The sequence below is a fragment of the Stegodyphus dumicola genome, chromosome 2 (genome assembly GCF_044657685.1).
Source record: "Stegodyphus dumicola isolate Sdum_Otavi_A_Nest chromosome 2, ASM4465768v1".
NCBI lineage: Eukaryota > Metazoa > Arthropoda > Arachnida > Araneae > Eresidae > Stegodyphus > Stegodyphus dumicola.
The window spans coordinates 118,745,485-118,817,573 of NC_140769.1; the positions used below are offsets into that span (position 1 = coordinate 118,745,485).

The 72,089-nt window shown below is 35.5% G+C and overlaps 1 protein-coding gene and 1 long non-coding RNA gene across 2 annotated transcripts; one reads left to right on the forward strand and one right to left on the reverse strand.

Annotated features, from left to right (window-relative positions):
- Positions 1-13,597: 13,597 nt before the first annotated feature.
- LOC146998569 (indolethylamine N-methyltransferase-like) lies at positions 13,598-59,228 on the reverse strand. Its single transcript, XM_085811094.1, has 3 exons — positions 58,979-59,228; positions 43,692-43,899; positions 13,598-14,408 (listed from the first exon to the last, which is right to left on the reverse strand). Exons 1-3 carry the CDS (start codon positions 59,124-59,126, stop codon positions 13,961-13,963), a joined length of 804 nt encoding a protein of 267 aa, XP_085667220.1. The 5' UTR covers positions 59,127-59,228; the 3' UTR covers positions 13,598-13,960.
- Positions 41,069-43,141, forward strand: LOC146998570 (uncharacterized). The gene is made up of 2 exons (XR_015039551.1): positions 41,069-42,327; positions 43,047-43,141. It is a non-coding gene; the product is annotated as an uncharacterized LOC146998570 (long non-coding RNA).
- Positions 59,229-72,089: the final 12,861 nt, after the last annotated feature.

Below are 72,089 nucleotides of genomic sequence, written 5' to 3' on the forward strand. Positions count from 1 at the left end.
GCCCGTTCGCGGGATTCGAACCTCGGACCGAACTACCAGTGTTCAGCGACTTTACCGCTCGGTAGCTGATGGGCCGCATATTCCAGTTCAGAACCATTATGGAAAACGACATAAGCTAATCCAACTCGATTATTAATTTTACTGCCATCTGTATTACACACAACAGGGAAATTATCATCAACAGAATTATCATAAATGATAGTTTGAATTGGCAAACGATTGGCAGGATGAGGAAGATCTTCAAACAACACCTTGGCATCGAACATAAATTTGATTATATCTTTAAACTTTTTATCATTCAAAACATGAAGGTCAATCGGAGGAAATCCTGAAATTGCGAAACAGGCTTCATAGCTAATTGTTCTGTAGCCACGCACAACTCTTAGTAAAACTCTTCTTTGAATTCTGCGAAGTATACGGGAATTAATCTTCTTTTCTAAAGCTGTTCCCCACACTCTAGAAGCATAGCAAATAAAGGGGACAATGCCCTGCTTATAAATCATATCAATAACATTAGATTTTAAACCAAAAGTATTGCAAGAGACACGATTAAGTCCTCTAAGTATATTTTCACACTTATTGGATAAATACATTGTAAAGTTGCGCGCTTCCAACCTGCACGCAACAAAGTCGTGACTGCTGAGAACTGAAAATAGACCAAAGTCTTGAAAAGGGTTTAAATCCCTTTTATTCAACTTTAGAAATTACAAATGCGTGCTCTTGACGCTCACAAACTACGCCGATCCGGCGGTAAAATAAAAATAAGAAACTGAAAAGAGATAATAACAAGTGACTAACTACGAGGCTCTCTAAACGCAACTAACCTCACCGCGTTCTAAAATACCGCTGATTATTCAGGAAACTCTGAATAATACGTTGAAAGATTAACAATTTGCCGAGGCAAGCACACAGGCCGAAACGCGTGGTTCTTCAATTTCTAACTAGCCACCTCCACACTCGTGAAGCAAGAAAGCACACTTTCGAACTCGTTTCCTTTCTATTTAACTCAGAATACTTCTGCTGATAATTTGAATCCTTGCGCGTTCTACTAAAATTTACATACTCTGGCATTGGCAATTCCAGGGGAAAGTAAGGCTTGACAGGAAAGATAGTTTAAACTTAAAATAAATGTTAGTTAAAATAAATATAAACCCTACATTTGCCGCTGCCAGAATTTGGAAAACTTGGAAGCAGGTCCTACCTGTTGAAAAGTTTCTACAATTCTGAACTAAATTTTAAGAGCCTCGTTTACATAAAAAAAATCTGTTATCTCACAAAAGGTATAATAAATTTCTGTGTATATTTATTTAAATCTCTCTTCTTACAGCAACTTTTCCTGGAATTCAGCAATCAATCTTGATCTTTTCCTTCCAGCATCTGGAAGGAATAAGTATCAGTATCTTTCTAAATACATTATAATTTACCACTTTCTTGACACTGAATAAATTTTTGTTTTTAAACGATTTTTTTCCCTCAGTTACTGCTTAATACACATTCATTCAAGTATTCAAACATGAATTTAACTTTATTAACTCTTTTAACATGAATTTAACCCTGGCTCTCCACCATGTGTGGTGCCAAACGGGAATATTCGTGTTCTAGTATTGCAACACTTCCGCTAACCACAATGATTTGTTAAAATTCAACGACCAAATAGACACACCTTACTCGACATTCTACAACTCGATGAGCTACTTTAACATTCTTAAAATTCAAGTGTAGGTGGAGAATTTACATACTCTGGCATTGGCAATTCCTACAAAACACATTCATACAAAGTTCCCCCTCATTCATTTTTAGACATGCAGGCTTTCTCTCTAAAGCATGATTTTATCTACAGTTTAATATTTAAACTGGAATTCATTGCTTTTGAGCATTTACTTTTAGCATCTAAAATTTTATGCTTCTAGACTAAATTCTACTTTTACATAACTCTGAAGTATTTACGTATATTTACAAAATTCTAATACATATGATTTTTACAATTACCATAAAATGAATAAGAGAAAAATAAATTTTTACTTTACTCATTCTTCGCCAAGCTGGCGGCACTGAAACTAAAGTTCTTATTAATACAAGAATACGAAGTTATTTTTATCTTCGGCCAAATTTTGGCTTTAACATAACAGAATTAGTCTTTCGACCAACAGAAACTGCTTGTTCTTAGATTTTATACTTAAAGAAAATAATACTTTTGCCTTAGCTAAATAAAGTAAAACAAAACTAAGTCTCAACCGAGACACATTGACTTCCGTCAAAACATAGAACTTCGTATATACGCATAACATTTCGAAACAAAAGAAAAAAAAATATAGAAGATTTTAACTTATCTTTGAATTTTCGATGATTGGAACTCCGTCATTCTTTTCTGGCAGAACTGCTCCCACGTTATAGGTTTCATGGACGTCAGTCTTCTCCTTAATGACCTCCGAGTGTCGTCCCCGTTAATTTTTCTTTTTCGCTTTCTGCATGCTGGCCTCTTGGAGTGGTAGTCGTCGGGTTGCTGTCTTTTCCGTTTTTCCCCTGGACGGCTGGTCTTGAAGTCCTCCGGTCTGGAGTCATTCTTGAATTTCTTCTGTTGGTGGTGGTCTTTTCGTTCCTCCTGCTGTCTTTTCATTTTCGGGAACGGCGGCCTTGTTTGCACCTGACTCTGTGGCCCTGGGAGCGTTCTCCTTGATGTATAATTTCTACTGCGATACGTTGTAAGTGGTGTTTTCGTCTTTACCAAGGTTTCTTTACGCGGCGGCTTTGCTTTCTTGTTTTTCTTAAATGCAGGAGTCTGAAAGTTTTCGTTTCTTCTTTTCGGTACCGTCGCATGGGTTGTAGAAGAGCTAGGTTTCTCTTCAGTTCTCTGCTTCTTGGGTGGTGGAACGGGTGACGTTACTTCTGGACCTTCTACTTCTTTTACGCTTGAGTCCTGCAAGAAACTTTTAAGGATTTCAAAATCATTTTGATTATAGTATTTTTTCATCTGGTCGGAACTTGCTTTACAGATTTCCCCTCTCTCGTTTTTAAGCTACAATACGACTCCTTTGATTTCCTGAATTACATAGGGGTCTTCAAATTTTGGAGCTAACTTTGCCGTAAAATTGTCTGGGGCACTTGATAAAGAAAATTTCCTCTTCAATACTTTATCCCCAACTTTAAAATCTGCTTCACGGCGTTTTCTATCATAATATGCTTTCTGCTTATTTCTTGCTGTATCCGAGCTTTTAAGCGCCTGATCAATAAGTTTTTGCACATCTTTCTGTTTAAGCTCTTGCTCTCTTTGTTGCACAAAGAATAATTTATCTAAAGGCGTAATTAACTTTCGGCCTAAAAATAATTCTGCTGGTGTTTTCCCATAGTATCGTGATTTGCCGTTCTTAAAGCATAAGCTAATTCATTTATGTAGCCATCCCAGCGCTTGTGATGCGTGCTCACGTACCTGCGAATTATTTTTACTATGTTTTTATTCACTCTTTCTGCTATGTTTGCCTGTGGTCTATACGGAACCATTTTGATATGGCGTATGCCAAGTCCATTGCATATGTTTTCAAATATTTGACTAATGAATTGTTTTCCGTTATCGCTAATGACTTTTATCGGTGCACCGTATTTTAAAATGTATCTGTGTAAGAATGCATCTGCGACTGTTTTGGCTGACGCTCGTTTAAGTGGAACAATTTCTGTCCATTTTGAAAAATGATCTACTATTACTAAAAGAAAACGATTTTTATTTAACTCGCTCTGGGGGAAGGGACCAAGGAGATCTATTCCTAAAATTTCATTCGGAAATGTAGCGCAGATGCTATTTAAGTACCCGGCCGGGCTGTAATTAATATCATTTATTAACTAACATTGATTGCAGGACCTGACATACGCCGTTACTATTTTGTATAATTGCGGGAAATATACCGCCTCGCGTACCCTTTTTATAGTCTTTCTGACTCCGAGGTGGCCCGCTGTTTTTTTTTCGTGCAACTCCCTCAAAATGCTTAATCGAAGCGAGGCTGGGTTGACTGGCTTATACTCAAGACTTTCGTTTGTTGTTTTCGTATAGAATAATAAATTATCTATTATTTCATAGTTTTTTGCTCTATTTCTTATCGCATCGATATCTGTGTGCTCAAAGCTTTAGGGGTCTTTCAAATAAGCATAGATATTTCCAAATTCAGGATCAGCTTTCAGTTCAGTAATAACCGTATCTCTAGAATCTAAAATTTTTGAAGTCAACACAGCGCATTTAAGTTCATTTCCTTCATCGTCCAGTTTTATACGAGAAAGTGCGTTAGCTACATTGTTTTCCTTACCCGGTTTATATTTTATTGTGATATTATATTCTTGGAGTTTTAAAGCCCATCTTATTAACCTGGGCGTTAGGTTTTTTTCCCGAGTAAAGTCTACCAACAGCCGCATGATCCGAAAAGACTGTTACTGGCGGTTTGCCGAAATAAACTCGAAATTTGTGTACAGCCATTAATACGGCTAATGTTTCTCTTTCTGTAGCTGTATAATTCCTTTGTGTCTGATTCAATGTTTTACTAAAAAATGCCAGCGGATGGTTATTTTGCATAAGAACCACACCCACCGCATAGTCTGACGCATCTGCCGGAATTTCCAGGTTTTCGTCCCCCTCAGGGAATTTTAAAACAGGGGCATTAATAAGCGCTTCTTTTAATCTTTCAAAAGCTGTGTTAGCTTCCGCTGTCCACGTAAATTTACTCTTTTTTCTTTTGATTACTAAGAGTGTTTCAACAATATTAGCGAAATCTTTTATGAAAGATCGATAGTAAGAACATAATCCAAGGAAAGACGAAAGTTTCTTGGCGGTGGGAAATTCTTAATAGCTTTTATTTTTGAATCTTGCGTTTCTATACCCTTTTGCGAAATTTTATAACCGAGATATTTAAGTTCTTTAGTTGCGAACTTGCATTTTGAGGCGTTAATTGTAAGACCGGCCTCTTTTAATAATTTAAAAACTTGTTCGAGGTCATTAATGTGTTGTTCCAACGTACTACTCGTTATAATTATATCATCTAGATAAATTAAAGTTGATTTTCCTAGGACAGGCTTTAGAACAATGTCCATAGCTCTCTGGAATGTTGATGGGGCCCCACACAACCCAAAGGGCATGCGTAAAAATGCATAAGTGCCCGATTTTGTTATAAACGCGGTTTTGTGTATATCTTCGGGTCTCATAGCTATTTGATAGTAGCCAGACGTTAAGTCCAAAGTAGACATATATCTTGTCGATTTGATCTGTCTAATGATCTCGTCTATAACCGGCAAAGGGTAAACTGGAAATTTAGTGATACTACTTAGTTTTCTATAATCGATAGCAAACCTCCAAGCCCTTTTATCTGAAGGAGGAAACTCGTTCTTTTTCCTACATAGTACGACTGGACTCGCGTAGTCACTATTTATGGGCGTTATTATTTTATTCTTTAACATCTCCTGAATATGTTCTTCGATGATTAAGTCTTTTTGTTTATCATAGCGATACGGTTTAGTCCTACAAGGTTTTTCGGCATTTAATTGAATCTTGTGAGTCAGGATTTGACAGTTTCCTGGTTTTTCTGAAAACAAATGAGAAAAATTACTCACCACTTGCTGTATTGCTTTACTTTCCTGGTCATTCAAATGGCTAAGGTCCAATTCAGGTGTCTCCACAGGTTCCACCATCCTCTGGTCCATCTCCAATACCACGGAACTATCTTGAAAATTTAATTTGGCCCTCGCGGCCCTTAGAAAGCCCATACCTAAAATAAGAGAGTGTTGCAGGTGTTTCACCACAAAAATTAATACTTTGAGATTTTCCTCTTTTACCTGTAAGTTTAATGATAATTTCCCGATGCAGTGACATGTTTTTCCTTGCGCCGCTATAATTTCCGTATTTATGGTTTTAAATCGTCGTATCCTATAAAAATTCTTTTTGAAGAACTTTTCACTCATGAAATTTCCTTCTGCTCCTGTATCGATGAGGGCTTCTACTGGTACATCGCCAACCAGGACTTGTATAATTGGTAGCTGTGAGTTTTTTACGATGACTGTATTTAAATGTCTATTTGAGGGTTTTTTTAAAGCTTCCGGGGTCTGGACCCTCCCTTTCACAGGCCCCTCTAGTCGTTTAAAGCTTTCCTTTCAATCTGTGTCTTCTGGGTACGCGGATGCTTATTTTCAAATTTTCTTTTGGGCCTTGACCTTCGAGTTTCGATGCGTTAGCTTGATAGTTCTTTCCCCCATACGAGCGATTTCCATTTCTGGTTTCCTCCTTCCTTCGGGTATGTTGAGAATATGTTTCCCCTCTCGCTTTTTCCGCTATTCTGCGATTTTGAAACTTCACCGCCAATTCGAAAAGTTCCTGCAATGTGTTTGGGTTTCTAATTTCAAAGTAGTCTTGGACAGCGGGTAACAATCTTGGTAATATTATTTCAATAATCTCCGCATCGGGTTTTTTCCCATACAACATATCCGTTAGCTTGATTTTTCGTAAAATAAAGTCCGTCAAATCTGCTGTATCCCGTTGATAGAAACTATATAGCTCGGCTTCCAGCCGTGCGCGATCTTTCACTATGGGGAAGGCCTTTACTAACGATTTTTTGAAATTTTCAAATGTATACGTCTGGCTTCCAAATTCACCTAGTAGAAATTTTCCTATGTTTTTCCACCATAGCGCGGCCTGTTTTCTTAGTGCTGATGTGGCGATGGCAACTTTTTGTCTTTCAGGCACAGGGTAGAGCTGAAAGTGGTTTTCTATACCTTCTAAAAATACGGACACCGAATTTTTTCCGTCGAAATAGACGTTTGGCTTGATTGATGCTCTCAAAGTCTGAACCAGGTATCCAAATCCTTCTAACTGAGTTGTCATTTCTTGGTGTTGTCCAGCGGCTTCCATCCAATTTTCGGCCATTTCAGTTCGATAAGTGTTCGGGCGCCAATATAACGTTGCGCGCCTCCAACTTGCACGCAACCAAGAGGTGACTGTGAAAACTTGTATAAAAGATAGAAGCCTTGTGAAGGGTTTAAGTCCCTTTTTATTCAACGTAATAAATTACAATTGCGTCCTCTTGACGCTTACAGACTGTGCCAACTTGGCAGTCAAATAAAAATAATAACCTGAAAAGAAAGTAAAGACAAGATTCTAACTACGAGGCTCTCTAAAATAACTAACTCACCACGTTTTACAATACCGCTGCTAATTCAGCAGACTTGAAGCTCACTGGAACAATTACCACTACTTCCCGCCAAGCACATAGGCCGCAACGTGGGGTTCTTCAATTCTCGCTAACTACCTCCGCGCTCGCTAAGTAAGAGAATCTCTCTCACACCGAACTTGTTTCCTTCTATTTAAATCAGAATACTTCCGCTGATAATTTGAATCCTTGCGCGTTCTACTCAAATTTACATATTCTGGCATTGGCAGTTCCAGGGGAAAGTAAGGCTTGACAGGAAAGATAGTTTAAACTTAAAATAAATGTTAGTTAAAATAAATATAAACCCTACAACCCTATACTATCAAATCTTAAAAATAAAAATATTGAGCAGAATTGAGAAAAAAGACATGAAAGTCATTAAGGAAATTAATTTAAAAGGAAGTCATCATGACATGAATGTTTACAGACGAAAAGTAAACTTTTAGGAATGTAAATGTTTGGAGAGTGTATGTGATTATGGCAAAACCTAGATAGACAGATATTCTTGATAGTTATCTTTCCTAAGTTTTTCTGGGTTTTTATAATTTCTTTAAAACTTAAAATACAAAACAAAAGATACACACAAAGCACATAAGAAAGAGTTAAGATTCAAAGGCTCCTAGGTCCCACAGTAATTTTATTTCAATGTAGCAATGTAATGTAAATGCGTAGGAAATATTCTCAATCAGAATCTAATAATCATTTACTATGTACTTCTGAAGGTGACTTATATTTCTGAAATTTTAAACAAAACTGATGTTGAACAACACACCTTTAGATGACCACTTTCACAGATGTCCAAAATCATGCAGCACTGTGGTTGGTTATCTTACAGAGGGTTCACTGTAATTTAGCTTTGTTTCTTTAATTTCAATAAAACAATATGTGAATTACAGTGAATATCACACAAAGTATGTTAATGAATATAACGTTTTCATTTGGAAAAGGAATAATTTTTCTACTAACAGAAAGTTAAATAATTTCTTCATCTGTCATACTGTATTTATTTTCACGCATTTTAAACACTTAAAATAAAAATAAAATTTTAACTCTCTGGATCTTTAGGAAACCGAAAGAATTTTCTTTCAGGAAAATACCAAGAATTGGCATTACACACCACGCAACGCACATAAGCCTTTAGTGAAGGATCATTTAACCTAAATGAATTATTATTATAAAGATTTAAATCACATCAGTACAGAATATATAAAAATTGAATATAAAAAAATAAAATATGGATATTTAATAATTAATTTACAGAATATATTTAAGTTGGAAGGTTGAAATAAAATAAAAAAGAGCCAATGAATATTATGACACCAGAATTATGCAGCTAATTTACTTCAATACTTTTATTTTTAAAACTGGAAAAAGTTATTAAAAATTAATTAAAAAAATAATTAAAAATTGGGATAATATTGCAGTTCTTAGTAGCAAAAAATGATATCTGTGAATAGTTTATTATAAATAATGCTCTATGTATAGAATTAGAGAAATATCATGAACTGAAAAATTGATACCTGGTTAAACGAAAATAGAAGAAGTTGCAATATTCATTACGTATAACTGCAGGAAAGCTCGGATATAAAGAACTGAAATAATTTTCATTAGCAATCATAGTAAATCATCCATGATTGCTTGATTTTATCCTTGCAATTATATACAAACACACTAATTTTGCGTAAGAAGCTTTGATAGAGATTTTTCAAAATACTTCTGATTTCTTTAACAGTAGGAATTATAATTTTTCAATAAAATGTTCCAATGAAACTTTTAACTTTTTCAGTGCCAACTTAATTAATAATCGTTCATTAGATATGATATTTGATTACCATCCCATGTTATGGAATGGATTTGAACATAACTCTGGTAATTAAAAAATAATTATAATATGAAAAGGTATAAGAATTAAATATTTTTACGTACCTTTCACACGCAGGATCACTAGAGCGTGATTCATTATTTTTTCCATTTCCAAATGTTCAAAATTGCTGAAATCCTCATGCTTATCGTTCAATATGGCGCGCTATGACGACTTCTATGATGTTGTTGACAACCTCTCTGGCTCTAGCGCGCATGCGTGAATGAATTTCAGGGAACCTGAATTTACGCCTGTAAAGTTGTCAAAAAAGACACATTTTAGACTCAGTTTTTCTCCGTGGCGTTGCTGTGCAGTCGAAGCTTGACTTCTTCTCCCTATAGATTCTTTGCTCGTAACTTACTACTGGATACAGTATTCTCCCCTGCAAACCCCGGGAAGCGCTATTGTACAAATTTTCTCTCTGAATTGCAAAAGGAATCAACAATAGAGAGTAGGGAACTTTGCTCTCGCAATTATCTCCGCAACTAATTATTATGGAAGACTAGTTCCAACACCTTCTTCTTCAGACCCAAATACGGTTCAGAATTTCTAAAGTTCAAGAAATTCTGTCACGTGGTACGGACAAGGGTCTGACGTGCTTTCAAAGATCCGCAGGAAATTATTAATTAGTCCGAAAAAGCTGCTGTGTTTTAAGAAATGCATATAACTTTGTGGGCGTAATGATTATTGCTACCTGTTGGATATGCGATTTATAATTCTACAATCGCTTTTGAGTAATTTATGAGCATTTCGGTATGGTATTGTGCTACTGCAATTTTGCTGCATGTCTGTGCACCTGTTAAGCACTGGAGCTTACGTGGCGCTACGTTAGTACTGTATGTTTGTGTGAAATTCTAAGTTCTGAAATTCATCCTCAATTTAAGAAATTTCTTATCTTGGACACCAATTATGTCATCGCAACGACATCAAGTCTACTAAGATACGCATTCTACATACTCTTATTTTAGTTAACTCTTATTTAATCACGTTCAGTCTCTCTTAGTTTATGGTAGTAATACTGCATTAAAAAATTATACAATAATTTCTTCGTCAGTGTTTATTGTTGTCTGCCACTGCTTCACAAATGAAAACAGCAACGACAGCTGCCATCGATTTTTGTGTTCAACTATTTAAGTTCTTTCAATGTTTATTCCATTTTGTATTCTCAGTATTATTTTTATCAGTATTTATTTCTCATCACCCATTTTATTATGTGTTATCAGTAATAAACTATTTCTCATAATTTATTTCATTTTATGTTATCAGTATTTATTTCTTATCATTCATCTCATTTTGTATTATCAGTACTATTTTTTATCAATATATATTTTATCAGTTTTCTTTATCAATATTATCAGTACTTATTTTTATCACTATTATTTTTTTAATTGCTGTTATAGCATTTTGGTATCTAGGCTCATTCGATATTTATAGTATTTGGTATCTATTAATGGGCTCAGTTCTATCTTGCTAACTTGTAATATTTTAATTGTTCAGTAACGCTTATTTAAGTACGCGTTACTGCACCTCTTTTTCATACACTTGCAAGTAACAACACTATATAATCAGGTTTTGTATTACTATATTAAGGTTTATGTATTTATTATTTAAATCAATATTACATGGATCTGCAATCTACATCATTTGTGTTTTAATAGTGTAATGTGTTAATGCATACAGATGTTTAATGTGAATTGAAATTCTTGGTAGTAAAATAACAATGCTCGTATGTTTAATGTTGCAGTTAATGTAAGTGTTATTCCAGAGAAGTTTAATATTAATTTTTAAATTTTATCGCAATTTTGAAGTGCATAATATATATTTTCTCTGTTATTAGTACTTCCAAGCAAGCAACTTCGTGTATAATTACTGCCATATTAGTTGTAACTTCTGTCAACATAGTAATCTGTTTTCATTATTTTCCATTATTTTACAAATGCAAATTTTCCATTATTTTGCAAATGCTAAGCGCAACTGTTTTCTGTTATAAGTGTTTCATGTATTCTGGTGCATACTTACTGTCATATCAACCTGAATAACATCTTGCTCTTTGCACACAATTTTACATTACAACTCCTCGTCTTTCTATTTGAGCATTACGCGCACTAGATCGACAATTTAATTTGATACCAGTGTTAACTCAAGAACTCTTGATGCAACATGACTGATTTGGACTTATCGATTCACAGCAACTTTCTCAACATTAGCTCTTGAATTCCGAGTCACTTTCACGTAAAGGAAAGTTACTAGCCCTCCACGAAGAGTGTCGTAAAATTGTCACAAGTAGAATTGCCAGCAGGAATTTGGTCCCTTACTGGCAGTCCTTGATACCTTTAAGACCTTGGTGCTACAAGACCCCGGGATTATTGAACCTCCACTGGTTGTAGAAGTTGCAGTAAATACTGAAAGAGAGATAGCTCTCAGCCCATTAGTTGCTTTTGTGGAACAGCAGCCAAAGGAAAAGACATTTGCCGATGTTCTGCGGAAGGCCAATAAACCTAGCCTGATTATGCAACCTAAACAGAACATCACACCCACTGAACTCAGGAAACAACTAAAAAACAAAGTGTTAATTTAACAACTGAAAGTACCAGTAGAAAGCATCTTTAAGACGAGTAAAGGGGGCTTTGAGGTGTTCTGCAGAACAGCAGATGATGTCACAAACCTGGAGGAGCAATTACAGAAAGCAGAAGTCTACAGAATTCACAAGAACATCAAGGCGACGACCTCGATGCGTCATCCATGATGTCGCAATTGCGACCACATCTGAAGAAATTGCCGAAGAGCTCAGAGCAGCTACAGCGCTATAAGAAAAATATACTAAATGACAAACTCGAAAGCTGGCGTAATTTTTGCACGAATAATACGGAAGTGTATGGTACTTTACATAAAATCGCTTCTAATAAAGCATTCAGACTACCTCAGCATAGGGAATACGTGCACTCAGCACAATCCATTTCCAGTTCGATAGAAGCGACACTCACAGCCATCTTGGAAGCAGTATTTCAAGAGAAGCAGCATTTATTATTTATTATTTGGATGAACTGGAAGCAGAAGGATGGACCTTCAATCAGATCCAGCCTATTACTTGTCCACTGATACGCCTAATGACTTGTCCTTCACGTCATCTGAAAACCTTCTGCCAGGGCGAAAGGCCCCGGGGCGGGACTGTTTGCATTATAGCATCATTCGAGCTGTCCATAAAGCCAAGTTAAGCTTCCTGGTCAATTACTTCAACAGACTTTGGGATCTGCAACACATCCCTAGAACCTTTAAGACGATACAGGTTATTCTGTTCTCAAAGCCTGATAAGGATCAAAATGACCCGGCTTCATTCAGGCCGATCTGCCTACTCCCGGCTCTGGGGAAGGTTTACGAAAAGCTAACGGTAATGCGCTTGAAGTATCAATTAAAAATCAATGGCACAATCTCAGAGGCCCAGTTTGGATTTCGAGAACCTATATCTACGTTAAGTGCCTCAGACATTATTCAACATGAAGTGAGAGCAATTAAAAGCAACGCATGCCACTCAGCCGTTCTTAGTGTGGACCTACAAAGTGCATTCGATTCTCTGTGGTGGCAAGCCATAATAGAGGCATTTCATGGAGCCTTTAGTCCTAATAATCTTCTGCAAGTATTCATCAGCTACCTCAGCAACCGGACCTACCTTGTGGTCCACAGTGGAGGGGAGGCTGCCCACAGGGATCATGCCCTGGTCCAGATCTTTGGAATGCTACTTTCAATTCTATATTTAAAACTTAATTGCCTTCAAACACACGAGCTCTGGCATTTGCTGATGACACCACGTTTATTGTTCAAGGGCATAGCAGAGACATTCTCCAGAAAACCTGCAATAAATATATAGCCCTCTTCCATCGTCTCTGATGCCAGAAACGTCTTAAAATCTCGAAAGTGAAATCCAGATATATTATTTTCCGCAAACCTGGCCAAACTATCCAAAGAAACCCATTAACAGAAATAAACGTTAAACGAGTGAAACGAGCCAATGAGCTTAAACTCCTCGGTCTCATTATTGATGAAGAATTAATTTGGATACCGCATCTGCGAGCACAGAGGACGTTAAAAATAGAAAAAAAAAGTAAAAGTAGAAAATATTAACATTTTCTTTCCCCTAAAAAATTTGCTGCGCCGAGTTGACGGGAACTAAAGTTTTCTTCTAGAATCATTTCATCTTTCATCATACGTGCGGAGTTTTTAGTTTTTTAGTTTATGCAAATCCAATAGACTGTATTTCCCTTATTTCTATGCCGAATTCTTATTAATAACCTCAAAGAACTAATAAGAGGCTTTCTTCGATTTTCTCTTCTTTTCCTACGCTTCAGAATACAAGGATGGTTAATGTGCTTAAAAATACTGTTTCCTTTTTAAACTTTCCTGTTTTGATTAACTTTTGAAATTTGAGCTTTTGCTTTCTACCATTTTGCTTTCCATAGAGGAAGCATTGTGTTAAATAATTTCAAAATCATCTCTTATGTTTTTAAGTGCTGAGTTATATACACGTATAAATAAATATAAGAAAAAGAAAGCGACCATGAAAAAATTTGTTATGAAGTCATTTATTGCAAATGAAACAAATATTATCAAAATCAAAACATTCAATTCTATAAATTGTTTTAATTCGTTCGGCTATTCCTTTTCTTTAGGACAGCAAATGAAACAGTAGATCAATTTGGCCTATAAACAGAAGAACCGCGTTTCAAATTTTCAAGAAGTTGTATCCGTACACATATACATGTGTATGTATATATATATGCATAATATATCAAATCGTTTAACAATAAATTTAATATAATTAAAAAGAAATATGCAAAATATGCTCTTCTTTTATACTTTGAGCTCTTTTATAGAGCATTTACAATGCTAAAAAAATAGATTCTTGTAAGAAAACAGGTTGATAGCACATTTACAGTTTTTCTGCTGCAAAGCAGTATACGCTATCATGCTTATAATAAATTCCAGCTTCATGGGGATAATGTATTTTGAAAGTGATATTTCCGAAGCCTGCTTCTTTTAGAGCTCGCACAATATCTTGCACATTATGACGAAGGTATGGAAACCACTTCTCGCCTACTTTCCAGCTTCCTCCATTTTCGAATCCCGCAGCTACTAACCCTCCTCCTTTTCTAAGTATTTTATTGATTCTCTTCAGAGCTGCAAGGAAGTCGTGAGAATCTGAACACGCAGATTCTAGGGTCAGCATTGTTATAATTAAATCATACGGTGGTTGAGTTTCCGAAGAAATTAATTCCTCCATCTTCACAATATCATTTGAAAGAACATCACATGAAACAACACATTTCACGGCCTTTCGAACTCTAGATTCAATTATCTTTCTACCTTTTTCCAAATCACTAGGAAAAAAAGAAACAATGTTTAATAAAATAATTTGAATATTTGGTAAATATTATAGCAGAAAACTTTAAAAATGGCTTGTTGATTGGTATGTAAAATTACAGCATCTGCAAGGAAGAAAAAATATATCTGTAGGTATTTATGGGAAAAATTTTAAAATGTAACTTAGTATGGAATATGACTCGGACGGTGACCGGAAAAATGTCCACAGAAAAAATGCTCACAGGCATAAAAGCTCACAGGAAAAAAGTCCAGAAGGAAATATGCCCACATAGAAAAAAGCTCACATGGAAAAATGCTCACTTAGAAATATACTCACACGGAAAAAAGCTCACATGAAATATGTTCACATGGACAACATTAATCTTTTCAGAGGCGATAAATAAAAAAAAGGAAGCTGTAGTATAATTTTGCATGTACTGTAATATTTTATACCACTGCCCTTGTGCGACATTTTTTTGCCTGTAACTGCTAATAATTAATTTTTGTTTCTTTACTCTATTTTTGCATACTTTTGATGGGTATCTATAGAAATTGATGTTTGAAGGTAGTTATTCAAGTTTTGAACCAAAAAAGTTGTAAAATTTCTGCAGAAATTTAAAATTTTAGAAATAAAATTAAATTTAAGCACTTTGATGATGCCTCTCAGTTGAACATTATGAAACAGCCTTCGAAAATCTCCTAAATCCACAAATTGTTGCGAAGGCTCTCATAACGCACTAAATTCATTATTTAATTGTAGTCATCCCAGTATGTGGTTTTTATTTGACGGACTGAAAAAAGATTTAGCCTCTCAACGTTTGTTATTAGCTAATGTAAATACAGGATATACTGAATTTAAAAAAAAAAAAAAAAAAAAAAAAAAAAAAATTGGTAATCGTGAATCATGTAAGAAACTATGATGAAATCGATGATAAAATTGAATATTTTAAGTAATTTAAATAAAATAATAATTATAAATTCTCATTCATTATTCATTACTCTTCCAAATGTTTATATTAAATATGTGTAACTTTTATTATTTTTTAACAATTAAAATTATAATAATTTTTTATTGTATAATTTTGTTTCATATTTACTTCCTTTCTTTTCTCATTTTAATTCAAAACGGCCCATTTGTTAATATTATATAGCAACTGAATCTACACATAAGTTATAAAGTTTTTGAAATATATACGATAGATGTTTTGGTAATTTAAATAATTTTTCTTTAGAAAATTCAAGTAGGTGTTCGATGTTCAAATCGATTAATTATTGATTTATCAATGTAGGGATATTTCTATGTGAATTATTTATCAGTGGGCTTATTTCCATGTGAGCATACTTCTCTGTGAGCTTTTTTCCGTGTGAGCATATTTCTAAGTGAGAATTTTTCATGTTAGCTTTTTTCTATGTGGGCATATTTCTGTGTGGACTTTTTTCCTGTAAGCATTTATACCTGTGAGCATTATTCTGTGAGCGTTTTTCCTAGAACCGACTCGGACCAGTATTCAAATTTGTTTGCTTAAATCGTTCACGGCAGAGCACACAAGTCGTGCGTAACTTATGAGAATGCTACTTTCGTAGATTACTTTATGAGAGAAATTGGCTCACAATACATGACTGAAAATCGATGTAAAAGCCTATGTAATCAATCCGTTTGCCCCGATTTGAATCCGCGGCGAAGTACAAGAATTGAGCGGTCTCATCTGCTTGTCCACTGTTGGTCTGCGGCTGCTTTGGGTCTACAATTTTATCTACTTAAATTGCCTTGATTATAAAAAACAAAAGAGGAAGAACTTACATGAGACGAAACTAGATTAAGAAGTTACTATGAAGCATTAAAATGGTATTTTGCCAGATAGTGTTGGTCTGAAGTAGGTATTTCTACGTGCTGTTATGATGCCAAAGACGAACACAGTTTCAACTTAAGGATTATGGAAAGAATTATATCTCTCGAACGATAAACGCTATATTGAATATCAAAGAAAATTCGGTATTTGTATGTTGTTATTAGCTAAAAAGTTAAAAGCTGTTGTTAAAGTCAAAACTCTATGAAGATATTGGTGACTATGCATTACGAAAATAATTTTGAAATGCCATACGACAGGCAGCTATGCGTTTCTTATGAAAAGGCGTATTTTGAAATTAGGCTACATGTTGTGAATTGATAGCAGCTCATTTGTCAGCTACAGATGCTTAAGCAAAAGTCATATCAGATTAAAAACTGCCAAAAGCAACATGTATATTGAAGATATCTTTCCCTGAACCATTCTGAAATTCTTTAATTGAAACTGTCAATTATGAATCAAAGGATGGTTTATATAAAAGATTTCATAAGATCCAATCTTAGGTTCTGAATACTACTTTCGTAGATGACATGATGGTCTTTTTTAACCTCTGTTGTCAATAAAAAAGACAAGAGTAAATAAGATAAATTTATAACCAAAATCTATATATAAAAAGTTGTTACTTTTTGACAAAATCGCCGTGAGGATTCAGGCATTTGTTATGCTGAAAGAAAAGAAAAAAAAAAAAAAAAAAAAAAAAAAGAAAGAAAGAAAGAGCAAAATGTTTCTTTGTTTTCACATTTTCTTTTCATTAATTCTCTCTATTTTGATTTTTAATCCTTCCTCCGTCGCCTATATTAAAAGACTGGTGATCTGTAACATTAAATAAGGGAAAGAATTTCATCAACTCTGGAAACTTATAAGTGAATATTAAAATTTCTGAGATGTCTTCAGAAATACCTGAGGTTTGGCTTTTTTCAAATAGAGGCCGAGTTTGAAATTAATGGAATAACTATGTATAGTATCAAATTTAATTACATAGCATATAAACTAGGACTGGAATATGTCGATATTAGATGGGATATCATTACAAATACGAGTAAATTATTGATAATAAATATGCTTTAGAAAGATTGTTAAGCACATTCAAAGATGCAGAAAACGAGCGTATTAGGCGCTTGGCCGCTGGCATTGTTTTGGGGATAAGAAACCCAATCAATTACTTCAGAAAATGAGATCAGTGGCTACTATTGATGTTCCAGATAAAGTACTCAAAATTTTGTGATTTGAAAAAATGCCTGATTCGATAAAAAATATTTTACTAGTCTCCAAAGAAGGGCCAGAAAAAATGTCAGTAATGGCCAACAAAATTATAGAAATTAATTCAAAACCGGAAATTTATTCCGCAGGTGTGATTTCGAGAAATGAGCTTAGAAGTTGATTTGTAGTAATATTTTAAAGAGCTTCATAAATATAGTTAGTAAGTTATATGAATCTTGTATGTAACAACAGTCTAGGTATTGCTTTAAACTCAGTCTACCTTCCATCAGGGAGAAAACGAATTAGAAATGCTTTGCTCATTCATTATTTTTTCTCAACTGCATCACTGACCACTGGAATGAAAAAGACCTGTTCCTTTAATGCATCCCCTCCCTTTTTTGAATTAAAGATTGAAGATACTTTAGAAAATGAAATTTTATTGCGATACGGCAGTGTTACTCTGGCGCTCCTCTGTCCAAGCATCACTTCTCAGAGCAATTACGGTATTCTTTAAGGAGCTTGAGACTGTATGGCCCACAATATGTGTCACGACGACGACAAGAGTGGATAGTACGCCATCCTACGCCGCGATGATTCCAGGATCGAATCCAGACGATGGCTTTTACTTTTTTTTCCTATGGAAGGCAGGTTTTCTTTTGTTACTTTGATAATTGGTCACTAAATTTTTACTTCTTTGCGGAACTCTTTTTTTTTTGATGATAAATTTTAATCTTAAGTGATGATGTGAGGATAAAGACTAATTGCCTAAGTGCCTCGTAAATAAATTCTTCCTTGGTCCTCGGTGAAATGTCTCGCTCGTAGGTCTTGGATGGTGAAAAGGTGAGAAGAGACGCTTTGCCTCTGCAGCAGTTAAGGGCCGTTCCCACTGGGGTTTATCTCAACTAGTGGAGATATCTGTCATAGCCGACGCAGCTCCAAAACGAGTTTTTCCCCATAGAGTAGAGAGCTCAAAAATCTGAACTTCACACATAACGAAGCTAATCGACACAATTAACCCTTTAACTGCTTAAGACGTGTTTAAACGTTCTTGGAATTTCTTTAAAAATACTTAAGACGTCTTTACACGAATTTCAAATCGCACGAAAAATGCTTAAGACGTGTATACACGAAGCCCGAATTTCGCGAAGATTGCTTAAGACGTGTTTAGACGACGCGATCTGGTCTTCCTTCCCCTACCTTTCTGCAGGCGGCTGTCAGTTGACACAAAGGTCTTAATAGGGTGTGAGTCTCTTTGAAAAGAGCACTTTATTAAAAAGTCCTTAGAGTGAAGTATCTTTGTCAGACAGCAGGTATGTATTATCTGTGTGCCGACTAAAAGTTTGCGAAAGAAGATAAATCGTTTTACAACTGTTTGCCTTGTGGTACTTTATACAAATGAAAGTCAAACAGGATCCGACTTTGTTATAGTACATTGCCGAATTTTAGTAGAAACAAGAAAAAATAAGAATTGTAACGGAGGACGCCTTTATACCTATATGTTATACAATCAAATATTTTATTTCTGTATTGAAAAATGATTACAATTTCTGATTCGTCAGGAAAAAATATAAAATATTGCAACCAGCTTTCTTGTTTGCCTTCGTATTTCAAATGTGCGTTATTATAATGGTATATTCTTCTTTTTACATTCTTAAAACTGTGCTTTCAGCATGCCTGAGTTTTCTACTCGTATATTATAATGGTATATTCTTCTTTTTACATTCTTAAAACTGTGCTTTCAGCATGCCTGAGTTTTCTACTCGTATATTATAATGGTATATTCTTCTTTTTACATTCTTAAAACTGTGCTTTCAGCATGCCTGAGTTTTCTACTCGTATATTATAATGGTATATTCTTCTTTTTACATTCTTAAAACTGTGCTTTCAGCATGCCTGAGTTTTCTACTCGTATGTGTGGCTCTATGCTCCGTAGAAATGGCGAACTGACATATAAAAATTCTATGAATGTTGAAAGGAAGATATTCTACTCGAAACTTCAACTATGGAATAAATGAATACGCCGAAGGAATTTCTAGAAATATTTGTTTTAAAAATTTTATTATTAAGATTTTAAATACAAAATGTTTTGAAATCTAAAGAAAAAAATATGTAATCCTTGAAACATTTTTGGAAAGAAATCTATCGATATAAAATCTCTTAAAATTAATGGAGTGTAAATTAATTAAAACAGTTAGTCTACGAAAGGGTTAGATACACTGCGCACAAAAAATTACAATCAGAAGATCAATTATTTAAAGATATAAATTAATTACATTAAAAGAATTTAAAATAAATTAACATCTGTCCAAATGTCAATGCTAACAGCAATAGCACGAATGAAATTTATTCTTTAAATTCGGAACTTAGTTCATCCGTCGGTACGCAATGATTGTGTCTTTGCGATTACTTTTGTTACATATACTACAAAAGGCCGCCAACGAAGTAGCGGTAAAATCGTTGAATACTAATAGTTTGAAGTGGGTTCAAATCCTGATGAATGGATTGCCTGCATACCAGTTTTAGCGAATGTTTGTTGCGCATGTTTAATGTGAATATGAGACAATTTATTTAGCTTTTCATGATGATGTGCCTTGACTACGAGTCCTCGCTCGGGTTGTGTTTGGTTTGGCTTGTTAGATTATTAAGCACGTGAAGGCGATCTGTCTAAGGGGAGGTATGCTTTCGTGACAGATTTTCTAAGGGAAACAATCTCGCACTACAAAAAGTTAAAACCATAAAAACGCCAATGCAATCAGCTTGTTCACGGGGGTTTGAATGCAGATCAAACTACCAGTATGTTAAGAGAAGCGATTCCAAGAATGTTTAATTATTTTATTTAGTTTGTCATAAGCTAAATAAAATAATTAAACATTCTTGAAATCTCTTCACATTACTGAAATGGCAATAACTTCGAATTATACTATGCTACCACTTTTTCTCTAATATGAAATTTTGAACTTTTCCGTTATCGGACAGCCCACCAGCGACTGAGCGGAGTCTAACGGAACAACTGGTGGTTCTGTCCGGGGTTCGAATCCCGGCAAACGAGCTGGTTGCCAGGATGATATTCTTAGTTTTCCATATGTGTAACATGTATGCAAGCCAATTTCCGTCAGGCAGTCCTCGAACGAAGGCATCCTTCACCTTAGGCAAATAACCATCGAGTACTTTGCCATAATCAAATAAACCTTTATCCATAACATGCTTCAAATATTTTTATGTTGAAAAGGTCATGCGCCAAAGTTGGCCCCCGTTGAATGAAATATGTTGTTTATTTTTTCTTTGTTTTTTATAACAACAATGTTCTTCTTTTCAGAATCTGAATTATCAATAAAATTCTTTTAATAATATGCGATTCTATTTTGTTTTTTTGTTTAATGAAAAATTAATTTAAGCGACAAATCTCTTACATTTAGAAAAATTTTCGATTTTCGAAACGAGTTACTGTCAAAAGCGCATCTTCTCGTTGCTGCATATATTTATTTAAAGCAAACTGCTTGGCGCGTGTGCCTTTATATTTGAAAAGATTCAGAGAATTTTCAACAGGGAAATAAAGTTTTTAATTTTACTTAATTTTGTGGATTCCTTGTCTTTTGAGGTATTCTAGAAAGAGGATTTTTGTCTCGAGCCACGCTCGGATAGCGCTCCGTCGTTTTGATCTACAGCAGCGGCAATAATCGTTCTACGAACGCAAAAGTAGTTGTCACGTAATAGCGTATACCCTCAGGAGTACCTGGATATCAATTTTATGCGTATACGACTATTAGTCCGTTAACTGTGGATTTTACAAATTTTGAACATTAATCAGCGTTCCTTGACGCCATTTTCGACGTGAATTCCATCTTCACAACTGCATTAGGAAGCCATCTGAAGTCGCAGCAGTCCAATACTGGTATCATTGGAAAGAGGATTACTTCAGCTTTCTATTAATACAGGTTTTTTCTCAATCGGCAAACTGGATGATGAATTATAATTAATTTACTAATATAAGTTAGCGAATTTTCGCTCAGCAAGCACTTTTCGACCGTTGGAGCGACCGTTGAAGGAAATCGTTCCGCCCTCCCCCCCCCCCGCGAGCTGCAGGAAGTTCGCGAAAGTCATTCACAACGGCGAATTTTTATCAAGTGGGTCATTTTATTCAACGTAGTAATTAAAGAACAACTCGACGCACCAATCTGGGACAAACGCCATTACTCATACTTCACCTTCGCAGACAGAAGTTTCCAAATTTGGTGTCATTCCGATAATTAGATCCGGAGATACATTTTTTTCCTCTATTTATTGGAATTAGCAGAATTCAGTGCAGTGTAGTGCTTACATAGTGCAAGTGTGTGTGTCAAAGTTAGAAATAAGTACCAGAATTCAGTGCAGTGCAGTGTTTACATAGTGCAAGTGTGTGTGTCAAAGTTAGAATTAAATAGCAGAATTCAGTGCAGTGCAGTATTTACATAGTGCAAGTGTGTGTGTCAAAGTTAGAATTAAATAGCAGAATTTAGTGCAGTGCAGTGTTTACATAGTGCAAGTGTGTGTGACAAAGTTAGAAATAAATAGCAGAATTCAGTGCAATGCAGTGTTTACATAGTGCAAGCGTGTGTGTCAAAGTTAGAAATAAATAGCAGAATTCAGTGCAGTGCAGTGTTTACATAGTGCAAGTGTGTGTGTCAAGGTTAGAATTAAATAGCAGAATTCAGTGCAGTGCAGTATTTACATAGTGCAAGTGTGTGTGTCAAAGTTAGAATAAATAACAGAATTCAGTGCAGTGCAGCGTTTACATAGTGCAAGTGTGTGTGTCAAAGTTAGAATTAAATAGCAGAATTCAGTGCAGTGCAGTGTTTACATAGTGCAAGTGTGTGTGTCAAAGTTAGAAAAATAGCAGAATTTAGTGCAGTGCAGTGTTTACATAGTGCAAGTGTGTGTGACAAAGTTAGAAATAAATAGCAGAATTCAGTGCAGTGTTTACATAGTGCAAGTGTGTGTGTCAAAGATAGAAATAAATAGCAGAATTCAGTGCAGTGCAGTGTTTATATAGTGCAAGTGTGTGTGTCAAAGATAGAAATAAATAGCAGAATTCAGTGCAGTGTTTACATAGTGCAAGTGTGTGTGTCAAAGTTAGAAATAAATAGCAGAATTCAATGCAGTGCAGTGTTTACATAGTGCAAGTGTGTGTGTCAAAGTTAGAAATAAATAGCAGAGTTCAGTGCAGTGCAGTGTTTATATAGTGCAAGGGTGTGTGTGTCAAAGTTAGAAATACATTTACCGTGGATAACAATTATTAGATTTCAACTAATTAATATCAGATGAAGAACAGAGAAGTCTGTCTGCCAAGATATCCAGAGAGGCACAATCGTGCAATAGTGCAGTAGCACAATCGTGCAAGTGTGTTAAAGTGTGTCAAGTGTTATAAGTTCACCAAGTGTGACGCAAGTGTCATCTCGAAGTGCTAAGTGCTAGTCTTTTAGTGTTCAGCGCATAACTGCTCAGTGCTGTGTTCCACTCTGACATGAGACGTCCGACAACTTTATCAGATAAAGCAGGAACTACCTCACAAGATAACTTGGATACGGATGCCTTATTGACGTCTGAGCTTACACGCGAAGAGCGAATTGCAGCTCTAGCAAAGGACATCAGTCTAATTGCCGACACTTATCGAGGAGGCAAACACGTTCTTTCCCAAGTCTTAAGGAACAGGCTCAAGGATTCACTGGAAGTGCTAAAAGGGTTGGCACTCGAAGGGCCAGATTTCAGTCCAAAACCGCCAACACACGAGGCAGGCACAAACTCATCTACCCTCGTCTGTTGCGGCTTAGCGCACTTCCAACATAACGCAGGACCAAGTGATTCAGCAGCACCAAGCCCTTTCACTGACGTAGAAACAGCTGTAATTCCCCAGGTTCCCATCCCAAGATCTTTTGCGGAGGCGGCAAAGCTGATTCAGAAGCCCAGCCAGTCTAGAAAGCCCAGAACCCATACTCTGCTGATCTATCCGGCCCAAGACGCCAAAGGAACAGGCAAAGATCTAAAAGCCACCTTGAATGAAAAATTCCCCCTTGCTACCTTAGGAGTTAGAGTTAATGCAATAAGGAAAATCCAAAAAGGAGGACTGGCAGTAGATTGCCCCACAAAAGAAGACCTCTCTAAACTAGCCAATACATTGGGCAGTGAAGAAGGTCAAAAACTTGTACAGACGAAACTCCCGGAAAAAAGGCATCCTAGGGTTGCAATTCACGCTGTACTGCCAGAAGTACAGAAGGAGGAGGTCGAAAGGACTCTAGCTTCAGAATTTGCTCTTACAAAGTCCACAGCAAAGGTTCTGTACAGACTAAAAGAAGGACGAAATGGAACAAAGTGGATTATCCAATGCGAACCTGCGGCATACGACAAGCTTACGCAACTCAAAAAGATCAGCTTCGGATGGAGAGTCTACAGAATCTCAGAATATTTTAATACGCGACGGTGCTATAGATGTCAGGCATTCAGACACCTACAAAGTGAATGTAAATTCCAGCAACATTGCGCCTTCTGCTCAGGAAGTCACAGCGTTAAGGAATGCAGAGCCAGCAGACCAACCTGCATCAACTGTGCCGATTTTAATTTCAGAACACGTGGTAAAATCAATACCGCGCATGCACCATACACAGCCTCATGCCCGACATACGCACGATATATTGAACGGCAACAACGCAGCACAGCGTACTAACAACTAACTAATAGCAACAAGTAATAATCAACAGATACCCACAGAATCAAATAACCCTACGACAGCACAGATAATCCGCTGCACACAAATAAACCTGCAAAGAGCAGAAGTTGCTACAGCACAGGCGATACAACATGCAACGGAGCATTCTGTAGACTTCCTGATGATCCAGGAGCCGTACTGCCAGGAAGGACGCATTGCAGGTTTCCTTATAGCATGGCAGGTCTTCCAGTCAAAAGCAAGGAATCAAGATCAAGCACCAAGAGCGGGTCAATTATGTTGTAACCCAGCCTGGAATCCGCTGGTAATTAAACAGGACAGAGACTTTGTTGCCGTTTTAATTGTGCTCAAAAATGCACAACTGATTCTTATATCTGCGTACTCCTCCCCAACAGACTCCATCAACAATTTCGTAGCAAACGCAACGTACGTCCGATCTAAATGCCATTCAACGCCACAAGTCTATGGGGGTGATCTTAATGCGCATCATGTAAACTGGGGATACCAAGATATCACTCCCAAGGGACAAGCGCTAGAGGACTACTTAACAGCAAACGACCTACATTTGGTCAATACCAGCGGCGCACCCCCTACCTTTGATAATACGTACTGCAAAGGTTGGCCAGATGTCACCCTGGCAACAGGAGCGGCTCTATCGCAAGTACAGGACTGGAAAGTTAGCGACGAACTAAGCTGCTCGGATCACCGTTACATAACCTTCACAATCAACTGTGACACCAACATCTGTATTTTAAAGCGCTTTAAGTTACCAAAAGCCAAAATCCGTTCTCTGACAGCAGCCTTCTCTACTTTATTAACAGCAGAACAGGAGACACTAGAAGCCTACAACGGCAAAGACGAGATGGAAGAATTTACAGAACATCTGGATAATATTAAGACCATCTGCTCAAATTTGCTTCCAACGCGAGCTGCCAAGAAACGGCACAGCATTTCATGGTGGAGTAAAGAACTCAGGCAACAGCGTCAGAAATGTCATGCTCTAAGGCGCAGAATAAGAACAGCAACCGACGAGGACACAAAAATGCACTACCTTTCAATTTTCCGTAAAGAAAGGGCATCATACAAAAAGAACATCCTCGCAGCAAAGATAACAAGTTGGAGAACTTTTTGCACGCAGAATAACAATCCATACAGCGTCCTCCATAAATTGTCGACTAATAAAATCTACCAGCCATCACAGATCTTCGCCCACCCCTCTCTTACAACAGACATCGCAGGAGCCACAGCTGCCACCTACTTAGACGCACTGTTCCGGAATGATGATCCAACACAGGACACAACAGAGCAATGGGAGATACGTGCATACTCAACACCTCCAGCAACTCCAGCCGACGAGCCCTTCAGTGACTCAGAAATCAGACAGATCTACTGCCATCTCCCTCTCAAAAAGGCACCGGGACCCGATGGCATCGATTATAACATCCTTAGAATAGCCTACAAGGCAAGACCATCCTTCTTTACTAAATTCTTCAATCAGCTCTTGCACCATCGAGTTTTCTCTCGCGTCTTTAAAGAGGGACAAGTCGTCCTCTTCTTAAAAAAGAATAAAGATGCAGAAAATCCGCGCTCCTTCAGGCCAATATGCCTTCTATCCTCCCTAGGGAAGATATATGAGAAGTTAATAGTCAATAGACTCAGATTTCACCTTCATCGCAGCCGCTATCTCAGTAATAGACAATTCGGCTTTAGAGTTGGACAATCCACCACTCAAGCTCTGCATGCTATCTTGGAGGAAATACAAAGGAATAGATCAGGCAACCTGCACACCGCCTTCATCTCGCTGGACCTCCAGAGTGCCTTTGATACACTCTGGTGGCCAGCAATCAAGCAGGCACTCAGGAAAGCGCAATGCCCCATCAATCTCTACAGCGTCCTCTGCCACTACCTGCAGGACAGAAGTCTACTAATAACTCATAACTACGGAGTTACTACTAAACACCAAGAAAGGGGCTGTCCGCAAGGCTCGTGTGCGGGACCGATTCTTTGGACGATTACTTTCAACGCCATCCTGGAGGCCACATGGCCAAGACATACGTCCATCGTCGCCTACGCTGACGATGCCGCATTGTTAGTACAAGGAAGAACCCGCGACGAGCTTGAGAAGAATGGCACCGAGTCTTGTGCACTATTTGCAGAACTCTGCGGCAAACTTAAACTTCAACTATCTGCTGAAAAGTCCTGTGCCCTGATCATACCGAAGCAAAGAGCCAACCTGAGACGCAAACCATGCATCAAGTTAATGCAGAGGAACATTAAAATCAATAACACCTTGAAGTACCTTGGCCTTCTGTGGGACAACAAATTAACATGGATCCCCCACCTCCAAAGTATTAAACAGCGAACTTCCGAAATAGCAAGAAAAGCCCGCCTATTTCAGGGGCGAAACTGGGGTCAAAATCCCCACATACAGAAAATTCTTTATCTCACAGTCTCAGAGAAAATAGACCTTTACGCTTCAGCAATATGGGCCAATCCAATGAGTGGTAGAAAAGTCAAACAGCTGGGAATTATACAACGACCTTACGCCTTACTCTTGTGTAAGGCCTACAGAACAACGGCCACTAGTGCAGCAGTGGTATTATCTGGTCTAATGCCACTGCACATACGCGCAGAAACTGAAGCTGCTTACGCTACTGTTATCCATTTAAAGAAGGAAGCTACCTTCTGCGGAAACACTTACAGTCCAGTTCAGTATGAGCATCCAAGGAATACCCTGGAGGCGCACCCTGCGCACAAGGGAAGAAATATAAGGATTCACGTCAGCAGAAGTGGCGAGCAAATTACAGTACAGGATCCACGGTACCCAATGCAGTACTATACAGATGGATCCAAGCTCGACGAGGGTACAGGTAGTGCCTTCGTCCTGTACCACGGAGGATGCAAGGAAATCGAGTGGAAGGGGCATCTTCAACCAATAAACAGTACATTCCAGGCTGAAGTCATAGCCATTACCACTGCGATTCAGCATGCAATTTACAGCGGGATCACCGATGCAATGCTGTTTACAGATAGCATGTCAACGCTATTCGCCCTAGTCAACCATAACCACACCTCCCCATTGCTAGCGGACCTCCAGAATATTCTACGTACAATCACATCCTCAACTAATTGTAAATTTAATATGGACTAAGGCACACGTTAACAACGAGGGTAACGAGACAGCTGACTAACTGGCAAAGGAGGCAGCAAGCAACATAGCTGCACAGATGGTAACTATTCCAGCGCCACCCTCGTATCTCAAGAGAACTCTTAAGGAAAAAGGTCTGCAGAAGTGGCAAGCTGAATGGGAGACCTGTGATACGGGTCGCAGAACCAATTTATTTCTGCCTAGAGTGAAAATGGAGCGCCAATACTCCATACCTCCCATCACTAATTACATCTCGGGGCACGGGCCCTTTCCCACCTATTTTGAACGATTTGGTATCTCTAATACAGGCTTGTGCGTCTGTGGGTCGCTCGGAACTCCAGACCATTACATCTTTGAATGCCCGCTCACGGAGAATAATTACCTCCACTTGCCAGCAGACAACCAAATAGCCTTTAAACGATTCATCGTTAATACCAAGGTCACAGTGAATACCATCTGCAGAATAATCAGCCAGATAACCGCCCTGGGGCAAGACCTATGCCAACCCCACTAATTCAGGGTCTTAAGTGAATGTAAGTACTCCTCTGCATCTAAGGAAATACAGTATCTTCCTTCTGCTAAGCGCATGTACCTTCTTTAGTAATAGTATTTATGTGTCATGTCATGTATGTGTTATGTTAATAATTTTTTTTTTCTTTTTCTTTTTTCTTTTTTTCTTTTTTTTTCTTTTTCTTAAATGTGTAACCAGTATGTTATGTAACGTATACCTTGCAAACCTAAAATCTGTAATACAATATAAATAGCCAATGTATCTCTCATCTGCCCCTGTATGGCAATGTAATAAATCTTTTAAGATCTCAATAAACCCCCGGTAGATAGGGGAGGGCGCGGGACATATGCCTGTTTACCTCTGTTAAACACCAGGCGTCCCCGTCCTCCGTCACCTGTCACCTGTCTTTTGAGGTAAAAGTCAAACCATCAGATATGTGATAACCTTAGTGTAAATTTGATGGTTAACTGTTGCTTGGATAAATTTAACGCTCTTGAATATATATCTGTAATTGCGGAAATATTTCGAGGATTTTTCTAATTTTGGATTCCTTTTATTGCGCATCATGAGAGAAGCATTTTGAGACCTTTTTTTGGAATTTTTGAACAAATATTTACGAATTTATCAAGATTTTTTGGACTTTGAAAATTCAGTTGGATTCAACCATAACAGAGCATTGTATCACATACTGAAATCGTCTTTCAAGGAGCTAAGTTTTATGTTTTTTCAGTAATTCTGGATAATTATTGGATGCTGGATACATTATGGACTTCTCCCATCTGTCTTTGAGGAATTAGAATCACATCCCATACTAACTCAGACACCCCGATAGAGTAGATAAGTTTTTTTTTCTTAATATATACGTTCATTTTGATATATCATAATTATCTTCCTTTCTCTTACTTAAACTTATTAATTTATTTGTATTTATGTAATTTGTTATTTATTCATTTCACAGTATCCATATTTATTTATTTTATCTAGTTAATTTCATATTTCCTCTATTTATAATTTTATATTAGTCGGTTACATAGCAATATACCATTATTCCCCATAATTACATTTACTTAATATTTTCCTGTTCTTCTGAAATATTTAAACTGTGATTGCCACATCTTTTTACATTATTTTAATATTTATTCATTATTGACTTTAATATTTATTCATTACTTAACTAAATATTTAATTCCTATCATTTTATTTTATTATCATTTTTCCTTATGCTTTTACACGTGCTCACATATTAAATTTCATTACATCTATCTTAAACAACAATAAGATTCATTGACTTCCTTCACTTTGCCTCAAAATCGCTATATTTATTTTTACCCAATTTTGACTGTTATAACGATTCAACTTTAATACATTTTTCCTATTTAATTGATACCTTTTTGCATGTCAATTTTTGACACTTTGAATGCTAATAACTCAGTAAATTGACATATTTTCAAAATTCCAAGAGTGTCACGATTATTTCTGACCATATTGACATCTTATTGTTAATTTTGGAGGTGATATCATAAAAATTTATTTTCCATAGGATTAACATTATCACACTTCTGACATAGCTTGTTTTACACAGTCTACAGTTTAAATCAATACTTCTCTGTTTCTTATCATTATTTCCTAACTTTTCACATACAACTACCTTCTTATTTTCTTCTTTGATGATTCATTAGCCAGATGGCTGTTCATGATTCTAACTTAGTACAATTAGCCACCACATCAATTACATCTGAAAATACCATTATAGCTCCTGATATTGACTCATCAATTCCGAGATTGGAGAGTTTTAGTGCACATAGCTCATTTATTTATAAGTTCTTGGGCGAAAAACGTGCAAAACATAAATTGAACAAAGAAGACACTAAAATACTCACTGATTTCATAGACTTTGCACAGAAAATATTCTTGGAACAAGAACTACTCATCAACGCCCAACAGACACAAATTGACGTTTTGAACGGACAATCCGATTCTATAAAAAAGGTTTTGTCTATTATTGAACCCATTTCACAACTACCCACTCTTCAACCTGCCACCGATAGACCTTTATACTCTGAAATAGTACAGCGTACTGAAGAAGAAGCTCCTTTCCAATTGGTACAGAGAAAGAAAAAGAGACCACAGGTTCAACATAAACTTACAGATCACGTTCTCTTAGTTAAATCCACTGATCCAACTATAACTCCTTCTGCCCTACAACACCATTTAGCCTCCAAAGTCAATCCTTCCAAACTTGGTATTCCACTACAACAGATTCGTACCACCAAAAGCAAAGAATTACTTCTTAGGTGTCACACTAAAGAACATCTAAATAAATTAAAAGAGTCTCTTCACTCTGACAAAGTATTGAAAGATCAGATCAGCTACAGAGAACCGAAACCAATTAAGGATTCTATAATTTTATTTGGTGTGCCTGAGGATCTCACTGCACAAGACATTATATCAGCTTTTCAAGCTCATCTCCCCACTGAAATAGAGGGTGCAATAAATCCAAGACCTCCACTACACCGTACTGACTCTAGAAACAACTGGATAATTCATTTGGATAAGGAATACTCCCAGAAACTGGGATCTCGCGGACGACTATACCTCGGTTTCAACTCTTGCCCATTCAGAACCTATCACCGTATATTAAGGTGTTACAACTGCCAGGAATTAGGCCACTCTAGTAAATTCTGTCAGAACGAGGCAATTTGTGTCAATTGTGCAGACACACATAAGCAAGACAGTGGCCACTGTACTGCTACGCCCAACTGCCATAACTGCATCTCTAATAATAAAAATAAAGGCACTGACTTTGATTGTTGTCATCCAGCTAACTCAAGAACATGTCAGTCGTACAGGGAAGCTCTTCAGCGCGCCCTTCAAAAAGCGAACTAATGGCAACCAAATTACCAATTATGCATCTCACAGACCTGAGCTTTGTTCAATGTAATTTACAAAATTCCAGAGCTGCAACTGCTTTAATGTTTCAGACACAGTTTCATAAGAATATTCCTATTGCACTTTTACAAGACTGTCATATTAATCGAGATAATACACTAACTGGCTCCACCACACAGAATAAAATTTACAATTCTATTAATATGAAAGCCACAATAGTCTATAATGGTCCACTAACACCAACATTATGGAAAGCCACTCAACATACAGTCTCAATAGTAATTAACTGTCAAGATGGTGACATCTTTATCACTTCAGCTTACTTTCCTCCTAGTACCGACATAGATCGAATTCTTCCTGAATTGGACTATTTAAGATTCCTTAAATTCACAAATATTATTATTGGAGGAGATTTCAATGCTTCAAGTAGTCTCTGGGGTTCGCCTATTGAAGATTCACGTTCAGCGCAGCTCTTAGACTTTGTAGAATCCAATATACTAGTAATAATCAATGACACTAATGCACCTCCTACCTTTCAAACCATACGTGCCAAAGGATGGCCAGATGTTACAATAGCATCAGAGAGTATAGCTAGAAAAATTGGCAATTGGACGGTTACAGACTGGATAACATTAAGTGATCATAATGCCATCACCTTTACTCTTCACTGTACATTACAATATCAACAAAAGAGAAGATTTAAGACTAATTATGGAGGACAAAATAAGCTTAAACGTTGTCTGCTTCCTTTGATTCCTGAACTGATTATTAAACTTGATGTTTGCAATAGTGCTATAGATTTAGATGAGGCCTATGATAGTTTTATTTATGAAATTATTACAGCCTGCCATAGAACTTTCAAAACTAAGCAAGTTAAAATTAGGAATAACGCATCTTGGTGGACTTCAGACCTAGCTAAAGAGCGAAAGATTCTACGAAAGCAAAGACGCCAAGCACAAGCCGCAACACTCCCTGAAATTAGGATGGAACTTTTTAGTCGCTATAAGAAATCACAAGCTCTTTATAAAAAACATATAAATTATGCCAAAGAAACATCATGGAAAAATTATTGCACACGCACTGTTGAGCGTTATAGCAATATTTTTCATATTGCAATGGACAAAGTTTTCCGTCCTACTCTCCTACCCTCTGATATTTTAAATACAGCTAAAAGTCCAGAGGACACCATCCGATTTCTTCTGACTAATATTTTTCAAAAGGACACCTCTACAGAAGACACTACAAGCCAGGCAGAACTGCGAAGTAATTTTGATAATTACATATATCATAAACCTACTATGGAACCCATGCCTAGTCTTTCTGAAGCAAATAACATCATCCGCTTTCTCAATCCTGCCAAAGCACCAGGACCTGACGGCGTGGATAACATGATCATTAAAATGATTCATACCATAGCTCCATCCCTTACTATGGCATTTCTAAGAGCCTGCTGGAGAATTCGACACTTTCCAAAATCTAGTAAGTGTGCGGAGGTTGTACTTTTTCATAAAAAGGACAAGGACCCTCTACAGCCAAATTCATATCGTCCGATTTGCCTTTTACCAGCATATGGCAAACTATTAGAACGAGTCATACTTGGGCGATTAAACTATTATTTACACACCAATAATTTGCTTGCTAACAACCAATATGGATTTAGAGGAGGCCTGTCAACAGAACATGCTATTCATGACCTTATTCATACAGTACAGGAAAATAGAAAGGATGGATGTCACTCCCTGGTTGTTAGCCTGGATATTCAAGGAGCTTTCGACTCTTTATGGTGGCCGGATATATTAAATGTCCTGGCTACCATGGGATGTCCGGCTGACCTTCAAGATCTTATACGAAGCTATTTAAGCAATCGTTCTGTTCAAATCACCACCGATGCAGCCACCATCCAATATGACCTGACTAGAGGATGCCCTCAGGGCTCCTGTTTGGGACCTTTACTATGGATACTTGTCGCAAACTCGATTCTAAGGGATCTGAGTGGCCACCGAGACTGTAAAATTATCGCTTACGCAGATGACTTCCTGATTATCACACGAGGGAAATCCAAACTCGAAAGCACTACACAGCACTACCTTGATATATTTGGAGATTGGGCCAGAGCTCATAAAATCACGGTTTCGGCCTCTAAAACTAAAGCCATAATTATTGGAGCCCATAGGCCTTTGCGGAGGAATCCCTCCATTAAAATGCAGGGTTCGCCAATCAAAATAGTTAAAGAATTCAAATATCTAGGCCTTGTCATAGATCATCGTTTATCTTGGCTACCACATCTTAAATATGTTAAATCACGCACTCTCCAATTAAATAATAATATCCGACGAACTGCCACAGCCTCATGGGGAGTCTCTTCTAATCTCTTGAAACATTGGTATCATACAGTCACTGAACGAATCGTTCTATATGGCTCGGGAATATGGGCGCGTCGGTTGACAACCCATGAACGTCGCTTACTGAATACAATTCAACGACCACACCTTCTACATATCAGTAAAGGCTATAGAACTACATCCACCACTGCTTTGCAAACTCTAACTGGTATTCCACCGTTAGACTTAGTTGCTGAAAGAGACTCTACCCTTACATTAATTCTCCGCCTTCAACAGGATCATACTCTCTGGCACACCTTGTATCAACATCAACATTTTGAAAGAAAAATATTTGATATTCCTGCTCATCCAGAGCTTCATAATCTGACAGACTACGTGACCACTTCCTACAAGACTCCTACTGTGACCAGCTTCCATATTTATACGGATGGCTCTAAGATGGACTCGGGTACAGGGTCGGGACTATGTATCCTACAAGATAACTGTATCATCTCTACATGGCGAAGAAGACTTGGAGCTGACAATTCCATCTTTCAGGCCGAACTCACGGCACTACAGAAAGCAATCTATTTAGCGAGTCAATTACGATCGAATGTCTTTATTCTTAGTGACTCCATGTCTAGCCTACTAGCCGTGGGTGGTAGGCCGAGTCGTTATCCGATAGTCATCAAATTACAAAAAATGCTCCTTAACCTGATGCCATCAATAAGACCAACACTCACATGGGTACCGGCACATACTGGAATAAATGGTAATGAAATAGCCGATTCATTAGCAAAGGAAGCAGCAACGAATACCAATTTAACGGAACAATATCTTCCACTTCCAGGATCATATCTTAAGCGCACCACAATGTCACAACTACTTTCAAAATGGCAAGACAGGTGGTCTATGTCCCCCACGGGACGCCGCACCTTCAAATTCATTCCAAAAGTCAACATTCATACAATTTCTTCGTCCTCTGCATTAACCACCTTTTTAACTGGCCATGGACCTTTCCCAGAATATCTTCACCGGTTTGGACTACGGAACAATGACCTTTGTACATGTGGACAGAGAGGTAACCCGGATCACTGTGTTTTCTCTTGCCCATTTACATCTAATCTGCAATTTCCAAAACCAGTGGACAGATATCTACCGGAATGGACAAAACACCTACTATGTCATGCTGGAAGCCAGAAGAGGCTATTCCAGATAATCCAACACTGCAAAGATCATTATGCATAAATTTACATCTACACTGCATTTTCAAGAGTGATTTGGAGAAATATCTACCGGATGAGACAAATTACCGACTATGTTATGCTGGAAGCCGGAAGAAGGTTATACAGATAATCCCTTCTGTAATAATCATTCTGTTTGGAGATATAAGACTCTTTCTTGCTTCCAGAGGACTTTCTTATGATTTATAAATACCAGAATATGACTTTTTCGGTATACTTTATTACAAAATTATTTGTTAAAATTGTTCTTTATTTGCATTTTGTATATAGTTTTTTTATTATTTTTGATTGTTTTTAAGTATTTATTTCTTTATATTATATATTGTTTTTTTTGTTATTTCATATATTGTATTTTGTCATATGTATATCTAATTTTGCAAAATGTTCAACCATGTCAAGTCTGTTACGTACTCCTTGCTCCTGTCTGCAAGATGAATGTTATCACCTCACTGTGACTGTGTATTCATTCTTTGACTTACTAAATAAATGCTCGCTGGCCTGTTGGCACGTTCCACTGGCTGTGGCGGCTGCTAGTGGTAGATTTTTTTCCACTGAACGGGCATTACACTGCTTGGCTTGCCTTAGGTCAGTGGCCTGTTCAATGGTGCGAATGTGATAACCTTAAAATAAGGGTATATATAATCAGGATTTTGCGGCCAGACATTCCCAGTGAAATACATTACAAAAAATTATCTATGTAGAATTAATGTATATTCCGTTTAGTATTTTAATTTATAAGTGTTATTACACATAAGTTTATCAGTGTAAGTTATATCGAGTTTTAGTTGTGTTCGATATAAGAATTTTATTTGGTTTATATAAATCCGATTCGTTTAATAATATTATATTTATTAAATACTATTTATTAGGTTTCCAAATCTGTCAAACCCAATCAATGGCCTCCTGGCTAAGATATCTGATTATCGATATTTCGACTCGTATTCGAACCCGAACAAACGAACTGGTTGAATTTTGTGATTTCCCCTATGTGTAACATGAACATGAGTACGTTTTACTTAGAAAGTCGTCTATGGAGACATTCATTGCCTTCGGCTGATAGATCTCGTTTCCTTTGCCATACTCAAAAAATCTAAAAATTTTTCAAAAACACTAACAGATGCATATAACAAAATAAAATTAAGTAAATGCATATAAGAAAATAAATTAAGTAAATGCATATAAAAAAACTGAAGTAAATGTATATAACGAAAAAAAAAATGAGGTAAAAACAAATTTTCAATAATTTTTCAATACAGTAGTTTTTAAATTCCTTGTTTTCAAATTTTATTTCAATTTTATGTATGTACTAATATACAGTGTATGTGTGCGAAAGTGTGCTTGTTCGGCATATCCATATATATTAATTAAATAAATCTGATTTGAAAATGCATGCACTAACGCGCTATTCTCGTAATTTGAAAAACACTAAAGTATTGTCTGAGAAAAATATTTATAAAGAAAATTAAATTTCGTCTCCTTACTCGGTGCTGTGTAAAAAATTTAAATAAGCTTATTAATTTTTTTCTTCTTTATTAAAAACAAATTAGTTTCTTTTCATCTATATATGAAAAATAACAAAATCTTGCTGTCAGAATGGAAATTCTTAAAAATATAAAACTCGTTTTCTTCGAACAAAAGTTTCTGAGAAATTTCTCTAGGTCAGCACGTAGTAACAGGACCACTGACTGCTTTGTTTGAAAAACCCGATGAAGTGGATGATTTTACCCCCAAAAGGTTTTCTTTAACAAAGCATATGCGGTCCAAATGGCTTTGCTGAGACGCGTTCGTATTTGAATAGCTTGAAGCTTGAAAGCTTGAGTTGGAAGACTTATTGTTTCCGAAGCAATCAGTCAGACAGCAATAAAATTTGTTATAGATATTTCTCTCTCTCGCTGTGAGTTCTTGAAATCTTGGAATGGGTGAAAGTTTATTTTGTTTTACATATATAAGGAAATTGCATGTAAAGCAAAATAATTCAAGGCACGTATTGTATGTTAATCATTGTACGTGCCCTCAGCTCTTCGGTTGGGTATTAAGAAAAGAAATTCCTATACTGCTTTTGTATTACTTGTATATTGAAAGATTTGAAAAAAAAAAAATAGCTTCATAGGAAATGTTTTTCTCCGATGAACGAATACAGCTGAAACATGTTTCTGTCTTCAAGTATATCCACAAAACATGAAATAGTATTGTACTCTTTTGTATTCTATTGCATTTTTATATTACTTCGTGGTAAATTTTTTTATTCTTAAATTTCTCTCTCTCTTTTCTTATAATACACAAGTACTCTTTCAAATATGGCTGACCTATGAACCTAAATTTTTATACTATAAAATTTTATATAAATTTAGCCGTAATCATTAGACACAGCTTTGTGTATATTATATTCTTCAATACATGCCTGCAATTAATACTAAGAATACTATTGATAAAATTCGTGATATAATTAATAATGAAAATACTGTTTAAGCTAAAAACCGATTTGAATCTTTTTTTCATTATAGGGTAACATGAGCCAAACCATTTTCGTTAGAAATATACAATTATGCTAACTTGACACATCAGATAGAAAATATTTTATCGTCATCATCGGCTATGATAAAAGATTTTTACGCTTAAGATTTTGGATTATGATAAAGCACACAGGACCTATTTGTCTAAGGGAAAGGAAGTCTTCGGGGTAGATTTTTTTTGTGGGAAACAAACTGTTAATTCACAATCAATTGTACTAATGAAAAACCCCTAAACCCCCCATGCAGCCGCTAGAATTTACCGGTGCTCAGCTATGTTACCACTTGGAGACTAGTTGGCTGTCTGAACTTACGCAATACCTATCTGAATTTGAATATTTGCATAAAAAACAAGCAAAATAAAATGACACATTGTAAATAGTACATTTTACTGAAATCAAACTTTCTTTGAAAAAGGAAAATTAATTGTAAGGAATAAGATGGATGCATTTAATTAAACGGCGGGCAATAACAGCGCTGATCATATGTTTCGTATAGGAAATCATTTTCTTCGTGTTATCGTATAACGGAAAATATCCACAGATTATATTTTACAGTTTTTAAGAAGTCATGGGTTATCTGCTTTAAAAGAACACCTTCGTGGGCAATTTTCTAAATAAAATTGGCTTGAATTCACGTTACGCATCTAGAAAATCATAAATACCACAAGCAGCTAAACTGTTCGGTTGCCAACAATAAAATATCAAAATCCAGCAATCTTATTCACTCAACTATAGTGAACTTAAACTAATGTTTGTATATTATTAGTAGTATTAAAATAACGAAAATATTTATTCTAATAAAAATTTTTGTTTGAATATCCTCCCTAGTAAGGTATTTCCTTTGGTTGGAGATTTGTCAACAATAAATGCTATGTTTAAACAAGACATTTATTTAGATGCATAATGCTTCAAAATTGTATGCTGGGATCCCTAAAAAAAAATATCGCCGGAAAATATATCTCCGAAAAAATATTTAATTATTCATATTCTTATGATTAATTATTAAATAATTAATAACTTTTATAATTATTAAATGAAATGCTTATTTATACTTTACCAAATGTACAGCAACACTCTTTCTTTACAAAAATACCATATTGAATAAATTATATTGTAAGCTAATAAGTAACAACATTGCTTTGTTTAATTAAGATACAGTAACAAGCCGAACAAACATTAAATTGGAAGTCAAACAACAAAAATCAGCGTTATATTTTCAAATTTTCACAATCTAATTTTCATTATATCTTATCTTGTTCCTTTGCGCTTTTGCAGCTGAAGATGATGGTTCGGTAAAACCATCGAAACTAGTCCTGTGAAAATTTGAAAATATAGCGCTGATTTTTGTTCTTTGACTTCCAAATTAATTGCTTTGTTTGTTATTAATATGTCTCATCCTTCCTATTTCAGATAAAATTTACTAGTGTTTCTTGGACAGGAAAACAAGAAATTTTAATTTGAATCCATAAATTTATGATACACTGAAAACGGTTTCATGTTATAATTCCCCTTCTGAATATCTTGAATGTATATGAAAAAGTAAAATGCAAATTTAATATTAATATTACCACCCTTAAAAACACCCAAATATTTCGTTTATTACTCTCTTAAAACTACGTAATAATTAAGGAAAAAAGAAATTATTTAAAATAATTATTAGTTGCCTGCAGTTGAAGAATATAGGAAAATGCTGAACGTTTTAAAGATTTTTAATTAATGACAAAAATACAGAAAATCGGAAATAATACGAAATGTTTCAGCAATATCTCAGAAGGAATGAAAATTGCACCAGATATTTGTCAGAATATAATTTTAGTGATAGCAGTTTAATAAGTCTGCATTGAAATTCCGGTGATAATCAGTGACATACAGATTTAGCTTACTTAGGTTAAAAATGCGTAATAATTTAAAATTTAACCGGATAAATTTTAAAACCAATTTATTTGAAAACTATCAGCTTCGCTGCCAGCCTTCGTCTGGATTTTAACTGTACCGGAAAAATGGCTGAAGAGAACTCCAAACGTTAAATTTAAAAACTGCGTAGGATTTTACTCTGCAGAACAACTTCATAAAAAAAGTTATTACGTATAAACAAAATTACAATGAAATAAGCAATGTCCCTTAATACAAATATTAATTATCCTAATAAATAAATTAACCAAATTCCCTTTGCATTCATCTTGAGAACTCAAATGGTACAAAGGAGATTAATAACTTTGTTTCCTAAAAAAATCAGTCAAAACTTTTCAATATCTTAAAAACAGTGAAATGAGCAATAAATAAAATAAAGGAAAGCAAAAAACAAAAAATTCTGAAAAGCAAAGTATAATTAATGATATTTTATCTTATGTTTTCAAGGGAAAAAATTACAATGAAATAAGCTATATCCCTTAATACAAATATTAATTATCTAATTAAAAAATTAACCAACTTTCCGTAGAAGAACAAAAATCATGTAAAACTTTTCAACATCTTATAAACAGTGAAATAAGCAAAAAAATGACATGAAAGCAACTCAAAAAACATAAAATTCCGCGCAGAATTTTACTCCACAGAACAACTTTATCCCCCCCCCAAAAATCAAAAAAATATATTATATTTATATAAAAATGACAATGAAATATGCCAATCTCTTAAAAACAGTGACATAAGAAATACGATGAAAAATTGTTGCCAAACCCATATTTCTAAAAGAATGAAACTATTCAAAATGATGCGATTTCATCAAAAATCTATCAACAACAATAAGACAGGAAAATTGTTGCCGAAATGACATTTTTAAAGATGTGAGATGTGAGAAATGTACTCGGAAGCTTCATTTAAAAAATCTTTTAAAAATACAAAATATTATCATTTTTCCAAAATTCTTTTTGCAAAGATGAAAGTTTAACGTGTCCAAAAATCAAAGAAAAATAAACTGTACATTTTTAAAAATAAAATTGTTTCATAAGAATAAATTGAATTTAATTTAAAAAATTAAATTTAAATACATATTTAATTAAATATTCTTTGCGCCATTGCTGCAAGGAATGAAATTTAAATTTAAACAAATTTAAATTCTTAAAAATACGTATAAAAGTAAAAAAGCAAATTTAAATTCTAAAAAAAGGAAAAAAGCCGAAATAATTTAAAATAATTTTAAAAAAAATTTGCAAACATGTAAAAGATTTAATTCTCGAACTAATCTTTTAGAAAAAATCCCATTGAAAAAGTGTTAAGCTCCCTTTGTTAAATAAATTCGTATTTAATCGATTTATTGAAACACGAAATTTATTTTAAGTTCGCAAAATAGCGAAGTGTCTACGTTTCATGACGATATGAAAATGGAGTGTGTAGAGTAAAATCTCGCTTTACACACAATACAGCCCATTATGTTTCAAAATGACACGATTTCGTCACAAAACATGAAATAAAAAAAAATTCGAATTCGAATTTCGATAAAATCGCTTCGAAGTGCACTGGCTTTTGTGTAGATGTACCTATGTACCAAATTTCGTAGCCGTGGGTCTATTAGCTTACGCGCAGCGCGAACGAAAGGCGCACACACACAGACAGACTTTTTCTTTTATTATATGTAGAGAAGATATGTAGAGATAAGATTGTTTAAGGGAAGGAAACTTTCAAGTTTCGCAGTTGTAGCCTGCGGCATTAAGACGATCATCACGGAGAGTCTAGCCTTTTGCAATTCTCTTGAGAGCTCACAGCTACCGAACAATATATAGCAATCAATCTCACTTAGCGGAATCATTGAAGTAAAATTCTGGGAGGGATGGGAAATAACAAAAGAACTGCTTGACAATTTTCAGAGGTTTAGGTTTGTTTTCGCGACATTTTACGGGAAGTTCGGTCCAAAACTAGCGACAATTTTAAAGGGATTCGCAGATAATTACTCGACAGGCTAAGGGTTAAGACATGGTCTCTAAAGGGCCATTAAGACTGGGGTTTACCTGAGCTAACGGAGTCAGTTCCATGTGTCGACTAGCTCTGTTATGCGTGCAGTTCACATTTTTCAACTCGCTGCTCTATGGGGAAAAACTGATTTTGGAGATGGGTCGGCTATGTCAGTTTCCTCTGTTAGCTCAGATATACCCCATTCACATTCAACGTTTATCCGAGCTAACGAAGCCATCTGACGCAGCCGACGCTCAAAATCAGTTTTTCTTCATAGAGGAGGAGCGAGTTGAAAAATCTGAGCTTCATGTATAGCGGAGCTACTCGACGTATAGGACCGATTCCGTTAGCGCAGAGAAATGTAAGTGTGAATGGCCCTTCAGAGTCGTCACGCATGTGGTAGCTCTAGAAGAAAGTCCCGGTAGGGAAGATGATTGTCCCCAATTGTGAGTGGCGTCAGCTTCTGGGCGCCATCCAATTCAGCCAATACACGAGACAGGAAAATACGCAACATATAGAAGAAGACTAATACGTAGTTCACATCATGAAGAGTAACACGTAGTTCAGCTCTGTGTAGCTGATGGGTGAAACCGGATATCAAGTGATGAGATTTATTGCTTACACACTTCATATCAAGACGATGTTGCTTTATTGCATATGTCTGCAGTAACCGAGATTATTTAATATCAGTAGTTCGAACCGGTTCAAATCCTGATAAATGGATTGATAGCATGCTCTTTTGGGATAATGGAAACAATGGATAGCATAAACAATAGAGATAATTTTGAGAATTTTCTTAGAAGGTGGCTTATTTATTCAGAGAACACTAATAAAACTTACTGCTTTTGCTGCAGAACTTCTGGCTTCTTCAGCAAGTCAATATTAGGAAAATTTAGAATAAATGACTGAAAAGCGTGCCTCATGAACGCTTACTTTTACATGCAGATTTAGTATGTCACCTGGAAGGTCTGAAGAAGTGTTTCGAAACTTCACTGCAATTATAGTCTAATAGAAGTTTTGATACGAAACTTCACACACAAGTGGGAAAAGTACGAGAACATTGCTGTAATGATTAAGAATATTTAATAAGTATCACTCAGTGCTGAGATCTCCCACAGAGGGCTTTGTAGCAGCCCTCAACTATGTGAGAAAAAATTTCAGTTTGAGCGAGAGCTGGCGTAGTAAAACCTACCCATGTTTACTATGTAACTGTACAATGTAATATCATGTAAAAATATAATTAAATGTTATATTAATATTTAACATTATAATTAGATGTGTTTATTTAAAATATGGAGCAATTTGAAGGAGCTTATTTCGCATTTTTTATGGAGCCATCAGTGAGGACCCGGAAACTACGAATTCTAGTGGCTTAGTTGCAAGCTTTTTGGGAATTTGTGGAATTTCAAATTCCGTTTATCTACCACAACTCCTTCTTGGTGTTGGGATTTCATTTTCCATTAGTGTATTTCAGTCAAGGAGGTTAGAATAGAAGGAGGGAAGGTTCAACTTAAACGGTGAAGCGTGGCGGCCATCTTCCTGTTATCACCGTGACTTGTGCAAGGAAGTCTGTCATTGCAACATTTTTTCTTTTCTTTTTGAAGCATGTCAGCTTGTGTTGCGTATGGATGCACAAATAGATTCTCGAAAAAAATTCCGGGCATAACTTTTCACACGTAAGTATTGATTATCTTTTTTTATGTAATATGACAACTATGTTAAAAAATATCACAATGTCATGTTGTTTTCTTTCCAGATGTGAAAAAAAAGGACTTAAATAATCAAAACATGTTATGTAATATAACTATAATCAAAAAATGTTAAATACATTTTAATGTTTCCGTTTATAGCTGGTATCTTCCTTCCTTAAGATAGAATGATGTATGGTAGGATTTAAATTGTATAATTTGAACGTTTTAGGTAATTCTTTTATAACTTTCATGAAAAGTAAGAAATCATTTATTACTATTTTTATTAATTGTAAAGATGTTAAATAAAGCAATGCTTTTCTTTATATATTAATTATTATTCATTTTTTTAAAGTTAAGATAAACTGTTCTGGTGCATAAACTTACAAATTTCTGGCCAGTATAGTGATAAAATTATGTAAAATATTTACACAATTGAACATGTGAAAAGATATATCCAAAAACTTATATAGGTGTATTTCTGTAATTCAGCTTAATTAAAGGCAGTTTCTTTGAGATTAATAAATATGAAATGCGCATAAACTGAAATAATTGAATTCACATAAATCTGTTTTATTTTATTATGATTTATTTTCTTGTTGTTATAAGGTTGTTGGTTGTGAAAAGGATCTTCTATTTAAAACTTTCATTTAAAAAAATGCAACCTGTGACTATTTTTTTAGATAATTATTTGCTATTAATTTCAGGTTTCCTAAAAATGCAGAACGAAGAGCAGCTCTTATACCTTAAACTTTGTATATGAAATGATTCTTTAATAAATTATGATAATATTGTGAATAAATCAGATTTATCACTTTTTAAAGGAATAATTGGGAAGTACACCCAACAGGTTGCTAATGAAACCTAAGCAAATCCATGAAATATGCAGAAACATCATTTTTTAAAGGCTTTAATGTTATGCGCATGCATTTAGATTTCGAACTATTTCTTAATAATTTGCTGTACATAGTAAATTATGGATATCATCTTTATTACTTTAAAACAAAAATTCAACAATAGCGAAGCATTTCATTATAAATTTAACATATTTTTACTGGAAAATACATGCACGGAACAGCTTAGAAACACGTACATGTCACTAACGTAATGCAATGTTTTGAAGTCACAAACATGGATGCCGCTTGTTCGGCGGAGGTTTCAATCCCCGATAGTGGAGGAAACGGCGAACCCTCCCTCCTTTTATTCTAACCTCCTTGATTTCAGTCCTACAGAACATAGTACACTGTAGCTCATGGAGTGCATTATTAGAATAAAATTACAGCCTTCTACACACATTTATAATGATTCTGATGGGGAAGATATAGTTCATATTTTGCAAAGAATGTACTTACTCTCCATAACCTTCAAGTTTAGCAACAATGTTAAGGACTGCGGTGAAGTCGAGAGTTATTTCGCCTTTATGCCAGCGCTTGAGAGCTTCGCGGCTGCATTCGGTAAATTCACTTTGGACAATATTTGTATAGTAAGAACTAGCAGATGCAATATTGTGAATAGTGCTTGCGCTTCCGATTTCAAGGAGCTTTGTGCCTTCAAATTTCTCTGAAAGTATAGGAATAAAATATTCGGGTATTTAATGCAAAATATGTTAATATATATTTAGACAATCTGAAAGTAATAAGTAATTAACAGATATGTAATAAGCATAAAGTCAGCAATATATAAAAAAATTTAATATAGAGAGCAATGATTTTTATTGATTACGTTATCCGCCATTTGCCACAACAAGAAAAATGAGGGATGCTCCGTTGAGGACATTTTAAGGGAAACTGGCTCATATTAACGTGGCAAACCGCGGGTACCATGGGTATCATAAACATGGAGTAAGTCATGAAAACGCCCATGTAGCCAGCCCGCTTGGCGGGACTCAAACCCCGAATCGAACTACCAGTGTTCAATAGCTATTACTGCTCGGCCGCTGGTGGGCATATGGAAAGCATTATGCCACCTTTCCTGGTTTCCCAGGAGAATTCTGGGTTTTCGTCATACTTTCCAGTCTTCCAGCAGCTGACCGGATCTGCCAGTTTATAAATTCTAGCCTTTACTTAGTAAAGTATTTAACACCAGTAAATGAAATTTATTGCATTAATGAAATTTAAATTATGAAAATTTCATTCCTCCATCCCTTAGTTATTTTCAGCAAAATGTTTCTTACTGAATTCGTTTTGATCTGAATTGTCTTAATGTAGTGTGGACATTTACTAAAATTTATATGATGATTCAACCAATGTGTAATTAGTTATTATTTTTATTGCATTTTATTTTACTTTAAAGTTTGGTACATAAATAAATTTACTCATACAGTAGTACGTACATTAATAACTAATTTTTTTCCGCCGCATTTAAAAAATTGTAAATAAAACCTTTCTTTCCCTACTCAAGAATTTTTTCAGTACACAAATGTAAGAAAATTAGTCCAATAATATGTATTTAGAATATATAACTCATATATTTTATGTCAGAATAATACCATAAATAATTTAATAACTCGAGTCACGCTTTATGAAGTTGATATAAGACAGTTTAAATTTCTTTTTAAATATGTATTTAGAATGTATAACTGATATATTTTATGTCAGAATAATGACATAAATAGTTTAGTAACTTGAGTCTTGCTTTATGAAATTGATTTAAGACAGTTTGAAGTTTATTTTGAAATGGTGTCGCCTCCTAGCACGGAAACATGCCGGAAATTTCCTGTTTGGGGCTGGAGAACCTTATTCAAGGTTGGTAGTTATGACAGCCATGCCAATGTAATATACGCGCCAAAGTATAAAATACGGGATTGGGGAAGGAGGAGACAAAATTACAATCAAGACTCACGATTACAATCTAGCGCCTAGAAGAATTTACAACAAAAATTTCAAAATGTTGAAAAAAGCATTTAATAAAATAAAATTTATAATAATCTTAGGGCAGACAAAAAAATGCGATCTAAATTTTAGTATGCACATTTTAATTTAACACTTGAAAGAGTTTTAAGCTAAAGAAATACGATAGACTTACTGGTTTAAGAATTACTCGTACCAAACTAAAAATATAGAACATAAAATGTTATATTTAAAATGAGCTGTTCAAGATGGCGATACAGAAAAAAATCATTATATAACTGGTTCCATCACAAATTAATGTCTCGTAGAGACTTCTCCACTTGTTTAACAAAATACAAATTTAATTATTTAAGACGTAGCTGTTAATTTACCCCAGTTGCAAGGTGAGGTCCTTCAAACATGTCACACTTCCACAATTGCAGTATCGCATCTACGTCACGTAACGTGACGCAATGTCTTCCCTAATGTGCGAAGCCTTGTAAGGATCTTAAGTTTTACTAAATTGTATTTTATTTTAAATCTTTACTATCACTTCTTATTTTCTACTTCCAGAATTAAAAGCTTTAACTTATTTATGCAAATTTGTCTGGCGAACGCCAAGTACTTAAGTTGTGGCTTTTTGCCAAGCGAGAGAGAGGAAGGAGTTAGTAGAAGCAGACCGCTTGCCTTAGCAGTTTTACTCGGTTGCTGGTTGCCTTCCAGGCCAGAGGTTTAATCCTCTTAATAATTTTAAACGTAATGTAGTGTTAACAGTTCTCTGTACTACATACGGCTTCCTGTTAATATACGGCCAATCTTCCACGTTAGCCCTTGTTTATTATTTCAAAGTTAAGTTATAGTTAATATTTTTATATTCTTACGTTCAGACCACAAGTGGTTGGTCTCTGTATTCCGAAGTCCGGAAATTATTGTAAAGAGTGAAAAATAAAGGGTTTCGTATACCCTTCCTGTGTATCTTGTCTACTTCCCACATTTCTTGAACATAGCTTTAGTAAGCTCCCTGTTCCGAGACAGGTTCTTGAATGTTCCCAAGGCAAGTAAGGCGGAACACTGAACCTGATAGTGGCGCCCGACGAAGAAGAATAACCATGGCCGAATTTCAAGAACCTGTGCTGCCTGCAGAAGCGGCTCAGTATCCAGAAATGCCAGCTGCCGCCCTGGAAGGATTTGGTTACATCGTCCAGACAATGCGCGCAGCGATGAAACCAGAAGCAACATTTAATGGAAACTCACCGGTAACCAGTTTTTTGGAAAAACTAGATGACCACTTCATGATGTATCCAGTGCATGAGCTCCAAAAAGTCACCTTAGCTACCAGCGCTTTCAGGGGCCAAGCGCTTAATTGGTTCAAATGCATAGGCAGAAGTCTCTTGGGTCAAGCGGGAAGTCCTACCTATACTTACGAAAATTTCAAGACTGCCCTAGTAAAAGCCTTCCCTGTCGTAAGGGATCGGGCGAAATTAGAAACGGAAATTTTCAGCATATATCAGCAAAGAATCGAAAATCTTTCCACCTTTATTTTAAGAAAAATTCACGTCTTCAAACTCTTGTATGGAAACCGTCCGGATCCTGAGATAATTCAAGTGATTTTGCCGAGGTTACTTCCCCAAGTACAAGACTTTATTGAATTAAGGAATCCTACTACACTGGAAAAGTTATTTGAGCTAGCAATCCAGTTTGAAAGTAGAAGAACGGCGGACATTGAAAGAAGACGCCAATATCAACAACGAAACCAATTTGGTGAGCCAAGACCACAGCAAAGTCAAGCACACGGCTACGGAAGCAAAGCGAATCAGTGGGCAAGGAAACCCGAGCATCCAAAAACAGCCGGCGAACGTCGACAGTTCAATAGCAATCCAGGACAGAAGTCTCAAGGCCAGTGGAAAAAGAAGGAAAGCATGGAAAGAAAAAAGGATTTAAACTAAAACGGATTTCTGCTGACGAAAGGGTGCGGAAATCCGAAGGCCAAGAAAATCCCTCTTTCTTCAAGTTAAATACAGTAATGGTGAAAAATTTGACTCTTCCGAAGATGAAGTGTTGGTGAATAACATCCCAGCCACCGCACTCCTGGATAAGGGCGCGCAGTGTTCCTGTGTGGCAGAAGATTTTTTTAGGAAGTATTTTCGGAAATACCGCATATAGAATTCGGATAATACGGATAAGTAAGTTACAGTGTTAGCTGCGCAAGGAGAAAGATGTAAGTGCATAGGTAAATTACCGCTATACGTTGGTATCAAGGACGAACAAGTAAAAATTATGTTTTATATAGTAAAGAATTTGCAAGCACATATTATCTTAGGGATAGATTTTCTTTCAGAGGCAGAAGCAACGCTGGATTTTAATGAAGCGTCCCTTAAGCTGACGATGAAACCAGTTCGAGAAGAAAAAACGGAACCGCCAATGTTAAACCTTGACCACCTGCCTGAGGAAGAGCAACAAAGAATCCGACAAGTGGTAAGTGAATTTGCTTCGCTATTTAGTGATATTCCAGGATTTACTCAAGTTACTAACCATAGTATCGACACCGGAGATTCATTGCCAGTTCGCCACAAAGCATACCGGTATGATAAGAATAAAGAAAAAATTATAGAATGGCACATTAGCGATATGCTACGTAAAAAGACCATAACGCCCATCTCAACTAGTTATGCTAGCCCGGTGGTTTTGTGTAAGAAAAACAATGACTATCCAGTAACACATCCAAAAAGGTGGCGTTTCGCGATTGACTATCGTAAATAAAACTCCATAACTAAATATCCGGTATATCCGTTACCTATTATTGAAGAAATTCTAAGGAACATAACGTCTACCAAATATATGACGACTTTAGACTTAACGACTTGTTATTTTCAAATAGGTGTTAGACCGGAGGACGTTCCTAAGACTGCTTTTATAACCACGTCTGGCACTTATGCATTCCTGCGTATGCCGTTTGGCCTTTCAGGGGCACCGGCAACATTTCAGCGATGTATGGACATTGTACTAAGGCCTGTTCATGGAAAGTCCACATTTATCTATTTAGACGATATCATTATTACTAGTGATAATCTGGACCAACATGTACAGGATTTAAGACAGGTGTTTTCATTATTAAATGAGGCCGGTCTAAAAGTTAATGTTGAAAAGTGCAAATTTGCAGCCCCTGAATTAAAATACTTAGGTTACAAAATATCTCAGAAAGGAATAGAGACAGACGAATCAAAAATAATCGCTGTACAAAAGTATCCGACTCCAAACAACGCGAAGAAGCTCTCTTCTTTTCTAGGATTTTATTCATATTATAGGTCCTTTATAAAAGATTTTGTAGCTATTGCTGAACCATTGTTAAAATTAAAAAGGAAAAAGGCAAGATTCTCGTGGACGGCCGAAGCCAATAGTGCGTTCGAAAAATTAAAGCAAGCATTAACGCAAGCCCCTGTGTTGAAATTTCCTGAAAAGGATGAGAATTTAGAAATTTCAGCGGATGCTTCGGATTATGCGGTAGGAGCGGTACTTTCGCAAAATCAGCAGCCCGTGGCATTTTTTAGTCGAACTTTAAATCAAACACAAAGAAATTATTCCGCAACTGAGAGAGAGGCACTTGCAGTTCTGTTAGCAGTGCAAAAGTTCCGAGTATATTTTGGAAGAGCGCCAAAAAACAGTGTATTCTGATCATGCGGCGGTAACTAGATTGTATTCAGGGAAAATCTTATCCCCAAGGTTAATAAGATGGGCACTCAAGCTACAAGAATATAATCTGGTAATCGAGCATACCCCCGGAAAGGAAGATATCGTAGCAGATGCCCTATCCAGAATTAAAATAGATGAAGAAGGTAATACTGTAAAGGTGGCAATGCTCACAGCATGTACAATAAATTCCCGAGAAACTGTAATGACCGAACTGGGTAGGGATCCTGAGTTTGGAAACATTTATGAGTATTTAAAGGATCCTGAAAATTTTAGCCACCAAGATATTGTGGCGATAAGAAATAGGGTGGCCCGTTACGAACTAATAGATGGTCTATTATTTTATACAAAAACTACAAATTCCAACAACGAATTTCGACCTGTTATCCCAGCTAGTCTTAGATTAAATATCCTGCAGGAGTTACATGACAGCCCTTTAGCTTCTCATGCTGGTATTCGAAAAACTATACAACGCGTACGCGAGGCAGTCTATTTTCCTGAACTGCAAAAGTTAACAAGGGCGTATGTCCAGTCCTGCCCAACACGTCAAGCAGTTAATTATATTAATTTCCGCCCGGCCGGGTTTCTAAATAGTATTAAATCCGATTTTCCAAATGAAATAATTGGCATCGATTTATTGGGCCCTTTCCCAAAAAGTCAGTTAAATAAAAGTCGTTATCTCCTTGTTATGGTTGATCATTTTAGTAAGTGGACCGAAATTGTTCCCTTAAAACGAGCCTCCGCGAAATTAGTTACTGATTCTATTTTAAATAAATATATTTTAAAATACGGGGCGCCCCTAAAAGTTATATCGGATAATGGTCCTCAATTTGTAAGTAATATATTTGAAGACATGTGCAAAAAACTGGGCATACGTCATTTAAAAATGGTCCCGTATCGGCCGCAATCAAATATAGCGGAACGGGTCAATAGAAATATAGTGAAAATTATCCGTAGTTATGTTAAAAATTTTCATAAAAGCTGGGATAACTATGTCAATGAATTTGCTTTCGCCCTTAGGACCGCAAAACATGATACAACGGGCAAAACTCCTGCTGAGTTATTTTTAGGCAGAAAGATTATAACGCCGTTAGATAAATTATTTTATGTTCAACAAAGAGCCCCAGAATTTAAAATAAGTGATATAGAAAAATTAATTAAAGAAGCAAAAAAGAACACTGAAGTAGCACAAAGAAAACAGAAGCTCTATTATGATATGAAACGACAGGGAGTAACTTATAAAGTAGGAGATGAAGTATTAAAAAGTAAGCATTCATTTTCTTCAGCACCAGAAGATAAAACCGCCAAATTTTTTCCACGATTTGAAGGACCATATGTCATAGAAAAAATAACTCACGCTGTAGTGGTGTTAAAAGCCAGGAATGGTGAAACATGCTCCGCAAACATTGACCAAATAAAACCCTACTATGATCGTAATAAAATACAAATTTTCAAAGATCTTTTGCAGAATCCGGCACGACAGACACGGCAGGCACAAGCTCCAGAGGTGGAACAGCGAAAAGTACAAGGGCAAGCCATTAGGAGGCAGGAGCAATTGAAAAGAAAGTTCCCCGTTGGAAAATTTAAGGTAACAAGAAAAAGAAGCCGTTCCACCGACCAGAAAAGAGAGTGCGCGACCACCCCTAGAATGAAGAAGGCAGAAGAACGAAGAATGCAAAGAGAGCCAGGAGAAATAACTGCAACTATAATCCGGCTCCCAAACGGAAGATATACTCATCGGACAGGACTCTACGCAGCAAATGTCGCCGAATTGCGGAACGACCACCAGCGGCGGAGGAAAAGATACAAGGAAAATTTGAACGGCCAGCAACGAGGTCCAAGCAGGAACGAGAGAGAAGTGTCCCGGTTCCGCCAAGACCAGCGGCCATCAAACGGCCAAGACCACAGGCAGAGGCGAAAAAGAAGGTATTCAAGGATGACCGAACTGGAGGGAAAAGAAAACTCCTAGAGGAAGGAACTGAAGGACGAGCCCGCACAAGAAGGAGGATAAATCAAACACGAATCTTAGCTACCTTCCAGGACTGGGCAGAGAAAAGAATGTTCGAATATCACAAAGATAAGTAAAATTTTATGTTACTTTGCAAACATAAGTTAATCTTTCATTCTTACTGCAAGTGGCAGATTTCAAGACGTTTTACCTCATGTGAGGTCTACCTTTATCGCCAAAAAGGCGAGAAATGTGTTGTTACCTATTTTGGTATTATGTTTTTCAATTACTCGCGAGTAAAACTAAAGTTGATGTATAATAGGAATGTGTAAATACTTGAATATTGTAAAAGTTATTGTATAAAATTTTATTTAAAAGATTCTGGCAAGAAAGAAGTTTTGGTCTGAAAGTTTTTTGAAATGTAGTGTTTCAATGTAGAAGAATTGGCACTTGCTTGGAAAAGAATAGAAGTTAACAATGTACTACTAATGTATGTTTTAAATTGCGTAAAATTAACGGCATGTTAATATGTACTTATATACAATGTGAACTGTTATTTTAAGCGTTAAGAAATACTGTGATATGTTAAAAGTGAAAGTAATGCAAAAAAAGTTTAACTTATTCGTGTGACTGTAAAAAGGTAAAATTATTAGTGTTAAAGGTTGAATGAATGTAGTTAGGCTCTCTGACGCTACACTTCAGAGTTAGCCACTTTCAGAATAGTACCTCAGGGTTTAGAGATGAAGATAGGGTGTGTTACGAGGTCTTGTTATGTTGAATTTTAACACGTTAGTGTTTTGATTGTAGGCGGCAGTGTTGAACACTGGTACATAAACACATTCGTGTCCGGTGTTTTCTTTTACCACACATGTCAGAGAGCACGGGGAGAAATAATTAAATAAAGTCATGAATGAAATAAGAATGTTAGGAGAAATATAAATATTCATGTGACTTGCTATTTAATTGTGTAACATTTCATTAAACTAGTTTTCCTTCCAGATCTCTGGAAGGAACCAGATTTCAACTAAAAGCTCCTGTTTAGATGCAGTACAGATGAAAAGTAATTGTCCATGGAGCTGATAATGTAAAAGCAAATTTTTTTTTAATTTCTAATTTCTAGTGAGAAATGTTTGTAAAAGATTGGCCTCGCGTTAGATTCTAGAGCTAAAAGTTTTCAACACGGTCGTTTAGACCTCAGTTTCAAACTAATTAACCCTGGCGGGAAGTATGTAAGGATCTTAAGTTTTACTAACGTTTATTTTATTTTAAATCTTTACTATCACTTCTTATTTTCTACTTCCGGCCAGAATTAAAAGCTTTAACTTATTTGCAATAAATTTGTCTTTTTTTGTCAAATTTGTCTGGCAAATTTGTCTGGCGAACGCCAAGTACTTAAGTTGTGGCTTTTTGCCAAGCGAGAGAGAGGAAGGAGTTAGTAGAAGCAGGCCGCTTGCCTTAGCAGTTTTACTTGGTTGCTGGTTGCCTTCCAGGCCAGAGGTTTAATCCTCTTAATAATTTTAAACGTATTGTAGTGTTAACAGTTCTCTGTACTACATACGGCTTCCTGTTAATATACGGCCAATCTGGTACATAAAGTACGTAGGCCCTTGTTTATTTTTTCAAAATTAAGTTAGAGTTTAGTTAATATTTTTATATTCTTACGTTCAGACCACAAGTGGTTGGTCTCTGTATTCCGAAGTCCGGAAATTATTGTAAAGAGTGAAAAATAAAGGGTTTCGTATACCCTTCCTGTGTATCTTGTCTACTTCCCACATTTATTGAACATAGCTTTAGTAAGCTCCCTGTTCCGAGTCAGGTTCTTGAATGTTCCCAAGCCAGGTAAGGCGGAACACTGAACCTGATAGCCTCACCGCGTATAGGGTCACACTGCGACTTTGTTGTAACGTCACTCTGCTATTTTGATATATAATCACAAAGTGCCATGAATGCGATGTTGTGAAGATTTGATTAGTATGTCTGACTTTGCTGTATTTTCCAAATCAGTGAAAATTGTATTATTTTAAAATGAATAAGAAATGATTTGAGAATGAAAGTTCCTAAATTTTGCAGTGCAATGCCATATTTTTTTTAGAATTCCTTCAGTAAAATGGATAACAATTATTACACGTTTTATCAATAAGAAGTTGTAGTCATCAAAGTATTAAAATATTACCACAAACTTCGAAATTTTTAAATTATTAAAAATATTCAACATGATCATGTTAAATTTTCTCATCGAATTCATTTCGCCATTGATTGCTAATATTGAATCCGCCATTGATATCTATGCTATCCTGTCCTTTCTGCTATTTTTGATGGCTTAGTTGTTAATATTTAGCTCCGCATTATCACTTGCATCCATGATCCATTTGTTCCAGCCAACCGCTGAGACTGCTTTTTCAGTGCTTAGTTTGACGTCAGTTCCAGCTCCACCAAATCTCGACCATTTTCCTGTTAGACACGCAAACTATGATGCATACTATCCAAAATCACCTCAGCACTTATTTATATTATCACCATCATCTGCTAATAGTCGTTACTGTTTGAACCTTTTATTTGCCACTTTATATAATCTTACATAATAGTATTATACTTCAACATTGCTTATCACCATTATTTTCTGATTAAAATTCTGTGATTACTAGAAATTGCTATGGAACTATCTTTCACGCTACCAACTGTTCGCAAATTTTCCTGATGCTAATCTGAGTTAGGGCCTAGCCCAGGCACTTTCCAACTGAACAACAGTCCAATGGACAATTAAAATGAAATACATTAAAATATTTTTGCAAATAAATTTTATTTCAACATGTGGTGGATACCGCTTAATGTGATCACGTCCTGTCCGACTTTATTTGATTATATAAAGCGGTTGAATTTTATATCCAATGCTGGACCTCATGCAGAATTTCGTTTCAGTTAGGATACAACGTTGGATATTTTCCAGGGGGAGATATAAAAATATTTTTTTAAAAAATCGCACTAATTTGAAGTAAGATTTCAATACATTTTTGAATAAATGTGCACATATCTGAAACTCTCTCTCCTTGCTTACAGCCCTGCTGTTGAAATTGATCCTCTTTTTCGATTTGTTGTTTAATGTTTAAGTTATATATACGTTTCTTTTATAAAACTTTCATTACTTTTCTCCGTAGGTGACCAAAGTCATCTTAATTCAGAAAAATTGCAATTATTTCAACATGTTACTTAGATCAATACAATATGTAAGCACATCAAACATTGATTTAAAATTTATTTCTTCGAGATTGTTACATATTTTTTGTTAATAGCTTTTAAACGGCATTGCTTGTAACTTTCTATACCTCCACTTTTAAGTTCTAGCTTTCTTCTCAAAATTTTTCATGCTTATCGAGACTGCTGCTATTGGCACAGGATCGGAATTTTCATCTTCCACTCACTTTCCTTCCTTAGTTTTTTCTGATAACTTCGATCTCTGCATCACTCTTTTCGTAGCAAGTATGGGTATTTTCATCGATTCGAAAATATTCGAGGAAGGTCTCATCATGCATTTCCTCATCGTCAGTCTTGTCTTCTGGTACATCTTGAGAGTATCCAGAAATTTGCCTTGGATGAATTCCGGCGTTTTTAAAACAATTTGGAATCGTTTGCGAAATTACTTCTTCCTGCGCATTTAAAATAACATGCATGACGTATGAAAGAGAATTGTCTATTTCATTTGTACCACTTTCTTCTTGTAATGACTCTTGAAGGCTTTTATAACACTCTGATCTAATGGCTGAAGAATGGACGTTGTAGCAGGAGAAACGAAAATTAATTTTATGTTCTTCAACGAGAGGTCAGTTGGACAGGCAGCGTTTTATCTTACTGAAGTTCTTTAACCCACTTCGTAAGAAAACCACTAAAAATATTGCTTCTCATCCAAGCACTTTTATTGTTGTAATAAATCACAGGCAAATGCTGCCGTTCTTCAGACAACGAGGGTTTTTGCTTGTAGAGATGGTTAATGGTATCCTTTCAACTCTTCTTCCTATATTACATGCAATTTTTTACAGCCAGTTGACGACTCACCTTTAAACGATAAAGCGTATTGAGGTAAGGATCAGTAATAAAGACCAGGCTCATCATGACTAAAATTTTGATGCGATTTGTGTTCTTGCAAAAATCAGGCTAAATTCTTTTCTATCCAGTTATCGGCTTCATTAGAATCTGCATCTTGCTTCTCCCAATGTAATTTTTGAAAAAGATATTGCTTATTTCTTTCTTTTTGTGAACCATCCAATGGTAGGGACAAATTCCTCTCGCAGCATTTTGTCAAATTCTGTTTCCTTTTGATACAGGATTTCTCGCGACATTCTGGCGTCGAAACCACTCCAAGAAAGCAGGTTCTAACATCAGTAGAATTTCCCCTTCGTTTTCGCTTACGTGAAACATTTGCGCTTACCATCATTTCATCCAAAATTACCTCCCTTCTTTTCAACAACGTACATAATGCAGATTGTGATATTTCAAGTTGTACAGAAGCTTCACTTTGGCTGCATCTTGGTAAAGCATCATATTCCATCAACAATTTTTATAGTATTTTAAGCATAAGTCCTTGCGTTTGAACATTTTGAAGCACAATCAAACAAGTAAAGCACGGTGTGGATAGGCGAACTGAACAAAATGTCACGTCTTTTATTTTTTTTTTTTAAGTTCTGAGCAACTGGTCTGAGCCAGTTCTCACAAACCTCTTGTAACCCACCCTCACTCATCCTTGAAACACAGACTCGGGGGGGGGTTGGCAATTCCAGATAAGAAAACTCCACGTGAGAAAGTGAATCGAATTTGAACAAATTCACTAAACGAGTATGGAAAAATACATTTCCTTTTCGTTGGTAAATAGGGAGGATAAAGTAAGTTTACAATTTGTAGATAGCTTCCAATTTTTGAATACCTCCTTGGAAAAGCTGGTGAACAACATGAAGGAGGAAAATTTTCAGATTTTGAAAAGACAGTTTGGAAAGAAGGAACTTGAACTATATGCTGCAAAGGCGTGTATCCTTATGTGTACATGTCATCTTTCAAAAAATTTTAAGAAACTTGCTTACCATCGAAAGAGGCATTTTACAATGTTCTTGGGAAAGAACACATTTCTGATGAAGTTTACTCTCATGCATTAAATGTATGGGAGACTTTTAAATCTTAACCTTAGGAGACTATCATGATTTATATGTTAATTCCGATGTTCTTCTTTTAGCGGACATATTTAAAAATTTTCGAAATTTATGTATTAAAAATTATGAGTTGGACTGTGCTCACGTTACGACATCACCAAGGCTAGCGTGGCAGGCATGTTTGAAAATGACTTAGAGCTTCTAACAGATCTGGATATGCACCTGTTTATCGAAAGAGGTATTCGTGGAGGTATTTCCATGATATCTCACTGATGGGCAGAAGCTAACAATAAATATCTACCCCATTATGATCAAAGCAAACCATCCAGTTATATTATATATCTGGATACGCATAATTTATATGGATGGGCCATGCCACAGCCCCTGCCTTATGGGGAATTTCAATGGATCTCACCATCTACCATTGATATAGAAGCCATTTTGTCATCCACTGAAGATGGAGCTGTCGGTTATATTTTAGAAGTAGATATGGAATACCCTTAAGAGCTGCATGATCTGTATAATGAGTATCCTTTAGCACCTGAAAAGTGCTCCATAACCACTGAAGAGTTATCGCCCTATTTAATCTCTTTATTGCAGAAGCAAGGACGAAAAAGTACAGGAAAAATTCAGAAATTAGTGACTAGTTTGAAAAAGAAGCAAAATTATGCGATTCATTATAGAAATTTGAAATATTATTTGGAAAAAGGTTTAAATTAACCAAAGTGCATAATATCATAAAACTTTTACAGAAACCCTGGCTGTCTCCATATATTCAATTTAACACCTAAGAAAGGAAAAAAGTGAATACTACATATGAATTTTTTTTTCAAATTGATGAATAATTCACTGTATGGCAAAACAGTGGAAAACGTACGAAGTAGGGTGGATATTCAAATTGTCAATAATGTGCGAAAGATGCAAAGACTCGTCGCGGCTCCATCTTTCAAGGAATTTAGAATCTTTGATGAAGATTTAGTAGGCATTCAACGTGTGAAAAATTTCATTACATTGAATCAACCTATTTATGTGGGTTTTGGTATTTTGGAACTGAGCAAGCTGCACATGTATGCGTTTCATTACAAACACATGAAGCAGAACTATGGATCAAAAGCTCAACTCGTTTTCACCGACACTGATTCATTGCCTTATTCTGTGCAAACAGAGGACATTTATAGAGATATGAGTCTACATTAAAATTTGTACGATACTTCCGAGTATCCGAAGGAGCACTCCCTTTACAGCGAGAAGAATAAAAAGAGAATTGGCTGCTTTAAAGACAAATTGAATGGAGCACTTGTTTATGGGTTCGTCAGACGAAAAGCTAAAATGTATTCTTTGCTGACTCCTTGTGGAGAGAAGAAAACAGCGAAAGGGGTGAGCAGAACTGTGCTAAGGAAGCATATTAAACATCTAAGCTACAAAGAATGTCTCTTCAATGAGACACAATCATGGGACGTGCAATGTCGAATTGCTAGAGTCACAAACTATTCACTGTTCAAGCCAACAAGCTATCTGATAGATAGCGTGAACAGCTATGCTAATGAGCATTATGCCATTTATTAATTTATTAATCTATTACATTTAATTTTGTTTTTCGTAATTTGAGATTATTTAGCCTATATATCATGTAAAGTTTACTGTTATTTTTAATGATATATTACATATTTAACTTGATATCTTTTTATATTTAACGCAATTTATATTTAGTTTTTATATAATGATTTTTTTTAATTTTCACGTTACTGCATGTGTCTAATTATCTTATATATTTAACGCAATTTATATATTTAATTTTAACGTATTTATTCATTTATTTTTAATTTTTTTTTCATTTTAATGGAACTTTGTATATAATTATTATTATTTAATTTAATATTTAGTGATACTAAGTATTTAATTTGTAAATAATTTTTTTTCTTAATTTTTACGTTCCTTAATTTTAAGTTTTCATAACACTATAGGTATTTTAGTATAGTGTTACTTTTTGGCCTCTTGAAAAACTTATGGAAAGTTTACAGAAAGCTATGCATAAGTTTTTCTGTTCTAAATTGTTGGGATTGTCGAGGTGCAACTAACTGCACCGGGTAATGGTGGGGGACATTCGCCTAAAAAAATATAATTTATCTTTAATCCTTTTTCTTGCCAATAAGTGACTAGAGATCATGGGGTAGTGCTCTAAAACAATTAATCATAGTACTACCCTGTGAACCCTTTTGTTACACGTTCGAATCCCAGTTTTATTTACTAAATAAAGAATCATGAAACACTTATCAATTAGCCTTCGCGTACTCCATCTTCCCAATCCGCCTGCCAGTTTGAAAGCCTGCCCGTGAATCCCCCGTTTCACACTACTAATACTGCTTTATTTTGCCAAAGTCAAGAAACTCGTGGACTGAAAAACAAAAACTTATTTCGAGATGTTTAATAAGCTGGAAATATGGAACAAGGCAAAACTAAATAAACCAAAATATGGAAGAATTATATACCAGTGTAAATACAAAATTAGGCTAAAATCATTCTTCATTTTGGAAGAGAGTTTATATAAAATCTCTCTTCTATTTGACTAATTTTATAAGCATAAATCAGTAACAGTGAAGTCACCAGTATTCGCCTTATAGCAAATATATAAGAAACTTATAAGTTGTTTTTAACATCAAAACGTCAGTAAAATTCAAGGGGGGGGGGAAAGATAATAAATTATATTTACAAAGTAATCATGTTTCTTATTGTGAAGGAATAGTATATTGACACATTTTTTAATGTCATATAACGAAAAACTCAGAAGGTATCTGAAATCGAAAATGAAATATTAAATTATGCTTTTGTGTTTAAGAAGTTAAAATGTTTATCTGTTGTACTTAATACATATTACAGAAAAACAATCTTATTATTTACACTAAAATTAAAGTAATTTTCTTTACCACATGTAATAGCAGTTATATCCATAATTACTTAGTAACAAGCAACAAATTGGCTTGAAACAAAATTTTCAAAATTTTTATCGCAGCAATAACTATGAAGAGACTTAGATTACTTACTTAATTGTATTACTTCTTGTAGGAAAGCTAATGAAAATTCGAAAAGGGACTCTGAAGCAGGAAGTAAATCTTTTAGTTCTTCATTATATTCATCGCCTTTAAAATTATTCTGGTATACTTCCTTAGTACTTTCTTTAACGTCAGCCATCTCCAATTTTAGTTTGAAAATACGTAAGAAACCGCTACGAGTATTCTTCCTTTGAAAAGACTCAGCCTGCTAAATGAAAATTGCTTAATCATTAAATTTGTTTCTTCAAGAGCGAATAAACGGGCTATCTTAAATTCATCCACCTAATCTTCACAGACCTTGAAATTCAAATCTCGAATATTATTGGTCTAGGCAAAGTGAAACAGCTAAGGAAAAAAAAAAAAAAAAAAATCCAAGATAATCGGTTTATTTAAGTCTTCAGCTGGCGTTTTGAAGTGCAACAGATAAAAGTTATTTATCCGACCAATGCAACTGTTAAGAAAAGTTTTTTTTTTTCTAATGAACTTTTCTTTACGTCTTTCTAAGAAGAGAAGGGACTAAATGGAAACTATGTTGAAGGTTTCTTATGAACCTTTGTTAGCCCGCAAGAAAAGAAAAACCCTATTTTGGACGGAGAGGAAATAATAACAAATAGCCTTTTAATATTTGCCCAAAATGTCGGTGATATAAGCGTCAAAAATATGGTTGATAAAATAATTTTGTCTAGAAATACCGTTATGCGTTTTTAGATGACATGGGCCAGGATGTTGCCAAACAAATTGTCCCTGGACTATGGTATTGCAAATATTTTTTGTTTCTTAGATGATTTATTAATTGATAGAATGTGAAGATATAATGTTGCTCAGATGATGTTTTCAAAGAATAGAGTTTTATTCATTTAAACTTTTGCCTTCGTAGTCTGCGCACTGGAAATAAAGGATTATTTTATCGAATTTCAAAAGGAGATCAGTTCTTAAATTTGCTTACTTTTTATTTCTTTAGCCAGAATAGTCTCGAAACATGATTTTGCATTAATTTACTTTAATGGGCTGTCACCCCTTTCATTCTAGTCTGTTGTCATTCAAAAAAATATAAAGATATATATATATCTTTGAGATTTAAATCTATATGTTATTGATTAACATAACAAAGCTATTTAAAAGCAATAAATGCAGTTCTTAAAAATATTATTATTATTTAATTTTTAATCTGATTGATTTAACTAATTAATTAATTAATTAATTAATCTTCTGATTTAAATGCATTTAATTCATGATATATTTAATTAAAACATTAAACATTTTTATAAAATTACATTACATATCTTTTTTCACTTTTCAAACATGCACAAGGTACACTGCGGGAGGAAAAAATGGGACAGTGCTATATCTCAAGTTCTACTTGGCCGATTCAGGAAATTTAACTTGAGTTTTTCACGTCTCGATAGCGGGACTAAGGATATGTATTAGATTTATATATAGCATTGTTCTAATATATTAATAAATATAAAATTCCAATCGGTTCTAAGACTAAAATTATGCCGAATTGGTAAAATTTGTGAAAATCGCACGAGTTGTTTTTAAAAAATTAGCCCTCAAAATTTTAGCTCCTTAATGTCAATTGGATTTGATATATATTTATTAATCTCTCTTTGTTTTATTAAACTTACTTGATTTCTCAATCCAGAATTTGAAAGTTAGATTCATTCCAAATAAAATTCACCCATTTTTTTATGATTTATTTTAAAATTTATTGAAAAATACCTACCTACGATTTATTATACTTATAAAATTTTTACCATCATCTTAAAGTAGATGTATTTCTAAGTATACCTATAAAAAACTAGAGTTTTTTATTTAAAATTTTCTAGGATATACAGGAATTTGCATATTGGGGTGTTTTGAAATTTGGCATATTTGTTATAAGCGATAATAACTCCAAATGTGGTTTACACATTGTGTTTAAATTATTTGAAATAATAAACGATGACTTCTTTTCCGCTCTTTTACAATGAAAAATCTGCATAAATGTATGTATATTTCTCGTATTGTGATAAAACAACGGTACATAGAACAATCGAATTTTGAATGACGTAATCCTACTACGAATATGGGCATCTGGAATCCCAAATTTGAAATTTGGAATTTTGTTTTATTATCGATTTCATATTTTGTAAAACTTTAACGAATTTTTGAGTAACAAACTCAACTATTTAAAAGCGAGCAATGGCAACACTCTACGGAAAAAAAAAAAAAAACTTTTTATCTCCAGCGCGTCAAACTGTGTATCAGAAATTCTGAAGATATGCTCATTTTAAAATTATTTCGCAACACTGCTATTGAACTAAATTTTATGGTTTAAGTGCAAAGAACATGATATTTAATAAATAAAAATCGCGACACACACACACACACAAAAAAAAAAAAAAAAAAAAAAAAAAAAAAAAAAAAAAAAAAAAAAAACGCCCCTTTGGACGTAATTTAAAATCTGAAATATTTCAGGTTTTTTGTTTCTTTTTTTTGCAGTTTTTTTTTTTTTTTTTTTAGCCCAAAGGGATTTGAATCCCGAAGGACTATTTGTTTCGTTTTGGAATTTTGCGTCGGACGGATAAATGTCGGTTCACTTTTCAAACTGTTGCCATAAAATGTTAGAGTCCTGCATTATATTTGAAGAAATTAAATAATGAAAATCTGCGTAAATGTATGTATATTTCTCACATTGTCATAAAATAACGGTACATAGAGTCATCGAATTTTGAATAACGTAATCCTCCAACGAATATGAGCATGTGGAAGACCAAATTTGAAATTTGAAATTTGTTTTATGATCGATTTCCTATTTTTTAAAACTTTGACGAATTTTTGATTAACAAACTCAAGGATTTCAAAGCGAGCAATGGCAACGTTTTGCAGAAAAAACATTTTTATCTCCAGCGCGTGAGTCTCTGTATCGGAAATTCTAAAGATATGCTCGTTTTAAAACTATTTTGCGATATTGCTGTTGCACTGGATCTTATGGTTTAAGTGCGAGGAACATGATATTTAATAAAGAAAGGTAACACACAAAATGTTAAAAAACGCCCCTTTGGACGTAATTTAAAATCTGAAACATTTCAGATTTTTTTTTTTTTTTTTTTTTTTTTTTGTTGTTGTTGTTGTTTTGCGTTATGTACATACCATTTCCATGTTAATCTTAATGTATAATCATCTTTTATCCTATAAGATATTTCGTTGTTGCACCTTGGCTATCACTATTAATATTCTCTACTGATAAACCATATTAAACTTTGAAAAGGCTCTTTTGGCAGACGGTTAAAATTTGAGCCATTCGAGATTTTATTTTAATTTATTTACTTTTAATTTTTAATTAAAAAAGAAGTTTCTGTAAAATGTCAGAAACATTCGAATAAGCAGACCTTGAATTTTGATTATTTCGAGAAGACCTGGAATCTGACAAGAATTTTAATTATAAGTTTCTCGGTGAAAAGTTTTGAAATGAACTCTTAGTAATTTCAAATTCAAATATCGCTTCGTAAAACAAATTATGTTAATACTTTAGCATGGAATGATTAGGATTTTTTGATGCGGGAGAAGTGAAAAATGAGCAATGCCTTCGCCGGGACTTAAACCTGGACTTCTCGAATACGCGCCGGGATTGCTACCGTTACACCACGAAGGCATGCTGGAAGGACGGAGAAAATACCTCATATACTGCCCCTTTTAAAAGGCGACTAGGTATTAGGGGACCCAACCGCCAAATCCTGGCGGTAAAGAATCATCATCCACCCCTTTTAGTTCGGGTGCCATTGTAGGCATTAGGATTTTTTTGATGCGGGAGACGGGAAAAATGAGCAATGCCCTCGCCAGGACTCGAACCTATCGAATACGTGCCAAGAGTGCTACCGTTTGACCACGAAGGCAGCTGGAAGGAAGGAGAAATACCTTATAAGCCAACCAGAGCTTAATAAATATGATTTGACTTTCCCTTACACGTATAAGCAGAGATTTCTAGAAAAATAAAGCTTGAAGTAAGAGAGGTTACGTCATTTTCAATATGGCAAAGCGCATGAGGAAAATCTAACTAAGGCAGGGGCCAACCCGCGCCAGTGGTACGGTGGAGTTTTAACAGGGTACGTATTGAAAAATTAAAAGATTTGAAACAATAAAGAATATTGTGTGTATTAACTGGATCGATAGATACAGACTTAAACACATTAGAATAAATAAAATTAAATCTTTGAATTTTAGCTTAGGTTTATTTCACTATAGCGACATTCCAGCGCTCTGTTCTCCAAGTTCAATCACAGCTACGTACAGAAGTGTAATGACCAAGAACATTTAGCACATAATGAGTTATCGAATCGTGGCAACATGTTCGATGCCAATACCATATGAAACTTCAATGGTATAAAATAAAAATTAGACAAATTGTAAAAAAGACATTCACAGTCGCTTAAGCAACGCTTACAATTAACGCGCAAGTGCCGCTCGTCTAAGCGTACCTAGCGATTCAGAGAAACAGGTGACATATGCTGATTCAACTGCCGGATTCACAGGCTCAGTTGATATAAGAGTGCTGAGCGACACGTTAAGCTTTTTCCTACTGATTTTGGTGATGAGCATCGTTGTTTAAAAATATTTATTTTCACTATGTCCATGAGTAAAATAACGAAAAGAAAATATGAAGAGAATATTGTAATATGTGATTTTAAAACTGTGCCGGAAGACCAGTTTTTGTTTAAGCATCAAAATATTCCCAAGCCTGTTTGCTTGATATGTGGAATTTGTGTAACAGTGCCTAAAAACATTTAGCCTAGACCGACATTTCAAATAATTGCATCGTGATTTCAGCTGCGAATATCCTGTCGGATCACACTTGTAAAAGGATTTTTTAATTAAAAAAAATAAATGAAAATTTAAAAAAATAAAAAAAAAAAAAAAAATCTGAAATGTTTCAGATTTTAAATTACGTCCAAAGGGGCGTTTTTTAACATTTTGTGTGTTACCTTTCTTTATTAAATATCATGTTCCTCGCACTTAAACCATAAGATCCAGTGCAACAGCAATATCGCAAAATAGTTTTAAAATGAGCATATCTTTAGAATTTCCGATACACAGACTCACGCGCTGGAGATAAAAATGTTTTTTCTGCACAACGTTGCCATTGCTCGCTTTGAAATCCTTGAGTTTGTTAATCAAAAATTCGTCAAAGTTTTAAAAAATAGGAAATCGATCATAAAACAAATTTCAAATTTCAAATTTGGTCTTCCACATGCTCATATTCGTTGGAGGATTACGTTATTCAAAATTCGATGACTCTATGTACCGTTATTTTATGACAATGTGAGAAATATACATACATTTACGCAGATTTTCATTATTTAATTTCTTCAAATATAATGCAGGACTCTAACATTTTGTGGCAACAGTTTGAAAAGTGAACCGACATTTATCCGTCCGACGCAAAATGCCAAAACGAAACTAATAGTCCTTCGGGATTCAAATCCCTTTGGACTAATAAATTAAAAAAGAAATCTTTAGCAGGCCCGCAATCCTTGTTCCAGAAGAGAAGTGACGAAATGGAAACTGGTGAAGGTTTCTTACGAAGCTTCTCTGTTGTTAGCCCGCAAGAAAATACGCAAGTTTGACGGAGAGGAGATAATGAGAAATAGCCTTTTAATATTTGCCCAAAATGTCGGTGACATAATCTTCAAAAATATGGTTGATAAATAGTTTTGTCTAGAAATACCGTTATGCGTTCTTTAGATGACATGGGCCAGGATGTTGGCACGCAAATTGTCCCTGGACTATAATATTGCATATATTTTTTATTAACTTTATGTGAAAGCTGTGACATCACAGACAATGAACAGTTAAACATATCTGTGCATTACGCGAAAGATATTTTAATATTGTGGAATAACTTTGCGATTAACGCCAGCTAGTTTTAATTATAGGTAAGGACGTTTTCAAACAACTTAAAAATGTAATTGCAGTTAATAAAATAGAATAGAGAAAATTAGATAGTGTTTGCACAGATAAAAGGATAAAAACGGTTTTGTGCCAAGGACTTGAATCTGTCTTCTGTTGCTGACCCTGTAGTGCGCTGCATCAACAAAATACGTGCTAGAGCTATGAATCGATGATGATTTCGTGAGCTTTTTTTTTTCCGAACGAAATGTAAAAGGATGGCGAGTTGCTCCTTCACTGCAGTGTGCGCTGGTTTTCTAGAGGAAATGCACGCGAGATTTTAGAATTTGAGAGAGTGTGTTTTAACCCTTTGCGGCACCGTGCGTCTGATCTGGACACATCTAAAAATGTCCTTCTGTACGCACAGAAAAATTGAAGGAAAAAGGATTTATAGGTTACTATAGGTTACTCTGAACCTTCTTTATTTATAGTAGATGGCAGCTCAACGCAAACCAGTCCATATATTTTAGCCATGTTTAGTTTTTTAAGACCATTATTTTTCAAAGAAATCTTCCAGATGTTTTTAGGGTATAAAAGGAATTGTTTGAAAAGAAATTTCGATGTTATTTTTTGGCTGTATGCTAATCTCCTTATTCTACTATATTAGTTTTAAATTTTTATCTTGAAATCTTTCTTAAATTAAACGGTGAACCCTAAGTGTGCCCAAAGAGGGCTCACCGATAATCTAGGACAACTGAGAGTTTGTATTTTTTGCTTCTCCGCATCTCATCGGTCAGTTCATTGACAACAATATTCGTTTTAGCGCTCTTTTCGAAGCTCTATTCAATAAGTGTGACCACTTTGGGCACACCCACAGATCGCCTAATTAGACGGCCTACCTTTTTTTTTTTTTTTTTTTTTTTTTTGATCAAAACTCCAACTTTAAAAGGTAGCGTGCCGGAAAGGGTTAAAATATTCTGGAAGAAAACAATAGACTGCCAGTGAGTGCTTGCTACTCAAAAACAAAGATTGATTATGGGATTTAGCTTTTCTCACAAAGGAATTTAAATAATTTAAAATTTAAGATCACAGGGGACAAATTGTATTTTTCCTAACCTAGTTGGTAATAAATTAACTTTTGCTTTTTTGCCTCGATTTTAGAGGAAAAAAGATTAATACATTTCACACTAATGCAAGAACTAGCTGCGAAAGTCAATAATGCTCCAAACTGTAACAGATTTAAAAAATTTAATATCCATTTTGCAGGATTCATTCAATGCTAGGTTTAGTGATTTTCAAGACGATAAAAAGTACTGATCGTTTCCCAAATCCTTTTCAATTTCTCGGTAAGACGTTAATTGTTATTCAACTGAAATCCGAATCGAAATTATTGACCTACAACAGCAATGAATTTAGACATAAATGAGTCACTGTGAAGTTGCACAATTTAATTATTTGTAAGAGTACTCAGACAAGCCATGATTGTTTACACACTGATAAATATTGAAACACTATTTCTTTCTCTTTCTGTTCCATGTATTGCTCTTCTCACTTATTACTTGAAGAAATAAGCAGGTGTTTAAAAAGACATCCTTTCCAACTGAAAAAAAAAAAAAAAAAATTACTAGAAATAGGGGAGAAAAGTTTAAGAATTGCTTATTAATCTTACAAGATTGTTTTTAACATTTCTGTTCCCCCCCCCCCGATAATGCCGTTTCCAAAATGACGACTCTAGTATGAATTTGGTGTACTCCTGCCCGAACATCGTTAATAGACTACACGTACGGCAAAATCGCATTCCTCAAAGTTGTTAGGTTTAGTTCGAATTAAAAAAGTGTGTACAATTTAAACAAACCTAAATATTTCTTTATCTAATAAGCGTGTACAATGAATGTATAATTAATAAGAATGATTATATAATTAATATATATAATCATAAACACCACATTTCGATATAACATATCTTTATATATTTTAGTAGTCACATATAGGCACCATTTCTGTTCTTTAATATGTCAGTAAAGTTTGGGAACGTAATACTAATGCATTGTATGTATTAATAATATATAATGCATAAGGAAGTATTACTAATGGTTTGGTTAAATACTCAACGAACTTGAAATCGTAATATGTATAATTAATAAGCATGTATAAGGTATGTATAATTAACTAATAAGTAATATGTATAATTTATAAGCATATATAAGGTATGCATAATTAATTAATAAGTAATATGTATAATTAATAAGCACTTTTCGATGTAACGTACCTTTATATAAGTTGCATAATGCGCACTAGTACTGCTCTGCAATATGTCTGTAGAGTTTAGGAAATTTTATTAGCGTATGTATTAATATATAGAGTGGGCTATTAATGTATAATGTATTATGATGTATTACTATTGTTTTAATTCAACATAGCACGGTGTCTAAAATAGCAAATCTTGGAATGGCATTAAAAAAGAACAAACGCAAGGCCAACCTTGTTGTTCATCTTGCTGCCATCTGTAAAGAAAACCACATGAAAACTCATTTCAGTAGTCTCTTTATAATCTCAGAAATTTATGGGCTTTAAAGTAGCGGGATGAGGAAGATCAGTGAAGGGGACAATTCCATTTATGCAGTCTTCCACAGTGTTAGTTGCCAATGACTCGAAATTATTATTCTTATACACAATTTCAAAATCAATAGGCGGAACTCCTGCAAGAACAAAAGTAACCTCATAGCTCAAGGTTCTACAACCACTAATAATACGAAGAAGAATTCTCAGTTGAATCTTTCTCAAATTTCTTTTGCTAACCTTCTTTGCAAAAATATGTCCCCAAGCACGACAGCCGTACGAAATGAAAGGTACAATACACTGCTTGTACATCAGTTTCTTAACATCGTAGCTCACTTGAAAAGTATTTTTGGCGATTCGGTGAAAGCCATTAATATTTTTTTTCACATTTAGCAGAAAGGAATTCAGTGTGCCTTTTCCATGTCAATTTTTGGTCAAGAACGACACCAAGATACTTAACATTTTCTACAAATTCCAACGGAGAATCATCGAACTCCAAAGGAGCAATATTTTGTTCATCAAACTTTCTGAGAACAATCATAGCTTTACTTTTTGAGGGATTGAAAGTAAGGGGATCCGGACAATACTCGGATAGTCAGCGAAAGCCGCTAAGGTGTACGGACCCTACTCTCACCTGTCACCTGTAATTGAAAGTGGAAAATGTATATTCACCTAGCACCTGTAATATTCACCTTTACCTGTCACCTGCCGCTTGTAATCACTTGTAATATTCACCTTCACCTGTCTCCTGTAACCTGTATTTACCTGTCACCTGTAATTCACATATTCACCTGTCACTTGTAACAGGAAAATGAAACAAATACTAATTGAAGAGATTTTTATTATTGCTTTAATATTCCAGACAATAACTTACGCAGCTCTTTAAAAGTTTCATCGTAAAGAGTGCAGAGCTGTTTGATGCCTCTCATAAAGAGTCTTCTTCTTTCTTCATACAGGTCAATTTTTATTACAAAATTAGACAGCCGTTCGTTTAACTTCTTGTCAGGCTAGAGGTGCCTCATCTTCATCTTAACTGCAGTTAATTTGACTGTAGACTGGTTGTTTATAAAATCGCACAATTCTCCATTCATTATTCACAATTAAGATTTTTCACTTATTCTTCCATATATGAAAATCCTTCGTTTGCAATTTGTAGATTTCGTTGGCTTTATTTTCAATTAATGGAAATCCTTAAAAATTATTGAAACTTCTGGACAGAGCTGATGCCAAGCAAATGTTTAATGTTGATAAATTCACATGTTTTCATGCAAGTTTAATCATTTCTACTGGGCTGTGTTGAATAGTTTCCTAAATGCCGTTAGCGTGTCGCACTTTATGTTTCATGAGTCTTGGCAAGTAACTACGTTCAAAGCCCGATAACCCAACGCTTAGTGCTTCGATAATCTGGAACACATATATATTCGAAATGAGAGCTATCTGACGAGCTTATCGTTCGGAAGTAATCGGAAGCGTTTGGTATATCTTTGAACCAGTACCATTACGGCTCAACGTTATGGGACAACATTCTGAAAGAAAGCAAAAATGTAAGCAGCCCTAAAACTAGCCTCCCTGAAATGCTATCAACTAACGGGCTTTTTAGTGCATTCTATAATCACATATTCTGGAGACAAAGTTTGCTGAATGGATAATGAAGTCTTCATATAGGAAACTTGTATAGTTCGACCGCCTCTTTCGCGACCATGAGTGCAAACACGCATGCGCTCTTCGGATCGAATTATTCTGAAAATAGAGTGGAAGGATGGGGACTTTCTTTTCTTCCAGCATAGCTCTTTCCGGAGAAGAGAAGACCTTTCACGTCGCAGCAAGTAATACCACCCCTTTTGGGTCTATGTGTTCTGCAGAATGCCAAAATACATAGACCACTTCACACATAGGGTTGCACTTCAGACGGTCGAACTATAGGACATTTCTGTCTATAGATCAACGACAAAACAATATTGCACTCTGTAGGACTCACTCCATATTCGAAACGGCGTCTTTTGCCGGAAGTTTCAATCGGATGATGGAAAGGCATTACGATGGCAGTTCATACATCAAAGATCCCGAACTTCCTTAAAGAACTACTTAGCACTCCGATAGGATGCCACTTCGGAGAAATGAAGACTTTCCATAGAGTTCGAGAGTGCTTCTAGTGGAGTATAACAAGCAATGACGTGCAAAAATGTTGCCTGTCTTTGCGGTGATTGTGCGAACCGGAAAGGACCGAAGAAACGCAGCCGAGGGAAACTGCAACGTTAAAATGTAGCAGCGCTTTTTGATCGCATCGTCGTTAACATCCTGAGACCTCTGCCACGAACTGTTGATGGCAACAAATACATCTTCGTTGTACTGATTACTTCATCAAGTTGCCTGAAACGTATCCCATTCCTGATCAAGAGGCTGTCACGGTAGCAGACGATATAACATTGGATTTATACGTTTGGGAGTGTCTCTTCAGTTACATTCTGATCAAGAAAGGAATTTTATCTAGGCTGTAATTAAATAATTTGTAAACTGCTCGGTATCGACAAAACTCACCAAACATCTTTACGTCCCCTGTCAGACGGCATGGTAAAGAGATTTAATTGAACCGTCCTTAACCACTTCTCACTGGGGGTTTCGAGAACTGGGATAAGAAGTTATCTTAGTTTTTACTGGCCTATCGCAGTGATGTCCACGAGACTACCGGCTATTCCCCATCCCAGATACTTTTCGATCGCCACCTTCGTCGGCCGTGTGATCTGTTGTTTGGTTGCTCTCCGGATGCGCCTTCGTCGCCTGCGGAATACATTAAAGATTTACAGGCGCAGTTTGAAATGATGCAAAATTCTGCTTGAAAGCGTGTCAGTTTAGCGATGGAAAAGACGAAGACCTGACGCTGCGACGGGCTCGCCCGAGCGACTGGCAGGAGCATTAGACGACCGGTGCTGCCTGGTGTCTTATCCAGGTGGTGCGCGGCTCTACCGGAGGGTAATAGTGGAGGTTGAACCTCCGCGACGTGCCCAGGTAGAGTCGACCTGTAGTGAGATTAAGTTACTCGGAGCAGGGCAGCCGAAAAGCTATAGTCCCCATAAGGTATATAATATAAATAGCATACCCATAAGGTATATAATATAAATAGCATAAGGTATATAATATAAATAGCATTTTTTTTTTTTTTTTTTTTTTTTTTTAAAGGAAAGGTGAGGGAAAGTGTCACGACAATGTGATATTCCCTAATCCATGGCTTGGCGTATTATCGGAAGACCGGAACCCGGATAAACGCAAAGAATTGTGGCGGACGCTGTGGGAGTGGCAGGAAGTTTCATTTCAAGACTGTGAACTCGATTCCAAGAAAAAGGGTATGTTCGACGTCGACCAGGGAAAGGTCGTGTACATGGTACCACAAGAAATGATGACCAATGTATCCGGTTAACAGTTCGTCGAGACAGATTAGCTAGTACAACGCAAATTCAAAGACAGTTTCTTATAGCAACAGGACGAAGATCTCAAACCAAACAATCAGATATAGCTTCATGAGGGTGATCTGTATGCACGTAGGCCACGGTGTGCATTCCGTTGACAGTAAGACACCATGCGGACCGAAGAATGTGAGCTGCTGAACCATCGAGGTTGGGTGCAAAATGACTGGAGACAAGTGCTGTTCACGAATGAGTCCCGATTCAGTTTAGAGTTTGACACCAGACGTGTTTTGGTATGACGAGAAGGGTTACTGGAACCCTATATTCGTTCAAGAAAGATCATATTACAGACGAGGTAGTGGAATGGCATGGGATGGAATCAGCACAAGCGGACGTATGGACCTGTATATCATTCGGAATGGCACTTTTTGAACACACTTGGACGACCCATTGCTGCCAGATTAAGGCCTCCTGTTAGTGTCCAGGACTTGGAAATCGCACTTCTTCCATAACGGAACAGTATTAACCCAAAGTCTTACCGGTAACCTCATCGCATCCATGCCAAACATGTATGCGGCAGTCTTAGCAGTTCGGGAGGACCACACACCATATTAAACGACCTGCATCATTTCCAAACAGTAAGTTTTTTGTCGTTTACATGTAACCAAATTGTTGCCCTGAAGCGTCATGTCATGTTCTTTCTGCCATTCCAAATAATTAAAGTTCCCATACAATTGTTTTTTTTATTCTTTTTTTTCTGTATTATATTTTATTATATCTGTATTTTTCATTTTATGCCCATGCATGGCTATCGCGCAACGGCTTTTTTACTTTTTTGCTTGCTCCCCTAATTCCTTTTAACAGTGTAGTAATCCAGAGCGAAAACTTCTACTTAATTTATAGAAAACGATATTTCACGAAAGTCGCTGAGTCTTGATATTACTAAAAACAGAAATCAATACATTTTTTATTGTTTATAGTAGTACCATTGAAATAGCTCATTATTTGAGCTGAGACTAGTATTGATGAAAATAATATTTCAATTTTTCTTTTTTTAAGCATTTTATTGGGCCATTTTATAATTTTAAAAAATTTAATTCTTAAATTTAATTTAAAACACTCAAATATTAAATTTTGCGTATTGATCAGCTATTAGGATTTTTTCAGGGGGGGAGGGTGAAGAGAAACTCGAAAAAACTGTTAATTTTGATTCGGCTTCTTTATGGAATCACGAAATCCAAAATATTAAACAAATAGAGAAATCAAACAGCAAA

What these genes read in the sequence shown, in the direction of transcription:
- LOC146998569 (XM_085811094.1), bottom strand. Translation starts at nt 59,126, where the DNA reads ATGGCTGACGTTAAAGAAAGTACTAAGGAAGTATACCAGAATAATTTT. An exon ending in ACAAGAAGTAATACAATTAA is followed by an intron (nt 43,900 to 58,978) that starts GTAAGTAATCTA and finishes CTATACTTTCAG; the next exon opens with AGAAATTTGAAGGCACAAAG. An exon ending in AAACTTGAAGGTTATGGAGA is followed by an intron (nt 14,409 to 43,691) that starts GTAAGTACATTC and finishes TTTTTTTCCTAG; the next exon opens with TGATTTGGAAAAAGGTAGAA.